This window comes from Euprymna scolopes, chromosome 16, assembly GCF_053919585.1.
Source record: "Euprymna scolopes isolate OS-2025 chromosome 16, ASM5391958v1, whole genome shotgun sequence".
NCBI classification, from domain to species: domain Eukaryota; kingdom Metazoa; phylum Mollusca; class Cephalopoda; order Sepiida; family Sepiolidae; genus Euprymna; species Euprymna scolopes.
The window spans coordinates 45092715-45164803 of NC_136497.1; the positions used below are offsets into that span (position 1 = coordinate 45092715).

Here is a 72089-nt window from a genome sequence, read left to right on the forward strand (position 1 = left end):
TTTAATTATAACATTATACTTAATTTTTCTATGATAAACAGGTGTTTTTCTTTGTACCGATAGGCCATTTTTTATTTAGGGACAATTTTTATTTCCGCTTCCTGACACGTGACCAGTTTTTTTTTCCAATTTAGCGGTTTTCCTGCTAAATCTGGAGATTTCGTTTGCAATCTAGCGGGGAATTCTAGAAAATCTGGAGATATTTGGCAACCACACCCGCAATTTTAGATTAAAAAATAAAGGAAACCGCTTGAAAATACTTTAAAACATAAAATAAGCTCATTCATGTAAGTAAAAAAAGTAGCATTTATTGCCTTTGGTAACAATTATTTATTGATTATTTGTTTTCTTTTTCACTTTTTTTTCAGCTAACCATTCTTAAATCTCGCTATAAAATCGATTTTTCCAAGTACATTTTAGGTGAGGGGGTGCATTCCAACCCCCGAAGTTTAGTTTAAAATATGATCTAAGCAACTCCGCTTAATTTAGAAGTATTTAGTCGAAAATTGTAAAAAGTAAGAAACAAGAGCCAAAAAAAAACCTCATACCAATACAGTAGAATTTAATTATTTACCAACCTAAATACTTTTAACATGCTGAAACAAAGTTTTTTAATTTTTTAAAAATTTTTTCCAATTTCAAAATATGTTGGAACATTATTGTGATGTTTAATTTGCAGTATATTTCAATTTAACTTTGATTATAAACAGTTTGAGTTTATGATTTGTTTCTTGCAAAAAAAATACCCTCTCTGAAAAAAACAGGTAAAACTACCTGATAAATTATGTAAGACTTCTGGGGAGCTAACCGCTTCAATATAATTCCAGAAACATATAGTGAGAAAACACGGAACATTTTATATATTGAATATATTATATTTATAATTTTTTATGGTAGGAAGTTAAAATATGGAGTTTGTGGAAGGTGAATTAGCGATTTTTCAAAATTTCAAATGATAAAAGTTAAAAATCTAACGATTTTCTGGACATTTCTTTCTCCTGGTCTCGCGGTTTTTTTTTAAAATCTCAACACTGCATCACTAAAAGGATATTTTGGTCTCACCACTACAGGCTTAATGTAAATAGAATGTGTTTACAATATCGGTAAATTTTCAATGGGTTTAATCACATGATTATTGATAATGTAACCATGTGATTGAAATTTAATTTAAATTAACCACACGTGGTCGCTTTCATATCAAATATTCATAAAAAATTGGTAGGTACAGACAAAATGAATGCCGACTCTCAAAGTGTATAAACATTTTGACCCCTCCCTTTACTTAAAAATTCACCAAAAATCAGGAAATTAACCAATTTTAATGAAAATTTCAGTATTTATCAAATAATTATCGCAGAATATATTGAACTAATTATTTTTACTTAACTCTTCATGAAAATGTTTTATTTTGTTTAAACAAAAATACCTTTAATAAAGTTATGTTTTTCAGTAGTAAATAAAAAACGCAAGAATTTATTTTTGCTTTTTTATATAAATAAAGCATCGTAATTTGTAACAATAAAATAATTTTTACAGGAACATTACGAAAAAAGCCACTAAAGTCGTATTAATGAATTCGATATAACTCGAAGAAAAATGAATTTCTCGCATACTATTCAGGAAATTAAAGATTCGATTAGATTCCTATTTCAGTCACCTAAATTATTTAGGGTGAAATGAGTTTAAGAATTTATAGCCAAACCTAAATATTTTTTTTGCTTAAAAAATAGCATTAATACAGTAAGTTAGGTAAAAGTTGCATAGAATGCTCTGCTTTACGGTTGTTGTAAAAATGTAACGGAAATTTGAATTTCGTTCTCTTTTAAATTCGGTACATTTTTATATTACGTCCAACTCATCGTTCACATTCGACACGCCAACTTTTATAGCTTTTCGGGTATGCTGGCAAGGTTAGGGGTGTCTATTCCGAAAGCCGTTTTTAACGTGGTTAGATTGGTAGGTGTGTCAGAAATTTCGTGAAAAATAGTGAATAATTCCACCCCGTCTTTCCTAGATTATAACTCCTTAAAAATGTAACTCCAGCCCTAATTTATTTTTCAATTAAAGCAGCAAGGACCAACGTTTCATTAAAAAAAAGAACAAACAACGTGTTTTTTTAAGGTTTTAAACTTCAGACTTTACAGGTAAATTTCTAAAAAACACTACTTTTTTGTTTTAAATTTGAATATATTAGTAATTGACCTTTTCTCTTCAATTGATGATATATAACACTTTGGTGAGTAAATTATTTACTTTTTAATAGACATTTCAAAATGGGAGGCGTGAATTATTCGACCCCCTGTCTTTCCAAGCTTATAACTACTCGAAAAATGTAATTCAATCCCTTATTTTTTTCAATTAAAGGAGCAAGGACCAGAGTTTCATAAAAAAAACAAAAGAAAAAACAAACAACGTGATTAAAAAAAAGGTTTTAAACTTCGAACTTTACAGGTAAATTTCTAAAAAACACTACTTTTGTTTTTGTTTTTAATTTTAATATATTATTTATGTACCTTTTCTCTTCAATTTGTGATATATAAAACTTTGGTGAGTAAATTAATTATTTACTTTTTAATAGACACTTGAAAATGGGGTGGGGCGTGAATTTAAATTGAAAAGAGCATAAAATTTCACATTGACCCTGAAAATATCGTAAAAATAGAATCAATAGAAAAATTTTGATATATTTTTAAAGTTTAAATATTGAAAAATTTTGAGTTCGTAAAATTCATTACTGCTTTTAAAAAATAAAAAAAATATTTCTATTACTTTTAAAACAACTTTAATAGTTTATTCTGGAAGTATAATCCATAAAGAATATAAACAATCCACTTTTAAAGGAGAATTTACGAGTTTTTTTATATTTTATTCGCAGTTTCATGATAGGGGTGTCAAAAATTCTTACAAAAATTTTGATACATCTACTAGATTGGAGTGTTTATTCGTTGTAAACGTACCCGACAACCTATAAATGTCGACATTTCCAATGTGAATTGTAAGCTGGACTTATGTAAAAAATAACAAAAAGGTATACCAAACTGACTTTTTCGTTTAAAAATGTAATTATTTCCCTTTCGTTATTAACTGTTTTTTTTAAAAATATTTTGTGCTTTATATACATAAAGTACAATTGTTGAATGTTATTGTTTTGATTATATTCGTTTGAGGGCGCAATTAAAAAATTAAGAAAGATTAAAACTGAGCAAAATTTATGTTTCCATTCCATTTTTACAACAACCGAAAAACAGTGCATACTCAGCAAGTTTTATCGTAATTTATCAGCATAATGTTGAAACACTAAATCAACATTTTATCTATTTTTTTGCATAATTAATGATGGAAGTATTTTCTGTTTAGTTTCTGAACATCTGTTAAAAGAATAATTTCTACATTCTCTTGAAAAAAGAATCAAAATTTTCTCTACTTTCACCTACTATTTACAGTGTTCATGTAAAGCATTCATATGTTCTTTTAATAATAAAAAATTCCGTTTTCAAAGAGAAACGTTTACTGCCAAATTTCTTAAAAAATAAGTGCAAGTTTTCCTGAAAAAAACTTTCACCTAACAATTTATGGTAAAAAAATGAACCTTTTTTTGGAGAAAAAAATGACAACTTTTATTCATTAAAAAAAATTGCAAAAAGTAATAAAAGTAAATAAATGAACAAAGTGCAATTTTTCTTGATGAATGTGTTCCATTTTAACAAACTGAGCTACAGCAACGCGTGGCCGAGTACAGTTAGTATATATATATATATATATATATATATATATATATATGTATATATATATATATATGTGTGTGTGTGTGTGTGTGTGTGCGCGCGATTGTGTGTGTACTAGATAATCTACCTGCCGTTGCCCGTGAATGTTTACATTTATTTTTGATTATCTTTTTCTTAAAATGTTTTTGCTATGATATCATATATGGCATTATTATATATTGCGTAATCTTCTATGTCGCCATATATGATGTATATACAGGTTATCGAAAAGTCATTGAAGGGTTTTGAATTTAGTAGATTCTTTATTTTTGTGGATAATGTTCTGTAATATTAACAAAATCTGGCTAAGATATTGCGAATTTCTTTTAAAAGAAAACGAAAAATCCAAACAATCTTTATTCATGAAAAATAATGTCCTTTAAATGTTCCTTATTCTCAGCTTCGCATATTTGTGCTCTTTCCAAAACATTATTCATGGCGAATTGGCGATTTATTCCCTTATTTCGTTCCTGATGTTTTCCTTCAGTTTGGCAGGGCTTGAGGTTTGTTAACATAGACTCTTTCTTTAAGATATCTCCATAAGAAAAAGTCGGGCTAGTCAAGGCAATCTCTGACATGAAAATGCCGTCGATAAGCTCTTTGAGTCGAAACATTTGACCCCTGATTTTAGTAAAAAAAATTATAACCTGCGTACATTGTTCAATGCTATACTTACTCATAACTAATTTCAAAAAAATATTATCTGTAAAATAACCGAAATAGAGAAAAAAATCATTAATAGTAAAATGACAATGATTTTCAACCCATTTTGACACCCTGTATATCTGCTATGATTTTATATATGAGGTAGGGTGTGAACAAAGAGGAAGACGTCATATAGGACATTATCATATATGACGTTATCACATATGACGTAATCATATATGACGCGATACGATATGACATCATATGAAAAATAATATAAGCTATCTAATCCAGGATTAATAATACAAGCTCCTTTTTACACAAGTTGTTAAACACTGTAACAATGGCGATGATTATCATCTTGATTTGGCAATTTAATGTTTAGTTGGTTCACCAACAAAAGTAGGGTTGACCTGTAAATTCACCCTCGTCCGTTCCTCCGTTCTTCTTTCCGCACTTTATGAGTAAAAAAGTAACAGAACTGATTTTCCGAAAAAAATCCGGTTACACCCTTGTCTTTCGGGTTATAATGGCTTAAATTGACACTTTTGTGCTTACTGAAAAAAATGATGCCTCGGATTTTCATAAAACTTTCTAAAAAGTGTAACGAACTGATTTCTATATAATTTTGTTTGTCTATAGTTCGCGATTTTTTTAGGTGTTCCCCAGGGACTCTTTTAGGGATAATATAAACACTCCATTTTTGGGAATAATTTACCATAGTTGTGCAAATTTTTCTGTGTATGTCTATTTAGCAGTTTTGCCTGATGCTGAACTCAAATTTAAATATGTTAAGGTCTTGGGAACTTTTAGGATTAAATGATTGCAAATGATGGACAGTCATTTCTTTTTCGCATGGTGCAGAACTCTAATTTACATATGTTTAGTCCTAAAACTGCACCGTTTGTTCATGTTCACAAGGATTTAGCGTCCCTTAGGGACTTTTGAGGTTAAATTGGGGGAGGAGGCAAATCCTAAACTCAGTTTTTTATGCCTCGTTCACTGTGCACTTACAGGGGACCATGCATGCTTCACTTGCTTCTATACTTGTCGTGTAATGGTTAAAATTATCATTATTAGAGTACTCGGATTTGAGTTTAAAGTCAATCGTGTTCTGGGATTCGAATCGTGCCAACCTTTTTAATAGTTATCGCCCCACTGAAGGTACCTTAATATTTATTGTTCATGAATTATATAAAAGGATAGTAGTTATTACTATTATTTGTTAAACATAAGCCCTCAGGCAACTTTGCCTAACAAACCCTATCCCCGTAAATATGTACACTTAATACCACCTATTAAATTGCAACTAAACCACCCATTAGCACACGATGCAACAAGAATATAATCTAAACAATATAAAACCTAGGCCCAGTGAAAAAATAGCTTGGAAACCCCCTCCCAGGGCTAAAGACTTAAAACCTAAATTTACTACCATCTAACCACCACCCCTAAACCCCACTGGCAAGCCCGCCACCCAAATAAGAAATTATTTAAAAATCAGCGCATTTGGTTTCCACTATTAAATTTACACTAAGCCCTCCATCCCAGTAGTATTTACATTAAAACTTTTAAATGTACTGAAAATATAACCTAAGAAAAGCTCCCCCGGTTCAACAAAACCCACACTGTCACCCATACAGATATATCCCCATCCCTCTTCTACCCGTCCGACTACCAGCCACGCGCGTTCCAAACTCCTCACAAGCAAGCACGTGTATTTTCTAAATTCCTTCTAGTTCCCACTTTCTACTGATAGAAACTTAGATTTGAACGCAGTTGAACCAGTCCAGTTTCAGGTAATTTCCATCACACGAGTCTCTGTTGAACAAATACAGCTTTTTGCCATCCAAATTAGGAGGAATAAAGAATTCACCAGACCGACGCATCTACGCAAGACCACCCTAACAGAATAATTGGAGAAATATGGATTTTAACGGACAGCTATAAACTATGCTTCTTGCATCTCTTGGGAATAAGAACTACTACATTAAGTAGTTACGCCGATTGGATGGGCCTGTCCATCGTGTTCCTAAACGAGAAAGTATGTATTCAAATTTCTTGGCCTTGCTTGTTCATAAAAACATATATTCGATGCCCTTTATAATCGAACTTCAAGAAATTTAAAGCTTTAAGATGGAATCTTGAAACTATCGTTCCCAGTGAAGCAATCCTTTAATTTAATTTAAACCCACGGGCTTTTTGTTCACCGAACTCTTACGCATTCCCGGCTTATTCTACATCTATGTTTGTTCTTTTCTGATCTATTTTTATCTGTGTTTGTATATATGGATATATGTATGTGTATATACGTAAATGTATATATATATATATATATTATTATTATTATATTTTATTTTATTTTTACGGGACTACTTACCCCTCACTCCTCAATCCCCATTTCCTGCTACTCTTACCCACTCCACTTGTCTGTATCCCTTTCTTTTACGCAACCCTAGTAATTATTATTAACAGTATTATCATTATTATTAGTAGTAGTAGTGGTGGTGATAGTGGAGGTACTGGTAGTAGTATTGTTACTACTATATTTATTTTTATCATTATTATTACTGTCCTGTATTTTACCGCTATTACTATAATTTTATTATTATTATTATTATTATTATTATTATTATTATTATTATTATTATTATTATTATTATTATTATTATTGCTGTTATTATTATTATCCCAGTTATTATCCACGTCATTGCTAACCATAACCTCTACCAATATCTTCATTTTCACTGTTATTAACATTAACTTTACTTTTATCACAACTATTGGTAATGTTATCTTTAATGTTTTTTTATGTTTATCTTTAATTTTTTTATCTTTATCTTTATTTTAATCTTCAATTTGGTACTTGTGCACTTAGCGAACCAGGCGTAACTAAGCAAGCGCTCGGCTTTGTCCGGCGCATGACGTCAACAGCCGGATATAACCGAGCGTTGCCGATTAAGCAGACGAGATAACCGCTATCAATTGGAAGACTGTAACAAATCAAGAAACGCTTAATCGAGGAGAGTTTTAAAAAGATAACCGACGAAATAAAAATGAATATTACTAACCTTGCGGACCAGCTACAGACCCCCGAGGCTACCCTAAACTTTTGCCAGAAACGAAAATTGGTGGCAGAAGAGAAAAGGTGTTTACATTGCGGCCAGGATTGTGTAATAGCAAAGAGAGCAAGCCTTTCCGACGGTTACGGTTGGAGGTGTAGTAGTTGCCGCTGTTGGACCTCATCAGGAATGGGACCTTCTTCTCATATTCGCGACTGACCATGTCATGCATCCTAAAAGTAATATACTTATGGGCTTTCGAGATGGCCTCGACCAAAAACCTTCATCGCGAATGTGGGCTACGTTCTCGCCACACAAGTGTGGATTGGAAGAATTTCCTGCGTGATATATGCAGGGACTATTTTCTCAGGAATCCCCGGCAGATTGGAGGCCCAGGCCATACGGTAGAAATCGACGAGTCCGTATTTAACCGTAGGAAACACAACGTCGGCAGACTTCTGACACCGGTCTGGGTCTTCGGTGGATACGACCCCACCGAAAAGAAGGGTTTCTTGGTCACTGTACCAAATAGGAACGCCGAAACCCTCCTTCCACTAATAAAAAAATACGTTTTGCCGGGGACGACGGTCGTATCAGACTGTTGGAAGGCTTATAGCAAAGTGGGAGGAGATGGATATCACCATTTGACGGTGAACCACAGCTTGAATTTTGTCGATCCCGTAACACAGGCAACCACAAATCATGTGGAGCGGATGTGGAAGGAAGCCAAGCAACGAAATAAACGCGAATGCGGTACCAACCGGGAACTTTTAGACACATATCTTATTGAGTTTATGTGGAGGCAAAAGTTTGGTAGGCAGCCTTTTGACTCCATATTAACACATATAGCCGAAAGCTACCCGGTTGGTAAGGAGGAGCTTCCTATCACAATCGCTACCTCTTCTCCGTCTACTTTGTCGTCTGAAGTCCTTCAAAAGTCTGAGGAAAACATATCCTCCTGAGAAAAAAAAAAAAACAAAAAAAAACTGTATATATCTCGCAGGGATTCCGGTAAAAAAAAAAGTCCTTGTTTCTGGGGGAAAAAATGACAATATTTTTTTTTTTTTTTTACGTTAAACATTGAGAAAACCCCAAACATTTCAGACGAAACAAAGTTTCCTATTATTAAAAAAACTTGTTTATTTATTTATTTTTTTTGATAACAGAAAACAATTTCAAAAAAAAAATAATAATTAAATTATTAATAAAAAAACATAAATGAACGGCAGGTTTTTGCTTTTTATTTATTTACATTCATGTTTCTACATTTTACAATTTCATTGTACAGTTATTTTGTCGTAGCGTTGTTTTTATTTAATCGGCACCGCTCGGTTTTATCCGGCTGTTGACGTCATGCGCCGGACAAATCCGAGCGCTTGCTTAGTTACGTCTTGTTCGCTAAATGCACAAGTACCTTCAATTTTACTTATATTTTATTTTCATCTTTATTATTACTAATATTATTATAATTTTCATTATTATTATCTTTCGTACAATTATAATTACCCTACTATTATTTGGTATATTTTTACCACTCTCATAAGTAGTACTGGTTTCCTTACTCCTCCACTTTGCCATCTATATGTATCCTTAGCTTTTTGCATCAAGTTAAACCCACTGATAGTCATTGCCATCCTAATCTTCGACCGTCCCCTTCTAATCATACTCCATATAAAATAACTGAAGAAACTTATAAATATATTGCCGCATATTACCTTTCAATTTTACAACCTTTCATACCCCCCCTAATTTATAAGAGATTTTATAGCCGCCATTTGCTGTTTAGGTTGAACTAATCAAAATTACCACGCCATAGAAAATAGACACCCCATAAACCGTTAAAATAAATTACCACGCAGCCACAATGCACCCCCAATTTAACCCTAATACATATACTCCTCAATCTCAACACTATGTTAAAGACCATATACAATCTTATATATCATACTATATATAACAAGCTTCTCCTTATTCATTTAGAATTCAACAAAGCTTCCCCCAACATTCTATAATTCCTCTTAATCTTTTTCGTCCCTAATGAACCTTACGCTAGACGCCGCATCTTCCCCAGGCTACCTAGCACCTTATCTACTCTTCTGATGAGAAGGATTAGGCTTCGAAATGCCCTGGCATAAAGAGTCCCTTCTATTCCCCAAATTATGCCTGTATTCCATTATTCAATAAATGCTCCATTCTATATCTACCAATATATAGTTTTGTGTCTTCATTTCATACTCTTGTTGTCCTATTGCCTATATATATATATATATATATATATATATATATATATATATATATATATATATATATATATATATATATATAGGCAATGGACACGGCACACCAGAATTATATTATCCCGTTATTAATCGCAATTAAGACATTTTACAGGTATTTCTATAGAAGTATTCAATGCACATTTGAACAAAATCTAAGCTATCATGTAAACACACACACATTCTCAGAGAGAGAGTTGCCACATGAAAACCACAACCATTCATTAAAAATAACTCCTGATAGCTTAAAATATTAAATATGTACCTTTATTTAGCCTGGGAAATTGATGCTTATAAGAATCAAATCAGAATTATATAAAAATATTTTATTATCTATCTATCTATCTACCTATCAATCTATTTCTGTTTTACTGTATTATCTTTTTGCTCTCTCTATTTGTGTTGTGTGTGTGTGCATGTTTGTATGTGTGTGTGTGTGTGTGCGTGGTGACATCAGGTGAGATCAGAATCTGTACTTAATTCTATGATGTTTTATTAGACGTAAATTTTCTGAATAACTTTTATTTTATCCTGTAGAATACGAACATTACAGTTTATTTATATTTTAGCTTAGTTTCTTTTGTTGTTTGTTGTTTGTTTCACGATATAGAATTAGATCTTCAAGTAGTTTCGTTTTTTTTTTCAACCAAATGCCACAGGCAAAATCTTCCGAATATCCGAGTCCTTTTAAGATTTACGAAGGAGACACATAACACAAGAAGAAAAAAAAACGAAAAAAATCACTCGATATCATTAAGAAGACACTGTCCAATTATCATTATTTCCAGTTTCAATTCTTTCAGCTTTTTTCTTCTTTGAATGAATCAGAAGATTGTGTTTATTTTGTTTCTGGCATAAAACAAGATGCTTTACTTTGAGGTTAAAATCGAAAAGACAAAACCGTTTCTACGCTTCGAGATTGCATTTTCATTTTTATCAGGATTACTGAGAATATATACATTACATTAAATGAACATAGATGTAAATACGTGCATATATATATATATATATATATATATATATATATATATATATATATATATATATATATATATATATTGAGAATAAAGGAAAGAGTATTCCGACGGAATCGATGCGTTCGTTCAGTCTCGAAAGACAAAGGATACACCCATATAGGAGTAGCTGCGCGTGTAATTGTGAGGCAACGGTTGCGCAATCACGAACCACACCTCTCCCGAATCGACACTGTTTTAGTCCAGTGTCAAAGAGATGTCCCAGGCAACCGGAACAATGCCAAAATAAGCGGAGAGAACATGCAGCACCTAGAAGTCCCAAATGGACACCAATTTAGTTCTGACCAGGTTCAACTATGCTTAATTTCAGTGACCCAGCAGACACCGGTGTGTCAATGTGATTATGCCGTATTTTCGAAGAAATCGAGAGATGAAAAAAGGAACAAACTACGCTATATGTCAGGTAGTTACCAGTAACTAAAAACCTCTTCAGGCGATACAGCTTATACGAAAGCAAAGTTAGCAATGAAAATATCAGGTCTTCCTCGTCACAGGGAGTTAATATCAGGGGATTCCGTCAACTGTTATGGAAAATAAGGTGAAGTCGTATGCAAATAAGACCCCATAGGGATGTGGATTTGAGTCTGTGTTAAGAATGAATGGAAAAGGTTGGGTCATTAAGGATCGAGACAGAGGTAATGGAAGATTAGAAAGGTATTCGTATGCGTGTGTGATTACCGCCTTTTATCTTAAAGATACTAGTGCGTATAGGTTCAAACAGTAGGAGAATGTGAATGCTGATCGAAACACCTCATGACTGTGCAGTAACATATACTTACTTCTGTAAATATATATATATATATATATATATATATATATATATATATATATATATATATATATCCTATTTGGTTTTTTCGAGCTTTTACATCTGGCTGAGATAACTTTATAAATATTAATTCTTTAATATTTATAATATACATTAGTTTTACCATCTTGGATCATTTTGGTAAATTTAATTGGAATTTTTATTTCATATATATATATATATATATATATATATATATATATATATATATATATATATATATTAATAAAATAAGACTAATTATCTCCATACGAGAGGAAACATTATAGCTTAGCACACACAGACGCCACATATAAAGTAATTATGGTCCGACTACTACCCATTATCTTATATAACTTTTGCACATATTTGCACGGACATTTATCCTTTATAATAAAAACTTATATTAATTCCTAGGAGGATCACAATCCAAATTGCGTCATAGTAAACGAAGGTAGCACAAATATGTCCCCCTGGTTATTTTCTCCTTACACTCTCCCTTCAGTAGTTGGGAAGTTCTCTCCATTGTCTGCAAATTTTACTACTTCACCGGCCGTATTTTGTCAGCGTTGGATATATTTGACATTTACATCTTCGTTATCAGGTTTTGAAATAACGATCTCTACTTTCCAAAAGTCCGGTCAATCGAATTGACCCTCTGCGATTCTAGGAATAATGGAACAGTGGGTTCCAGTACTTTTTCGAACGCTTAAAAACATAACATGAAGGTGGTGTTTAAATAAAACTAACTCATATTCGCTCACGTGTCTTCTTCTTATTCTCCATTCTCCATCTTTTTCGTTTTCTTCTACGAATACCTTAGAACAAAATTTCTTACGGGTAGTTTAAGGCGCACTCTATTTTCTTCGTCTTCTTCATTGTGGTCTCGGCATTTTTCGTCGTTTTCATTTTCCTCGCCGTTAAGTCATTCTACCTCGCCCGTTCGTAAACAAACATGCTGTTTTTTGTAATGAGAGGCAAACCGGTGACTTACTATTTTTCTGTCATTTCCTTTTGGATTTTTTTCTTATCCCTCCTTGTCATCTATCTGTTCTTCAAAACATATCGTAAAAGTTGAATTCAACTCGCAAATATTACCTGCCCACGACAACTGGATGTAGCACATCATATCATCTAATGTGAGGTATAGCCGGTTTCTAAACACCGTGGCCGATAATAACTTGCTGATACGATCCATCGGCATATAGGCGTCATTATAGGGCGCCTCAGGTGATAAATAAATCTTACAAGGTAAGGCCTGGGAAAATAGTTCAATGACTCAAACTAGTGATTGATTTGTAAACATAAACTGTTTATGAAGTAGATAGGCCCTGACTGGTCGCCGAACTTTCATACTCCTTCTTTGTCGGCGTAGAAGTTCGATGACAGGGACCCAAGAGAGGCACACAGAATTTGGTGTTGTTTCCTTATCATGGCAATGAATGCGGTTCCTCGCTCTCTCCTCATTCCGTTCCACTAAAGCTTCGCATTTTGAGAGTACTTGGTTGCCACATATGTTTGTGCGATTAAACTGGTCCACTCTTATCTGACAGGTTTAGGGTTACCGGTTTGAGAGCTTGCTTTTTATACGGCTAAACCTTTTAACTGGATTTGATACGATGGTCTTCTCATAAAAAAAATAAAGCGATATGATATTACTGTACCAATTCTTACCATAAAGAGATCCTTCTTAGATAAGAGAAAATTCCAAGTTGTCATTCATAGCCGTACATCAAAACAACACGATCTAAATATGGATGTGCACCAGGGAAACCTTTATCCCTCCTGATATTCATAAATGACTTCCCTGATAAAATTGCGTCGGAGATCGGTATACTTGCTGATGGCACTACGTTCTATAACAACTCGAAACGAAAACAAATTAAAACATATTTAAGGAAAAATTACTTATATCTAAGAAAATAATGTCCCGTCTGCAGAGGAATGGGGCCGTAATTGGATGGTAACATTCAATTTTGGCAAGGTTAAACTTTATTCCTTTAATAATTATAGGGAACCTCCTCGATCACTGATTGCCCTGGCTAATGTTACACTACCTGAAAGCATTTCGTTCAAACTTCTTGGCTTACCATTCACGAGCAACATGAATTGGAACGAATATATTATTGTCATTACCAAAGCCACTATAATATTATTTCCTAAATCATATCATAGGATATCATTGACACTTATGCAGATGATACAACCATCTATGATGTAATAAATTAAAATGTCTGTTTACACTTAATACGTCTAAAACCAAGCTTCACTCATTTCATAATCAACGCCCGGATCTTAACCTTGTCTTAATCAAAATGAACGGATGTCTATCTCTTCTGGAAAAAGCATCCTGCTTTGGCAAGCTTTCGGAACTGATTTTAACTTCATACCTGAATTGTAATACTTATATCAAATCCATTTCTAAGCAGCTTGAAATTTTGTTGGATCGTTCTACCGCTCCAGAAGATATCTCTCTCCTGATGCAATCAAATGATTGTATAAGAATCAAATAATTTAAAAGATTTAGTATTGTTACGAAATTTGGAGGAGGCGCTGTTCAGTGCAGCTTTTCAGTTTTGACAGGGGTCTTCTCTTTTCTACAACTTATTTTTTACATATGAGACGTTGTTAGCCCTTCTCTACTCTGTTGTAATTTTCATAGTAGTTTCTCGATGATCTCCTATCTGTGGTTCCTCTTGCAAAACTGTCACAGCTAAAACATGACTTACTACAATCACTGCAAATAATTTACTTTTTCTTCATCTATCCATCAAAATTCAAACAGAACACCCATGAGCAATACTTATTTCCGAGATCTCCCTTTCTGTGAAACACAACACCATAGACTGATTTCAAACTAATTACAACATGGTAATTTTAATTCCAAGGCTAACAGACTTTTGTAAGGCTATCCTCTTTAATAATCAAATTTCTTCCCAGTGTCTCCCATCATTACCAATTCTCTCGGTGTTGTCTCATAGTCGACCTGGCGAATTAATTAATCATCTAGTGGAATTTGGGCTTTAATACGCCGTAACTCGTTTATACACAAATAACACAACCCTGTCGCGGTATTTACAAAAACAGAGAAGTGACGCTGGCTAAGTGGTTAACGAACGCACTAACAACATGGATGGCTCAAATTCGAATCCAGTTTGTTTCACAGACATATTTTCATTAGAAATGTTGACAGTCTTCATGTGGTCTCGTAAAAATCCAATGTCTTTATAGAACATATTCTAACTTGAAAGATATTGGGGAAACGACTGCCAAAAAGTAATTATTAATTTATTGAAAATGAATTAGTGATGTAAAACAATATATTTTTTTTAAACATTACTTCTATAAATTCTGAAAATATATACTTTTTTAAACTTCATCATTGTTGTATCCTTTCTCTGTGGTTCTTCAAGGCCAAAATATAATGAATAAAGTGTCCTTTGCAAAGCAATATGTAAATTAGCTAACTTTACCACAGAGTTCACACATATATGAGCAGTCTGTATAACATACAGGGTTATTCTATTGTGTAAATTCGGATTAATTTAGAATACGGCGTTTTGGCCTCACCGTTAGTGCTAGAAAATTACTTCATCCCCGCATTTATTCATTCAAACATTTACATCTTGAAAATGAATCTTAATTTACGTCATGAAAAAATAATCCAACAATCCACGTCGAATTTAAACATTTTTGGAAATGGATCTAAATTTTGTTGGAATGTTATAAATGAAAACATATATTCTTCGGATATAATATATGGAATTGTGTTAAATTATTCAGCTAAGTAAAAATAAAATGTTATTTACAAACCCAAGCATGAGAGGACTGAGATGCAGAGCGATGGACGAAGAAAGCCTATAGTAGCGGGGAAAGAGCTAAGAAAGCGAACAAAACTCAAATAATCCGAGGCAAACAATTAACGGCTAGATTACGAATAGAGAGGAATGTGAATAATTCGAAAAATGTTTCCATCACTTAAAATGTAAAGAGTCAACTGATGGAAGAATAAGGTTATGGTACTAAAAAGCTACATCTTTTTTTCATAAAACTTGTGCGTGAATACGCTCGGAATCATTTAGCTTAGTATCTAGTGAACACACACACATACATACACACATACACACACATATATACATGTTATATATACATGTTATATATACACATATATAGACGTGTTATATATATGCATATATATACGTGTAATATATATATATATACATATTTATACGTGTTTTATGTATGCATATATACATATATATACGTGTTATATATATATATATATATATATTGCGCTCAAAATCCTTTAGCCTAGTATCTAGTGAATACCCACACACAATATATATATATATATATATATATATATATATATATATATATATATATATATATGAACGCATGCATATATATGTGCAAATACAAATACGCACATATATATGTTTGTGTGTGGGTCAATGTTCGTGTGAGAGTGTGTGTATGTGTGTGTGTAGCCAGTTGTAGCCGATAATAGATTTGAAGATGTAAAGCAAGTTTAAGTGATGGCTTCTAAAAATCTAAAAGGAAATGGTGAACGACAAAGAGGATTTCAAGATATATGTAGATCAATACATAACAAAGAAGAGATGAAAAGGCAAATGAAACGGCGAAAGAAGGATGCAAACATGAAAGACGGAAAATAGATAATTCTGAAAGATAAGGTAGAACAAAAGAGATTGATAGCGCAGAGCAGAAAAGCAAATGAATGAAAAAAAAAAAAGAATAAACAATGTACAAACGAAAAGGTGAATGAAAAAGAAAAGAACAGACGGACGAAAGAGTAAACGGAAAACAAACAAGAAAAAGAAATAAAAAGAAAGAAATCAAGAAAGATGAAAGAAATAAACGATAGAAAACATGAAATAAAAAAAGAAATGAAGGGAGAGCAAATGTAAGAAGAGGTAAAAGAAATTAAGAACAAAAGAAAACTTAACAGAAAGAATAAATAAAATGAAGTACGAATGAAGATTGAAAAAATAAACAACTAAAGAAAAAACAAAGGAAAAGTCGACAGAAAGGGTAAAAGAAATAACGAACACGAAAACATATACTACGACCAGACGAATATAGGGTAGAGTGATAATGAAGGAAAAATTGAAAGAACAAGAAAGAGAAGAAGAAGAAGAAGAAGAGAAAATAAAACACTCATGAACAAAATAGTGAAAAAAAACGCGAATAAAAGAAATAACCAAGAAAATGTGTAAAACAATAGAATGAAAAAGGAAAGAAAGAAAAAGAAATTCTGAGTAAAAGACAAAGTGAAGAGAGAATGAAAAATAATCAATAGGAAAGGCGGTAGAAAAAAAACAAATTAAATAGTAGAAATGAATGAAAATTGAAGATAAATAAATCATGCAACGGATCTAATAAAAATACTTGGCTCTTCGCCGTTCAGAGCATTTTCCTTGCGTTAACAACGGATCCAAATCGACTTTAATATCCAAAGGGGAATGATATCTTTTATACTTTACTGCTCCTTTTTTCTATAGAATACTACCATAATTATTATTTGCATGCAAAGTGCTCGATTAAGCTTTAATCTATGCTTTCTCTTTTTCACGACATTCTCGATAAAGACCCCTCGTTCTACTACACTGAATACAAAAAACATCCCTTTGCTCCATCCTTACGTCAGATGGAATTTTCACAAACGAAACTTCTTCACAAGTTTTCGAACTTGGTCCATTCCATCAATCAGTCTCTATCCTTACATAAAGTTCTTCATTGCAGTTCATTAATACATATACTTAGTGTTAGTTTATCCCTTCTCCAGGTGATTAGACATATAATCAGGTGTGGTTTTGAAAATTCTAGCGCATTAGGTAAAGCGCACTCTGACCAACCAAAATACCTGAGCAGCACCATTGATGTTCCATGGTAGGGACACCTGATGCGAATTGCAAACATCTAGCCCGCACTAAAGCAGGAGGTAACATAGAAAATTGTTCCTCCTACGACTGCACTAAACTTTCGGAGTGTTCCTCTAATCGTTTATTGCTCATTTAGTACAAAGACAACAAAAAAAATTTAATAGTTCGGTACAGAAAAGACGGAAAAGAAAGAAAGTTTTACTTTAATAAGAATATAAAACTTGAGAGGATACAAGGTGACCCCCCCAAAAAAAAACAAAAAACAAAAGCTAACTGGAGGCCATCTAGAACATATGCTGTAGAACGGAGAAAAATGCCAAAGACCCTAGTGCTTTGATGTGATGTTTTGAATATAATAAACTAGTTATGACCAAGGTTTCATTTCATTGGGACAAAACACTAAGAAACGGGACCTAATTAAACTTGGGGCCCGTTTTTTTGGGTCACCCTGTATGAATAAGGAATGTAATAAAAGAAGTAATCCAACGAAGTAGATAAAGATAGAAAGAAAAGAAAGTTCCATATTTCGAAACGCGCTTCAATAAGCTGAACTTCCTGAAACCAAGAATATGGCAGAGAAAAGGGAGATAATAACGGAATGCTGTATTAACGGCACAGAAGCGATTACTTGAAACCGAGGGCAAATGGGTGGTGCCAGAAGACTGAGAACTGAAAGTAAAAATGGCGGTTTAAAAGCCAAAGTTAAAAGAACCCAAAACAACCATCACATAAACTTCTAAACGATAGTACGAGAAATTCGACAAAATGAAAAGTGCCGGGTAAAAAAGAAAAAACAGCCGAAGAGCGAAAATGGCGAATAATATGGAAGGATGAGGATGAGTGAAATGAGAAAGACTAATGTTTCATGGAAGCCTTCAGGCGTGGATGTACGTTTTTCCTTCTTATGTAAAGCAAGACATAATTCATTGTTCCCATTCTGAAATCACACACACACATACGCATGTATATACATACATAGATGTACACTTTCTTTCATGTTTTTAAAGTTCAACTGCAACATCGAGAGATAAAAGGAATGTTACTACTATTACTACTATTATCACTAATAATAATAATAAAAAATAATAAATACTACTAATAATATGCATACTGTTCGAATAGTAAATAAATCGAATCAAAACGAACAGTGTACACACGAAGAGAAAAAAATAGATAAATAAGCAACGAAAAGTGGGATAAGAATCATGGCAACACATTTCAGTTTTCGACAGTATAAAAAAATATGTCGGAGTTTTTCTTTTTTTTTGCATCTGTTTACTCTAGTCTCCAACCTAGGAAAGTGCCTTTTACACTTTTATAGAATATTGGTCAAAAGTAATATGGCAGACACAAGAATACAAGCATAAATATGCATCCCTATCCATCATAGTACAAGCTTATCTATCTCTATCACAGGATTTTTACAACCATACATATTATATACTTTGCTGAGTATTCCCGTTCATATTATATGTAAGCTTATACTATTATTTCAATATTTTTAGTTGAATGGTTTAAAAATTTAGTAGTATAGCAGCATTCTTCTTACATCATTATACTACGTTTTATATATATATACATATATATATATGTATATATATATATGTCAATAAATAAAATTGACTTTATCTTGAAACTCCAATCAATATTAGAAAAGAACACATCCTATAAAATTTTATTCCACTAAACAATCAGACAACGTCCTCAAGCATGCATCTAGAAATACTACATTCAAATCATCCTAATTCAATATTTATTACATTTAATCTAGTCCTTCCGTACTATCTCATAGAATTTTTTTAAACAGAAAGTAGACTCAACTTTGATTCACTTTTATTTTGTTACTCCATCGCACTCAGCATATGTGAATTTTCAATCGAGTCAAAAAGTAAAGAAACGAAGTTAATGTGGAATAATATGAATATAAAAATGTATATAAATATCAGTGAATTCTAACTTTTTTTCAAACAAAATGCATAACATAACGCTTTAACAATTGCTTCTTTTTGATGTAGGACGGTTTTACCGGATTAATGACAGTTGCAAAGAAATTTGAAACTGTGAATATTTTGAATGTAAGTTCGCAAGGTACATTTTCCTGAAGCGGCTCCCGTGCTAGGTGTGACAATAGAGCCGCAATAGCCTGACTTTTGCGCGGAGTACGACCAACGTACCAAATCATGGATAGTGTCCTGGAAGTGATCTAGTTATCAGCCGACAGAAACATTTAACATTAAAAAAGATGCGTCGACTGTTATATTCTGAAGTTTTTTTTTGTTTTTTTTTACATAGGCATCACCACATTAAGTAAAACGAGTTTGTCTTCATTTTCTTTTCATTTCGTTTTTAAACGTAATTTTTACGTTAATGATGCAAAAATTGTTACAGAAAGGAATGACGCAGTTTTCGTTGAAACGATCAACAATATATTCCGACTATGTTTACATAGGTTTATAACAATTTTAAATATTCTAAGTTTTGTTAGTGTTAATTTCTTAAATTCAGTATGGAAAATATGTCTCTTAGCAAACGACATTTGCTTCACTTGTATCGGCATCTTTATAATAGTAGCTTACACTTCAATAACGATATTAAAAAACTAACACGTTGTACAAAAAATTAACTTCAAAGCAGCAAAATTTGTGTTTTTCGGAGTCAGTGCAATCAAACCAATTAGAAAGGAAGATGCACGTGATTTGGCGTGGTTTATGGAATAGGACGAATTAATTCATGTTAAGTGGTGAGAGTTGCCGAAAATAAATGGCCGAACCAAAGGGAAAAGATTCACTATTTCGCTCACGCTTTATAAGTAAACCTCCATCAACAAAAGACGCATATGCATATGAAATGAAACTGTGGTCTAGGAAAACACCCCTTGAAAAGAGTCCAATTTTATGAGCCATAGTTCTCTTAATTCGACAGAACAAGCTATTTCGACTGACAGGAATCCCCTCGAGACTGACGTACTGGTGGTAAACAACAGAGCATTGGGAATTGACCTCCTTCTGAGGATGGACATCATCAAGAAATTTAGCAGCGTGCATATCGACGAAGAAGGCAAGGTACATTTTGCTGAAGCGGCTCCCGTGCTAGGTGTGACAATAGAGCCGCAATAGCCTGACTTTTACGCGGAGTTCGAACAACGTACCAAATCATGGATAGTGTCCTGGAAGTGACCTGGTTATCAGCCGGCAGAAAAAATATACAACAGACTACTAAAGTATAACATCCCTGTAATGTCTTGTGTTGAATTAAGTAAAGAGATCCAAACATGGAAAATAATGGGTGGTTAGTTCTTTACCCAGAAAAGGTATTAGGGTCTGCTAACACTAACGACAGTCATTCAGCAGAACAAACAAAATATAAAACCAGTTTTTGATTATCGGAAATTAAATGAGCACGTTTACAACCTACGCGAACATATGCACTGAAAAGTTGAAAGAATACCAGTGAGCAGGATCGAGTGTATCGGTGTAAGACCTACGCCAGGCAAACCTTAAAGTACTCATGGACCAGTGGATGTGGCTATATCAAACTGTACTAATCAAGTGACAAATGTATTACCTAATCCGCAACCGGGATTAAACTCAATGTAGTACTGCCTATTATGAAAACAATTGTTGATGCTATGTTGACGAACGACATGCGCATACAGCGGACAATATCTGCCTATATTTATGTGGATGAGAATTTTGTGTCCGTAGTGTGTGTGAAGGAACATCTCTACAACTTCAGTCTTGGTGCACAGGTGCTTGATTTGCATGTCTGGCAGAAGGTTAACGAAACAAAATCGCAGACATACCTCATATCGTTACGAGAAAGAATATATTTTCGTTGTCTGGCAAGTTGGTTTGGTATTTCCCGCGGGTGGTTGGCTTTGCATTGTCGGGGCGTTCATATAGCTGAGAGAATTAGTCGTTAACACTGGGTGGGATGACAAATTGAACGGCGCACATCTCAACACCATGATGTAGGAAGTTCTCATTAGAGCACACAAAGAAAACACGTAAATGATGCGCGGACGACCATGAATTTTGTGTATGGGTTGACGCAAGCTCTCTCCCTACCGGCGTACTATTGGTATATGATGAGGCTGTAGTATAGGATGCTTTGCAGGTTTCGCCCAGAAAACGATTCCCATATTAACCTTGCGGAACTCGATATCATTATTAAAGGAATAAACTTAGCCATCGCTTGCAGGACGACCATCCTGTACTTGATCACTGATTCTGCTTGTGCCCATAAATGGATCTTACCGACAGGGTCAGAGGAAAAAGCAAACTACAGGTGAAAACTCGTGTAACGATGGCCTGAAACTGTAAAAGAATTCGTGAGGGAATACACGCTTTCGATTGATGTATCCTTCGCTAACTTTAGCCAAAACAATGCAGATCAACTGACGAAAGTGCCTAAGAGATAGCTTGATGCAACTGAGACATTAAGCTTGTGCAACCTGCCTGCATTGTATGTGTGTGTTCCTTCAGGCTTGAAAAGCCGCTTTCCTCGGCAATATGATAAACGTGTAATCAGTCAACTGAAGATTATCTTCAATAAGCTGGGTCCACTAACAGAGAGTCACTTCCTCGTGGAAAAACTTCTTAAATACCTTCCTAGATAAGTGGAGGATTCTACTGTGCATACGTCCTCTCTGGTAAGAGGAGTGTAAAAAGACCGCAACCAGGAAACTGTATAGTATACCAGAAGTAATATGCTGATATAACGTCACGCCAAAATATGCCTTCTGCTACATCACCTGTCCACATGGTCTACTCGTATTAGATACGTTGGAAGCAATAAATGAAACATCAGTAGCGGCACACAATCAACAGCAAACCGTTTTCAAAACGGGGAACAGTGTAGTTAAAAGCCCCACATGCACGATATACCATAAAGTATTGAGTTGAGCGTGTGACCGGAATTACCAGTATATAGAACATATCGATCGACGGAATGCCACGCCATAGATGAACCAAGCTCGCCGACGGTCTGTTCTAGGATGTCTTTAGAGAATGTGACTGAAAGATTTGTGACAATTGGAGAGAGACTAGGTGACTAGATGAACAGACACCCAGTATAAATGCAGGTGATGCTTCTTCCGATGACACATCGAACGGATACACAGTAACAGCACCAACGTGAAGAAGCACCCCCCCTAAAAGACCACCTCTGGAAGGTTTCATGTGTGATCATAGGATCAGGCAGGGGGCGCAAGGTGGATTACGTGTTTCATGGAGGAGGACGATATACGCCACGTGAAATGGCGATAATTACATAGATACATCATCATGCAACCCAACACATTGTGGGGCGTTGCCTGGCTATAATGAACATAAATAACTAAACTCTTAAAGAAAAATAATCAGTATTTCGCTCACCATTGAAGAATAAACTTCTGTCAGCAAAAAGATGAGCATGCGTACAGAACAAAGCGTGATCAAGTAAAAAAAGTAAAAGGTCCTCCTTGCAAAGACTTCCGTTTTTGTTAACTTAACAAAACAAATGTCCTCTGTGAAGTTTTAAGGTCCAGTATGCGAATGAGTTCTAAAATAGACATAATATTTAGCAAGGATGTTATTTGGAATTAGTAACTGAAATCAACCAAATATAAACTGAAAAATTCTTATTGCTTTATTTGCGGACTATTACCCTCATCTTTTTTTTTTATAGTTGTTGCTTAACGACGTTTCTGCCAACTATTCCGTTGGACTTCGTCAGGTTGTTAACCGCGACGGGATAGGGATGCTGAATCCTCAACTGTATCTTCAAGTATTACTACCTTTCATAGTTGTTGTCGTCTCATCACGCTTTGACCAACTAATTCTCTGTCCGTCTTTGGGTAGGATTGAAACCGCTATGTTCAGACAATGCTTATCTGGAACTGTAGTGATTCAACATCTTTATCCAATACACCACGGGCCCAGAAGGGCGATCAATATAGAAATTACTCATTTCAAAATAATTCCAATAATTAAACAATATATAAACTGAAACTATACGTACTTTAAATTTTTGAAATGTGAAATCTTTTTAGTTGGTTTACGACCTTCTAAATTAGACTTAAAACGTTTTTTATGAGTTTTTCGTACGACAAAATAAATCTACTGATGACAGGTCAAAATGGCAAATTCGGAAGAAAGACTCGTTCGCAGGATTGTTCAGTATCGTCGTATGTCACCTAATCTAGATATTTGCAATATTATAACTATCACCAACCGAAGTTTGGGGACATCATTTTAATGCAGGAAACTGCTTAATGTTCTACAGTGCAACAATTAAAATACTGTGAAAAATATTAGGGCGACCTTTCTCTTACATTACAAATTAAACTTTTACTCTGCGTTAATATTAATTTAAAACTTATACATTAGAGTAGAGGATATGGCATCGTTTGTGAGATTTCTGTACGGGAAATTACATGTTTATATTAAGAAAACAGTTTTGGAATTAATGTGCAATGTATGTATAGTGGGTCATCTTTTAAAATATCACATTGTTTAAAATATAATGGGTACTAACCAACAGTATGAAAACTGGCGACAAATATTCCGTCAGGTCATTTAAAATTATTTAGAAAACCATGAAGAAAAAAAAAAAACAATTAAATAGACACACTAAAGCAACAGATATTTTGATAAGGATATGTTAACACCGAAAATCTCAGATAGAAAATGATTTTAGCATTTAATAAAATTTTTATTGCAATCTTTTCGTTTGCAAATAATTTTTATTTACCTACGAATGTCTTCTTAGATGTGAAATAAGTATCCTTTTTTTTTTAAATCAATTTTCACCCCAAACAAGGCACAGTGCCACTTTGAAGCAGGGGGCTACTATTAGGGACTTAATTAGCGGGGTCATTATGAAGGGAGATGAGTATAAAGATGTTTGTTAACATTACACTTGAACTTCTGCATATCATTGCAGTTGGGAAAGCAGAATCCCGGAAGGGAGTTCCAAAGACCCGCAGTTCTGGGGAAAACACTATTGGAGTAAAATGCTAGGGATCTCTACTGTAAAGGGATGAGACTTAGTAGCTTGTCGGGTTTGTCGGGGGTAGTTACATCGGGGAGGTACAAGTGTTTGCAGTTCGTCAGAGCATTCACCATTAAAATATTTGTAGAACAGGCAGAGGGATGCAACATCTCGTCGACGGGACAGAGGCTGAAGCCTAGATGACAGTTCAGAACCTATCAGGTTGGTGACTCTCTTTTGAACCCTGTCCAGGAGCGAAAGACAAGCAGCAGATGCACCAGCCCAAATGTGACAACAGTACTCCATACATGGGCGAATGGTTGCGTTAAAAATTCGCGAATACCAGCGTAATTTTCACATCGATTCATACATATATTGCCGTCCTCAAGAAGAACAGGCGTTTTTCTTTCACTAGATAGATTTTATTCTAAAAGACTATACTATCTAAAATAAATTGAAAAAAAAAAAAACAAAAAAAAAAAACAAAATAAAAGAACGGAAAACCACCAAAGGAAACAGTCTCCGTTTATAAAGGCGTATTATCACTGAAATTCCCAGACAAAAAATGATTTTATCATTTAATTAAATTTTCTTCGGCATTTTCTGGTTTTCAAATAATATTAATGTACCTACGAAATGGTTTTACGATGTGACAACAAGTTTTGTATATGTATATATATATATATATATATATATATATATATGTATATATACATATAACAAATATATATGTATATGCATATATATGTATGTGTATTTATGTATATATACATGCATGCATATATACATATATACATATATATACACACATATACATATATATACACACATATACATATATATACATATATATATATGTATATATTAACATATATATATATGTATATATACATATATTTAAATAAACTCGACATAAGGTATATTCATGTAACTATTTTCTTTTTATTCGGCTTTACATAATGTTCGAACTTGTCATGGACGCTTTTTCCATTTATAGATGCATAATATTAACTAGACTCATAATAGAAATGATTCCTCGGTTAAAAACATATAATAAAAACAACATAAACGATTTTAATTTAGACACAGATTTTTGTCGTGTTCTTCTATTGTCGCAACCTTTCATTAATTTGCCAAAACATGTTTTATATGAAGATTATACTATGTGAGTGTACCAAATTGGCAGAGAGAAAACTATCTCGCATTTATCAATCAAGAAGCGATGCAATCAGAATTCTCAGTAACACCCGTAAATATTGTACATAACATGATACATAGAAGAAAATCTAAGCTACAATCACGAGTGGATTCCGCTTTTATGATCAGAAATAGACACCGACATTGTTTTTATTGTTTTTGTTTACTCTTGTCGGACATTTTCTATATTCTCATGTGCTTTTCTCTGTTCGTCTTTCCAGTTTTGTTTCCATTTTTGTCCGAATAGAAACACAGTTCAACGCGGACACTAAGTTTTTGTTCATTACACATTCAAGTGATGGCTTACCGTTAAGGCATTCATATTTTATAAGCGTCCGTGCTCAAATCACTTACGAGTGCATAATTTATTTATACTGGATAACGAATGCGGGAGTGGCCGTGACAACGCCGATAGAATAAAAGTCAAATAAGTTCACAACGAAAACGAGGCTATTTGTGAGTGAGATCCGTGAGGTGGGGCGGAGGCAAGAGGGATCCTTTTCGCGTTTTAATACAAGTACCTGCTACATAATAGATGTCCTAAAAGGATGCTAAACAATTAATTACCTAATGAACTGGAACATTTTTATTTATTTCAGCATGATTTCTGCTTTTAACATATTATATATATATATATATATATATATATATATATATATATATATATATACACTAGAAAGGCGCTTGGCATTGTCCGGTTGTAAAAAACGCTTAAATATGATATTTTGATTAATGCAGTTTTCATATTTATTATTACATTAGCAGAGCGTTAACCGGCGTTGCGCAATGAAAGCATGCCCATCCTCGTAAAAAATTAAACTACTTAAACTCCTCCACCTCCTAATGTTAAGAACGGCTTTCGGAATAGACACCCCTGACCACCTCATGTTAAGAACGTCGTATGGAATAGACATGCTCAACCCCGCCATGGTAAGAACGGCTTTCGGAATAGACACTCCATTTTATGAGGGGGTTGTCAAAATGTCAAAGTATTTGCCCCAAGCTTAACCTTGATATATGTTGTCAGCATACCCACCCGCATAGACTATAAACCACAAAAGAAATTGGACGGTGGCAGTGTCGCGCGGAGAGAAGTATACTTGTTTATCGGGCTTGTGTATAACAGTTAATTACGGAGCATAATGCATGTTATAATATCTCGAATTACTTGTCTCCGCCAAAGTTAAAAGAGCTTGTCTTATTCGGCATAGTCTAAAACTTATAGAAGTCGCCAGTGTTAAGAAAATTGTGTAGGTGGAGCTAAGGTAAAAATAGTAAAAAACAAAAACAAATATATAACAAATAAGCCTATCTATAGGCAATGTAATGAAGGAGAAATTTGTTCATAAGCGGCGTAAATTATTTGACAGACAAAAAAAAAAAAAATGAAAAATACTGGCGTAAATGTAGTTAGATAAAAACTGAATCAAAATGAGTGCAAATAAGAATTTTTCTGTATTTAATTCAGGCTTTGAGTATAAAAATGTGCTTTATATAAAACCAAATATTTTTTTTAATGATTTCTTAGTCTGTCAACAAACGAAGCATCCACAGTAGTATTAAATAATATAAAAAAAAGCAGAAAATTGAATCCCAAATGCCTCCTACTGAAAAGGCAAAGGAAAACAAAACAAAAAAATAAAAATAAAAATAGGATCATGTAATTGTTTGGAAGACGCCCCAAAATCGAAAAATGATTATTGGTTTGTTTGCCTAACCATCCTAATTAAGGTGCTACTAAAACGCTCTTTTATTAAGAGATTCATAATTTCGGACGCTCGATGGAACGTTTATATATTTTATTAAATAAAAACATTAAAATCAGAAAGCTGTTACAATTTTTTGAATGTTAAAAACAAATGTTTTAAAAACGCTACCATAACATGTACTGTTCAATAATTAAAAAGAAAACGAAATAGTTGTCGCAGCTTATTTTGTAAATGTTTTCATCTAATAAAAATATTGTTATCGTAATGTTTTCTAAGGACCTAACCAAAATACTTACTGATAAATCAAAGGAAAGGTGCCGCGGCTTCTATTGTAAATGTTTTCATGTAATGAAAGTATCGCTAGTTCGGTGTTTTTCTGTTAATACTCGGATAAGACAATAGTTTGTATTCGTTTACTAAGAGATCAGGTCATGTTAGCATGACATAATTTAGGACGCTGGCATCGTAAATAATAAAAAGGAAGCTGCGATCAATTTTTTTTATTGTACTAATATGTAAATAATGTTAATCTAAATAATGCAGAATGGCGTAATTTACGACGCTGAAACCAACGAAGCAACAGTATTTTACATTAGATATAAACATTACAAAAACTAGTACCAAATTACGACTATTTATTTATGTAACATAAAACTAAATTTTATAGTAAGTTTTTGTAAACATCTGTCTATACCATCGCAGAAAAGCGACAATAGTAAATTATAATTGATTTAAAACAATGCGTGCCGATATTGTGTGTAGTAAAACGTGAGGGTATAACTAAGTAAAGTTATGAACATGAGCGTGCTAGAATTTTTTATTTTGTTTAATATGCATAAAAGTAATGATTTGTGTTGATTGAGCGGACATATTGAATAAGCTTTGACGGGTTCGTTTTTTGTAAGAATGTGTGTATTCCGCAATAATAGAATTTTATGACCTCAGCCAATGAGAATCACCGGTATATTAGTGGGGAAAATCATTAATTTAGAACAGTGAAGTGTAACGGTAGTTGTGTGTTTATCAGTATTTCATCCACTTACTATGGTGTCAGGGCAATATAGTTATAATATTTTAATAATTACCCGGTGTTGACTTTAAGCGGTGGGAGGACTTTGGATTTAAAAGGGGAAAATACGAATAGTTCGTATAAAGTTCTTGGCGATCGTGATGATGTTGCTCGTAGAAAGTAAGGAAGAATTTTTATTCTAACGAATAAATGTGTATGTAATGGCGATGTTGGATAATAGTTTAACTGCAATAAATTTGTATGTGACATTTGTTATTGCAAATCAACCGTAATTTGGTCCAGTGGGGAATTTCCGCAATCATTTAAATCTATAGTAGATTATATTGGACCCAATTCTACTTCATTCATAAAATAACACCCTTCTCAGACGATTTACACATCCGAATGCTTCTCTAATTCGTTAATATGTTGTAGAGCGATTTTCATGCGCCTCAAAATACGCATAATTTATCGGTAATATTTAATCATTAAAGAAATCATAATTTATTTTCCGATAGCGTATTTTTAGATACACAAACTGCTTATTTTAAAAGCAAATTCATAACTTAATTTAAAAACGAATTCATTTATTGAAAAATATAAAATGCAATTGGTTTATTACATTTCTAATTAAAAAAAAAATTATACGAAAACAATGCTTTAAAAATGTCCTCGTCTTTCCTTTTTTAAAAAACGCTAACCACGCTGAGAAAATAAGACTGAATTTCTTTGAAGACACGTGCTTACCAGTTTGAGAGAATAATTCATTGTACTCATGTGAGAATCATCGTTATCGAGGTTCATACCAGTAAAATTTATATATATATATATATATATATATATATATATATATATATATATATATATATATATATATATATATATATATACCGCATAATCGCGTTGACCCACCGGTTCTCATCAGATCACCGACGTTAAGCAACGTTGAGCCTGGTTAGTACCAGATGGGTGACCATTTGGGAATTCTAGCCGCTGTATGTGCTCTCCGTTTATCTCGGCATTTGTTTCCAGTCGTCCTGAAGATACACTTATCTTGCCACTGGTATTTTGTCACTGGTATTTAACAATATCGACTAAGGAGAGGTATGGGCGGAGATTGCGCAAATACTTAGACAAGAATTTCGCGCGCAGGCACCCCTTCGTGGGTAACCATAGTCTGTTAAAGACTGAAGGAGCCCGTGTTAAAATATATATGGCGATTAAGCTACACTGAATATTCCGGGTTTTATCCACTCTAGGAGTCTTCAGGCTTATGCGCATAAGCCTGAAGAGTCCTAGAGTGGCTGAAACGCGGGATATTCAGTGTAGCTTAATCGCCATATATATTTTATAAATTACTAATTAGCTCTACCTACGTATTGAGCACTTTTTAAGTAAATACTTAAAGTTCACGCATAAATTCATACTTTCGTATATTAATTTTATGTGAGTAAATGAAGTATATATATATATATATATATATATATATATATATATATATATATATATATATATATATATATATATATATATAAACTAATAGCTACACATTTGTATTTGTAATAAACTGAGTTGCTTTCATTTGGTGTGTCCGGGAATCTTTATAAGAATGTAGGTCTGACAACAAGCGATCGCATGGTGTGTAATGTTAAAGTTTCAATGGGAAAATAAAAGAGATAAGAACTTATAAATACCTTTCCTATTAGATTAGTTCATTAATCTTGGCTTTCGGTTCATAAGTTTGAAGTAGAATTTTGATTGGTCTATCACGCTAACTTAAACAGCATTTTGCCCGGTTTTTCACGCTTAAATTTGAATAATAATAATAATAATAATAATAATAATAATAATAATAATAATAATAATAATAATAATAATAATAATAATAATAATAACTAGTGGGACCTGTGGAAATTCCACAGCAGCATTTTTCATATGTAATATATTGTTGCTGGGCAAGCTGTGAACGTTCTGTTCAGCATGAATGAAGGCACAATCATATTATTCTACTTTTTTATTAAAACTGTATCGCCCCTTTACTAAAAATAATAACTTTGATATATTTCATGGGCTGATAATTTCATTACGAACACACCGGTCAATTAACTCACATTTTATCATTTTTCATAATTATTGAATATGTTACTATGTTCGACAATAATTTGTTATAATTTCACCCCACATTATCGCCCCTCCCTTTACTAAAATATTAAATTTGATATATTGTATTGGCTGATTATTTTATAAAAAAACACAACTATCAATTAACTCACATTTCATCATGTTAAATAATTCTTGGATATGGTACTAATTTTGACAATTTTTCATCATTTAAACTCACTATATCGCACACTTTAACTAAAATAATAACTTTGGTATATTGTCTAGGCTGATTATTTTATTACAAACATACACATCAATCAACTTACATTTCATTTTTCATAATTCTTGGATATATTACTAATTTCGACAATATTTTTTTATAATTAAAACCAACGGTGTCGCCCAACCTTACTAAAATAATAACTTTGATACATTTGCTGGGCTGATTATTTCATTACAAACACTAATCAATTAACTTCTATTTCATCATTTTTTCTTAATTCTTGGGTATATTACTAAATTCGACAATCATTTTTCATAATTTATACCCACATTATCGCCCCCTCCTTAATAAAATAATAACTTTGAAATAATGTCTGGGCTTATTATTTTATTACAAACACACTAATGCATGAAATCACATTTAATCATTTTTCATAATTCTTGGATATGTTACTTTCGACAATCATTTATCATAATTTTAACCCACATTTTCGCCCTTCCCTCTTTACTAAAAATAACTTTGATATATTGTCTAGGCTGATTATTTCCTTACAAACACACCAATCAATTATCTAATATTTCATAATTTTTTCGTAATTCTTGGATATGTTACTAATTTCGACAATATTTTTTCATAATTTAAGCCCTCCTTATCTCCTTCCCCTGTACTTATATAATAACTTTGATATATTGTCTAGACTGATTATTTTATTTTAAACAGACCAATCAATTAATCACATTTCGTAATTTTTCGTTATTCTTGGATATGATACTAATTTCGACAATAATTTTTTATAATTTAAACCATTCACCTCGCCCTCTCTTACTAAAAATTACTTTGATATATTGTCTGGGCTTATTATTTTATAAAAAAAACGCAACAATCAATTAACTCACACTTAATCATTTTTCTTAATTCTTGGATATGTTACTCACTTCAACAATTATTTTTAATATTTCCAACCCACATTATCAACCACCCACTACTAAAATAATAACTTTGATATATTATCTGGATTGATTATTTCATTTCAAACACACCAATGCATTAACTCACATTTTCACATTTTTCATAATTTTTGGATATGTTACTAATGTCGACAATCATTTTTCATCATTTTAACCCACATCATCGCCCCTCTTACTAAAATGATAGCTTTGATGTATTGTCTGGTCTGATTATTTCATTGCAAACACACTAATGCATTAAAAAACATATTACATTTTTCATTATTCTTGGATATGTTACTAATTTCGACAATTATTTCTCATAATTTAAACCATACTTATCGCCCTCTCTTACTAACCTAATTACTTTGATATATTTCCTGGGTTGATTATTTTATCATAAACACCCAATCGATTAACTCACATTTAATCGTTGTTCATAATCCTGGATATGTTACTAATTTCGACAATAATTTTTATAATTAAAAACCCGCATTATGCCCCTTCCTCCTACTTATATATAGATATTATCAGAAAGCGTCGCCTAGTATTGAATGAAATAGGTGGAAAACATATAGTAGCAAAATACCCAGCGTCGCTCGGGATCGAATGAGATAGGTGAATGATATATATTAGCAGAATATGCGGCGTCACCATAAAATTATGAAAAATGATTGTCGAAAGTAACATATCCAGGAATTATGAAAAATGATTAAATGTGATTTCATGCATTAGTGTGTTTGTAATAAAATAATGAGCCCATATTTGATATATTGTCTTGGCTTATTTATATCATTACAAACACGCCAATTAAGTAACTCACATTTCATCATTTTTCCTAATTCTTGGATATGTTACTAATTTTGACAATAATTTTCATAACTTTAACCCACTATGTCGCTTCCCCTTACGTAAATAATAACTTTGATATATTGCCTGGGTTGGTTATTTCATTACAAACAAATCAATCAGTTCTGGGTATTCTCATAGTATATGCGTTTCACCTATCTTTTCCAATCCCGGGATTGATTTAATATCCCGCACCCCACTGTTTAAAATATACATGAAATAAAGTAATGTTTAAATCGTAAATGGTTTGAGTAATTTTCGGGACTGACTTCATATCCCGTAACACACTGCTTAAAATATACTTGAAATAAAGTAATGTTTAAATCATATATTGTTTCAGCAGCTTTTCGAAGGTAATACATGAAAACATTAAGACGATTAGGCGTTAGGAAACTATTGCTTCAATATGAATTTCTGAGTGTAGTATCAGCTTCAGCATTCCAGTGACTTAAATCTCTACTTTTTTGGTCTTGATTAATGGAGGAGAAATCCTTCATTACTGATACCATTTTTATTTTTGTTATTTACCAGAGTGCCCGTTTTGAAGAGCTGGTTTCCCCCTAAATTTATAATCGACCTCATGTCCAAGTCCGCCCTTGTGGGGAAGCAAGTAAACAAAAAAAGATAATCAGAATGGACATTTTCCAGGGCATTTTATAATTAATCAGAAGTGACATTTCCAGGGCATTCTGTAATTTAATCAGAAATAATTTTGTCCAGTTACTTTTTTAATATTAAAACTTTGTTACATTAAACATAGTACTTATTCACAACGCCTCCCCACGGGACAGATTTAGACACTGGGGTCGTTTTTTAACGTGGAGAAAAAATTGTCTTAGTCGTAAAGGATTTCTCTTCCACTGAGAGAGAAGAAATTGAAATGTAGCACCTTAAGAACAGATACTACACTTTGATCTTAGCCAAAAGGCCAAGAAAGACAAATCATTTTTATTAGCTTTGCCTCAACAGCGACACCATTTTTTTTTATATTTCAAGGACAAGGTTTATTTGGAATATTTATTTCACTTTTTAGAATATTCCACTTTCCTTTTTTAGGGATGCACAGCGTGATAACGGACGGAGCGATAATAATAATAATAATAATAATAATAATAATAATAATAATAATAATAATAATAATAATAATAATAATAATAATAATAATAATAATAATAATAATAATAATAATAATAATAATAATAATAATAATAATAATAATAATAATAATAATAATAATAATAATAATAATAATAATAATAATAATAATAATAATAATAATAATAATAATAATAATAATAATAATAATAATAATAATAATAATAATAATAATAATAATAATAATAATAATAATAATAATAATAATAATAATAATAATAATAATAATAATAATAATAATAATAATAATAATAATAATAATAATAATAATAATAATAATAATAATAATAATAATAATAATAATAATAATAATAATAATAATAATAATAATAATAATAATAATAATAATAATAATAATAATAATAATAATAATAATAATAATAATAATAATAATAATAATAATAATAATAATAATAATAATAATAATAATAATAATAATAATAATAATAATAATAATAATAATAATAATAATAATAATAATAATAATAATAATAATAATAATAATAATAATAATAATAATAATAATAATAATAATAATAATAATAATAATAATAATAATAATAATAATAATAATAATAATAATAATAATAATAATAATAATAATAATAATAATAATAATAATAATAATAATAATAATAATAATAATAATAATAATAATAATAATAATAATAATAATAATAATAATAATAATAATAATAATAATAATAATAATAATAATAATAATAATAATAATAATAATAATAATAATAATAATAATAATAATAATAATAATAATAATAATAATAATAATAATAATAATAATAATAATAATAATAATAATAATAATAATAATAATAATAATAATAATAATAATAATAATAATAATAATAATAATAATAATAATAATAATAATAATAATAATAATAATAATAATAATAATAATAATAATAATAATAATAATAATAATAATAATAATAATAATAATAATAATAATAATAATAATAATAATAATAATAATAATAATAATAATAATAATAATAATAATAATAATAATAATAATAATAATAATAATAATAATAATAATAATAATAATAATAATAATAATAATAATAATAATAATAATAATAATAATAATAATAATAATAATAATAATAATAATAATAATAATAATAATAATAATAATAATAATAATAATAATAATAATAATAATAATAATAATAATAATAATAATAATAATAATAATAATAATAATAATAATAATAATAATAATAATAATAATAATAATAATAATAATAATAATAATAATAATAATAATAATAATAATAATAATAATAATAATAATAATAATAATAATAATAATAATAATAATAATAATAATAATAATAATAATAATAATAATAATAATAATAATAATAATAATAATAATAATAATAATAATAATAATAATAATAATAATAATAATAATAATAATAATAATAATAATAATAATAATAATAATAATAATAATAATAATAATAATAATAATAATAATAATAATAATAATAATAATAATAATAATAATAATAATAATAATAATAATAATAATAATAATAATAATAATAATAATAATAATAATAATAATAATAATAATAATAATAATAATAATAATAATAATAATAATAATAATAATAATAATAATAATAATAATAATAATAATAATAATAATAATAATAATAATAATAATAATAATAATAATAATAATAATAATAATAATAATAATAATAATAATAATAATAATAATAATAATAATAATAATAATAATAATAATAATAATAATAATAATAATAATAATAATAATAATAATAATAATAATAATAATAATAATAATAATAATAATAATAATAATAATAATAATAATAATAATAATAATAATAATAATAATAATAATAATAATAATAATAATAATAATAATAATAATAATAATAATAATAATAATAATAATAATAATAATAATAATAATAATAATAATAATAATAATAATAATAATAATAATAATAATAATAATAATAATAATAATAATAATAATAATAATAATAATAATAATAATAATAATAATAATAATAATAATAATAATAATAATAATAATAATAATAATAATAATAATAATAATAATAATAATAATAATAATAATAATAATAATAATAATAATAATAATAATAATAATAATAATAATAATAATAATAATAATAATAATAATAATAATAATAATAATAATAATAATAATAATAATAATAATAATAATAATAATAATAATAATAATAATAATAATAATAATAATAATAATAATAATAATAATAATAATAATAATAATAATAATAATAATAATAATAATAATAATAATAATAATAATAATAATAATAATAATAATAATAATAATAATAATAATAATAATAATAATAATAATAATAATAATAATAATAATAATAATAATAATAATAATAATAATAATAAGCTGCATGTGAGATGACGCCAGAAAAAATTGTGAAGAAATGATGAATGTGAGAAGTGCGAAGGGCCAAAGTTGCCTTCACATTTTCGCCAAGTTTCAGAAAAATATGATTGATGGCGCAAAAGTAATGGGGTAAAAACGGTCATTTTTTGCAATTTTGCGGTATTTGTGACCCCTTTTGAGCTCCTGGGAACGTCGACCCCCAGTGAAAACGGACAAACAATGCAGTTTCATGCCTTAAGCCACGTATATTTGAATTCAGCACCATGGAAAACTACTTTATAGGTATACTTATCCAGTTCTTGAGTAATATGAAAAATAGCTCCAAAAAGGCATGTTTTTTAGCCTTACAAGTCCCAGTGGGATGCGAACCGGAATTTTTCCAGGGTCACTCATATTGAATTTAATTTAAAAATAATTGCCTCCATATATTTTGGCCAAGTTTCATGAAAATCTAATGGATGGGTAAGACGCTATGGGATTAAAAGTGTAATTTTTGGCCATGTTGGGGCATTTTTTACCTCTTTTGAACACTGGGGATGCCGAATCCCTGTGTAAATGGATAACGGTGTAGTTTCAGGCCTTAGCACATGTATATTTGAGTTGACCACCGTGAGAAACCACTATGGAGTAAGACATAACAAGTTTTTATTAAGAAATATGAAAAAAAAGAGCCACAGAAGAGGCATTTTTAGCACTGAAAGTCCCCGGGGACGCGAACCAGAATTTTGCCAGGATCACCCATACTGGATTTATATTAATAACCATGTGCTCCACATTTTGGCTAAGTTTCAAAAACATCTAATGGATGGATCAAAAATGGGGCAAAATGTGTCATTTTTGGAAATTTTGGGTCATTTTTTACCTCTTTTGAGCCCCTGGGGGCGCAACGGGAATTAAAAAAAATAACTGTGCACATCTATTTAATGAAATACAATTTGTGGCAACATTTCAGGAAAAACTAATGGACGGTTATCTGTCAATAGTCCGCACTAACAGATGTACGGACGCACGAAAACACAGAAGGACGGGCGCCACTGAAAACATAGGTCCCTCTTCGATAAATCGGGGGACCAATAATAATGATAATAATAAATTTCGTCGGTTAAGCTACATTTTTAAACAGCATTATTGTTCGTCTCTAAAGCATAATTTTGAAATGTCATTTTCCTATGTATTAAATATGTGTGAACTGGCATTTTCGTCAAAACGTTAAACATTATTTTTATGTAGCCTCCTCATGGCTCTTTAAAACGTAAGTTTAAATATCATTTTCATTGATCTGTCACGTTTAAGTTAGGGAGAACATTTTTTTATATTTTTTAAGCTTAAGGTGAACTAAGATTTTCATCTTTTTATAGGCTATTTTTAAGTAACATTTTTGTCGGTCTGTAAACCCTATATTTAAATTAGCATTTATATCGCTCTGTGAGACACACTTTGAAATAGTATTTTTGTCTTTATTTCTAATATCAGTTTTACAAAACTTGTTTTAACGGTTTGTCGAGCTAAAGTTTGGAATTGTATTTTCGTCCGTTTATAAGAATGAGTTTGAAATAAAATTAATCTCATTTTGTTAAATAAATTTTAAATAGCATTTTTGTTGCGTTGCAAAATTATTTGTAAAAATAGCTTTTTCATCTTTCTGTAAAACGTAAGTTTGAAATACTATTTTCGTCATTGTGTAAAATATATTAAACCTTGCAGATTTGCAGTCAGCCAAGTTTAAGTTTGACATAAGATTTTTATCGGTTCGTTGTGTCAATGGAAAATAGCATTTATCTTTAAAACTTAAGGTTAAAAGCAACATTTTCTTTTTGTTTGGTAAGACATTGGTTAGAAATAGCATTTTCGGTAGTTTTTTCAACGTTAAGTTTGAATAAACATTTTCGTTTGACTGTCATGCGTAGTATTAAAGTAGCATTGAAAAACAATTTAATCCAAGTGCAAAGTTAAAGTTTGAAATGCATTTTCATTTGTTTGTCAAGCGTAGGTTGAAAATCATATATTAAATTAAAATCGACAATAATATTTTTATGGATTTGTAACAAGTTTAAAATAACATTTTTGTAGGTCTGTTGAAATAATATTGTCGAGAGTCTGTTAAGCTTAGGGTTAATATTTTTATTAATCTGTTGAGCTTACCTTTGAAAAATCATTTTTGTTAGTCTTACAAGTTTAAATTTGAAATAGAATTTTAATCGATTGGAAAAGAAAAAAAAATAATCACTTTCATTTTTCTATTGGCTGAAGTTTTAAATAACATTTTGGTCGATGTGCGAAGCTTCAATTCCAAATAATATTTCCATACGTTTGTAAAACAGAAGTTAAATCAGAGGTTTCGTTTATCTATCGATAGTACCGATTTAATAAACGCATGAATGAGTTACCTGTTTCCTGTAATATTATTCACATCGCTACGTTTTAAACTTTAGTCTGTAAAGAAAGGGGTTGCTTGAATAAACACACAAACTGCTAAATGTTGCGGTTAGTCGACGCAGTTGCTCCATATTGACGCGGCCATTGATATTTCAGTCTCGTTTTACGGCTATCTAAGAGCTGATAAATCAAAGCGTTGGTTCCGCGGGCGGAGTTTATTATTGGCAACACTTTCTGATTTATGGCGGGAACATTCTGACAGATTCATCAATAAACGCTAAGAGCAAAGACGTGTGCAGCCATTTTGCTTGCAGATCACATACGATTCTACTTCACCCCTTCATATATATATATATATATATATATATATATATATATATATATATATATATGAAGCTATATAGATATATATATATATATTTATATACCTTCATATATATATATATTATATATATATATATATATATATTATATATATATATATATATATATGAAGCTATATAGATATATATATATATATATACATATATATATTTATATACCTTCATATATATATATTATATATATATATATATATATATATATATATATATATATATGCGCCTAGATTGCCTTTTCATTCAGCATCTTTTGGCTGTTTGCATAAACTGCCAAAAATTCCGACGGGCTGTCCATTTTATTATGAGGTCACAAACTGTACCAGTATCAAACTATTTCTATACCCCATTCTAAATTCATACAGTAAACAATCAAACAGAGTTGATTCGTTTGATTTAGTATTATTGTTTAATCAGGGTTTCCGCATTCAAATATATACATATGGTTTAGTTGCTCTTTTGTTAAGGAAGTATTGTTCGCAAATATTCGGCTGACAATAATTCGATATGACCTCGCCTGATTATGAAAAGTATCGATCTATCAGTGTTGACTTTTGTTTGAATCGCCTTATTTTGTCTGCCAAACGTAATTTGAAATCAAATTTTATAATTTTTTCGAACTGAAAACTAAATTTCGAAGATTAACTATTTATCTCTCTTTCCCCCGCTGTCTTTCTCTATATTATACACATGTATACATAGATAAATGTTGTACTTATACATGCAAAGCTCGTTGGATAGTAAATTTAGTCATTTGAAATGAGTCAATCGATTAATTTATGTAATTAACTACTTATGCATTGGACTGTAAAACACATATATATTCGAACGGATGTGTTTTAACCGGAAACTATGCTTAGTACACACGTTAAATGTTTTTGTTACAAATAAAAATCCTTAAAGCACTTATACATAGAGAATATTTAGACTTATTGATACCTATTAGTTTGATTTAATTAATTCGTATCATTCAAAGACTATAAAATAAATTCGTTCGATTTAAGACTATACACTACGATTTATGAAATCAATTAGGCACAGAAGTCTTTCACTAGTAACTGCTGTTAAGCGAGTAGCTTCCTAGAATGTTAAAATAAGTTTCATAAGCTCCAGATTTTACTAATTAATTTCAGTCAAGCCCATATGACTTTTTTTCGTCTTCTATATAGTCTTCTATATGCATTAATAACATTTTTATATGATATTTTTGGTTAGTTAAAAAATAAACTGAATACGTATACTTCTGCATTCAATTTTTAATCGTACAAAGGGAGATAACTCTTTAATAACTGGTGGAAATTAATTCATTTAGATTAGATAATTTACACATATTTACGCCTTTTACTTCATTTATAGATTAAATGCTAGCTATCTTTTAAATTGTATTTTTTAATTAATTTTCATTGGTTATTATTATTTTTATTTTTGTTTATATACGAAGTAAGTAATGTTTATTAGTGTAGTTAATTGATTGTTAAATGGTATAGCATAAAACGTAGATAATATCATAAAGACCACATGAATTTAGGTAATGCCAACTTTATAATAAATAGGGGACACTATTTGGGGGCGCAAAATTCGTATCTGTAGTTTTGAAATAACTATAGATTTTATCCTTACTTTACGATAATTTTATAATATATTTTTTTATATTAAAAAAAATCTTTAACACACTTCATACGATAATCCGATTTACCTGATTAGTAATGTTTTAATACTTTTCGCAACTTTGCATTATAAATAAAGATGACACATGAGAAAAAAGACGCTTTTTTCAAAAACGGGGTTCAAAATATAGTGTATGTAAAATTTTTTGTTTAGTCTTGCTAGAGAAATTTCTTACATAAGCTGTAGGAATAAATATTCATGATAATTACAAGTTTATGTATGTGCGAATTGATAGTCACGCTGTACTGCATTGTTTTGAACTTTGCCCAGAAAAAAAATAAGATTTGCTCACTGAACATGACAATACTTTTTCTTATATATATATATATATATATATATATATATATATATATATATATATATATATATATATAATTATCCACTGACACGTGTTTCGTCGTCTACGGCTCATCAGAATGACTAAATCTTGCGAAATCCGAAATCGGGATCTCATGGTAAGAAACCTTACCATTTCTTACCATTCGACCACCTCGCACGACTGTTAGGATTTATCGCGATTTACATGGATGTTATTTTATTTGCTTTTGTTTTCGGATTCAATTATTTCTACGAAAGGGCATTTTTACCTAAATGACAGTTGGGAATAATTTTCCCCTTTACCAGTTTGGTACCCCTAAATAGGAACCGGCATATATATTGTTTTAAAAATATAATTATCCACTGACACGTGTTTCCACGTCTACAGCACATCATAATGGCAGAATATAGCGAGATTTGAAATCGCGACTGCGTGGAAAGAAGCCTGAACTCTTGCCACTGGACCACCTCGCACGAGTGTTTAGATATATCGCTCCCCATTTAAGGATACCAAATTGGTCAAGGGGAAAATTATTTCCAATTCACATTTAGGTAAAAATGCACTTTCGTACAAATAATTGAATTCATTCAAAACGTATCGCAAAAAAACAAAAAATAAAATAATATATATATATATATATATATATATATATATATATATATATATATATATATATATATATGAGAAACAGTTAATGAAATATGTTAAAAAAACACTTTGAAATGAGTTAAAAACATATTTAATCTGCAAAAGGAAACACTAGATAAATGGATAGTCCTTAATCCGGGGAGTTTCGAAGAAATATTCTCCTTCTCATCAGAGGGTAGGAATTAGCAAAATGCGGGATCGGATTTTGCATGCAGAAGTATTTTATGAAACAACAAATAAGTCAAAGATCTTACTAGAAAACAAAATAAATTAAGCAGAGGGAATGTGGTAAATTAAAAAGGTGATTACACATTAATGGATAGTCTGGTGGAAGATAAAAAATCCAGTGACGGTAAAATCCAAATGTAAAACTTCAAGAACGTTAAAAGAATTTCCATTTGTACAAGTAAAATCCAAGGAAATCCATTTGTACAAGTAAAAAGATGGTCCATAATAATCCAAAGGCAGAAATAGTTATGTCTCGGAAGTAGAGTGAAAAGCACATCTTATTTTTCTTTTATTAATATTATTTTTTCCTTGTACACATTTTTGTGAATTATTCCATGGATTTCTGCCTTTGGATTATTATGGACCATCTTCTTCCAATTACGGGATTTCCTTGGATTTTACTTGTACAAATGGAAATTCTTTTTAAAAAAATCCTATGGCGATAGGTGAGTGGCGACGTGTACAGTCTTAGCGAGTTGGAAGTGCATAGCTGCAAATATGAACATAGGCGGCCAGTTATTTATCTAACATCGTCAACTAAATCGCTTACAGGATGGAAGCGACTTCGGTGGATGATCTGGCGGCTGATATACTGCTCACCCGTGAATTTGGGAAGGGTCTAGAAAAGGTGACCTATAAATTGTCTACTCTTTTATTAGCTGGTCGGCTTCATGCAATCGGCGGCTGCTCTATATATGCAGGAGAAACAAGATAAAGTTGAAGAAAAATAATAAACAAGGAAAATCAAAATTTTATCAGGAGACGAATAACCTAAATGTTGCTACGTGGAATGTGAGAACTTTGCTAGATGTTCTGGATAGTGAAAGACCTGAGCGTAGGACAGCTATTGTTGCAAGAGAGCTCGCTAAGTACAGCATAGACATTGCGGCATTGTCTGAAACACGATTGAGTGGTGAGGATCAATTGATGGAAGTGGGCTCGGGATACACCATTTTTTTGGGAAAGGAAAACCATCGGGGCTAAGAGGAGAAGGTGGAATTGGCTTTGCAGTGCGTTCTGGTTTGGTGAAGAGGATTGAACAGCCAATCTGTGTAAGTGACAGAATTATGATGATGCGCTTCCCTCTTGCACACAGTAGGTATGTGACGATTTTATCTGTGTACGCCCCTACCATGGGTCATGATGAAGACACCATCACAGCGTTTTACCGAGATCTCAGTCGTACCATTTGCTCTATTCTTTTATCTGAGAAGATCTTACACATGGGTGATTTAAATGCAAGGGTTGGAAAGGATCATCACACCTGGGACTCACTCGGCCGGTTTGGTGTAGGTAAAGTCAACAGTAATAGTCTGCATCTCTCCATCTATGCACTCAGTTTGACCTTGCTATCTGTAACACTCTCTTCAGCCACAAGGAAGTCAATAGGTTTACTTGGACTAATACTCGTTCAAAACAAGGTCACTTGATTGATTACATTATTTCCAGGAAGGCAGATCTGCAGGACGTCTGTAGTGTGCGTGTTATGTGTGAAGCTAAATGCGCCACAGATCACATTTTGGTACGTGGGGAGTTGAAAATATGTATAAGGAGGAAATGTAGGTCGGGTGGTGTTAAGATTCCCAGGCGGGTTGATGTGGGGAAGCTGGATAATCCAAGTGCACGTGAAATGCTTCGATCCGTAGTTAATTCTACTGATTTTGATGGGTCATGGGTCATTTTAAAAACACACTCTATGAAATAAGTGTAGATGTGCTTGGCTTCCGTAAATCTAAACATCAGGATTGGTTTGATGGTAATGGTTCTGAAATTACTCAACTCTTAAGTGCTAAAAATGAGTTGCATCATAAAATGTTGTCTGCCTCTCATGAAGGTCGAGAGTCCCTTCAACAGTCACTTAAAGCAAGCAAGGGTCTTCTCCAAAAGCGACTCCGCCAAATGAAAAAAATACGTGGTGGGCTAAACTCGCCAACCAAATCCAGATGGCTTTTGATCGTAAAGACTTCAAACGCATGTACCATTTGCTTAAAAAAGCTTTTGGTCCTCAAATTCTATCTACATCTCCTCTACTCTCAAGTGATGGTATTGCCCTTATAAAAGATCCTAACAAGATTCTCCTTCGTTGGACTGAGCATTATTCTGATCTCTTTGACAAGCCCTCTAATGCTGATGAGGACGTCATCAATGAATTTTTATCACAACGGAAGCTTATCCATGAAATGTCTGAATTCCCATCTGAGAATGAAATTAGAGATGCAATCAAGGAAATGAACATTGAGAGGACTCCAGGGCTTGATGGTATTCCTGTGGAAATCCTTGTTCATGAAATTCTTCATCTTATTACTGATGTCTCGAAGAGTGTCCCCGTTCATCAGGATTGGGTTGATGAAATTCTTATATCACTGTACAAGGGAAAGGAGTCCAGGACCGACTGTGGAAGTTATCGTGGGATAAGTTTATTGGAAGCAGTTGGCAAAGTATTTTCCAGAGTTCTATTCAATAGATTGTTAAAGTATATTTGTGCATCCGTCATTCCAGAAAGCCAAAGTGGCTTTCGTCCGGGCAGAGGAACCACGGACATGATCTTCTCTGCTCGGCAGTTGCAGAATAAATGTACTGAACACCATGTTCCGCTTTATCAGGTTTTTGTTGATTTGACCAAGGCTTTCGATACGGTGGACAGAAATGCCCTATGGGTAATTCTGGGGAAGTCAGAATGCCCACCCCGATATCTACAATTACTCAGGGGGCTCCATACTAATATGAAGGCTCGTCTGAACTTAAATGGATGCCTATCAGAACCCATCTCAGTTGACAATGGTGTGAAGCAGGGGGATATCCCAGCACCTACGCTTTTTTCTATGTATTTTGCAACTATGCTTTCCTATGCCTTTAGGGAATGTTTCTGGGGTTGTGTTTGCGTTTCAGAACCACAGGTAAGGTCTTTGTATCTTCGTCGTTTTCATGCTTCTACAAGGACATTTCAGCACTTGGTTCGTGAATTGCTTTCTGCGGATGACGCCGATCTTGTAGCCCATAGTGAGAGGGATATGCAGGGTATCATGGATCAGCTTTCAGGGGCCTGTGCATCTTTTGGGCTTACTATTAGTCTTAAGAAGACTAAGGTCATTTTCACACCTCCACCCGGTGGTTGTATGTGGAACCGAATATTTTTGTCAACAACCAGAAACTTGCTTTGGTTGACACATTTGTGTATTTGGGTAGTACACTTGCCAGAGACGGGACCCTGGATGCTAAGGTCAACTATAGGATACCGCTTGCCACTAAGGCTTTTGGTGGCTTAGAGAAGCGAGTGTGGTTTAACAGAGGTATAACTCTTCATACAAAGATCAGTGTCTATAAATCTTGTATTTTACCGTCCTTGCTTTACGCTTCTAAGACCTGAACAACTTATGCTAAACATATAAAAGTCATGGAGAGAGTGCACTAGAAATTCCTGAGACACATTCCGGGCATCAGGTGGAGCTCTTTTATACTTGATGTGGATGTTCTCATGCGAGCTGACGTACCTTCTATCGAGGAGTTGATTATACACAATCAGATGAGATGGGCTGGACATCTGACAAGGATGGACGACGAGAGATTGCCAAAGCGCCTGTTCTATGGTGAAATTACACAAGGAAAACGTCCACAACATAAACCTAAGAAACGTTTTAGGGATAACATCCAAGATAATCTTAAAGCTCTTGGAATTGACGTGCTCATTTGGTAAAGTGCCTCCAATGATTGTAAAAAGTGAAGCTCCTTGGTCTATCATGGCTGTGATAGCTTTGAGAAGAAAAAATACGAGCATGCAAAAATGAAGCGTGATATACAGAAGAAAAATCTGCCAGATCTATCAGATCTGTCGGAGGCTTTCGTGCAAAACCATATCTGTGATTTATGCGGTAAAATAACTTTATCCGGAGTTGGCCTAGCTAGCAAAAAGCGAAGAAGATCAATCTTTCTTTGATGAGGAAAACACTGCGGGGCACAGATGTTCTGTTTGCTCTGTGGCCTGTAAATCGAGTGGAGGCCTGAAGCATCATATGAACGTCCACAGTAGAGCAGCACCAGTTGGCATCCCTCAATCTCAGCTTAAGTGGGACCTTTGCAACAGACTGTGTCAGAGCAGGGATGGTCTGAAGATCCACCTTCGTTCCCACAGTAGATAGAACTTGATACATCTTGATCGCATCTCCACATGTATATATGTATGTGTGCATAAATATACATATATAATAAAAAAAATAACAATATTTCAAAAGTACATGAAAATGAATGAATAATCAACAATACAGCAAGCAAAAGATGGTTTTCTTCTGTCAAGAAGTGACAATCACCATTATATATATATATATATATATATATATATATATATATATATATATATATATATATATATGCGTAAGATTCGTATTCACGAATTATGAGACAGAGAGTTCCCGCTTTCTTTATATAATTATGCTAAATAAAAAACACAGCTATTTATAAAATAGTTTTCAGGAAGTGTGTATTAATTACCTAGATATATTTCTCATATAGATTACGTAGCTTACTATAATTTGTTATATACATTGTTATATATATATATATATATATCATGTACGTATCTTATCTAATATTATACTATTTAAAAAATACTAATTTGCTAAATTCCAAGAACGAATTTAGCTCCCGTTGCTAGTATAGGAAAAAAGACGTATGTCAATTTCTAAACCCCACGGACACCGCACCCAATATTCCTATTTATTTTCAATAGTTTGTATATTTTATCCTTCTATCTCTGGTCTGCTATATCCTTCTTTTTATCATTTTCGTGTACATATTTGTAACCATTTTAATATGCCCCCTATTTTAGGATTTTTTTAAACCCTTTTCAATTTTACTTATTACTGTTAATTTATCATAATTTGTAATCGGAAGACTCTTATCTTACTCGATTTTATCTTCTAAGGACTTGAACTGGATTACTTCTTCCTTTTCGGCACTTACTTAAAGATCTATTCGGTTTAATTTTCATGACATTTGTTTATCTTCTATTTATTATAGATTTGCATCAGTTCCTGATTATTTCTTCTCTCCGTCTTCAATTTTTCAAATTTTTCTTTTCATGCCTTTCTTCATTCATGCACATTTTTCATCCAAAAATGTTCTATAATTTTTATCTAGATGTTTGTTAGTTATCCTTCCACACTAATCTTTGTATAATACGGGCCTTTATCTTTTCTGATGAGAAGTATTTAGCTTCGAAATGCCATGAACTAAAGTGCATTGTTCTATTTTCAGTTTTATTGCATTTTTATTGAACATAATGTAATTAAGTTCCTATGACACTTTACTCCTTATATGTTTAATATATATATATATATATATATATATATATATGGAAATTAAGCTACACAGAATATTCCGCGTTTCATTCTCGTGAGATCTCATCAGGCTTAGGCATAAGCATGATGAATTCTCACGAGAAAATTTTCTAGATACGTCTGTGGCCAGAAAGTTCAAATATCGTTTAATAAGGATCGACACTTTTCACGGAATTTCATGACATCATTAACATATCAATTTGATGCTATCTTGTGTAACTAATATTACATAAGCTATTCTTTATATTAAGGTTTATATAAATCTCAAACGCACATTTTTTCAGCAAGATTTGCAAAATTCTAAAATGGTGGTAATAATTTTTAATTGATTTTTTTAAAGAATCTTGTGCTGTTTACGTAGAATGTTCACTACCAGTAAAGTAGACGTTTTACTAGATTTTATAAAGTCATTTAAAAATAATGAGATGAATCATAGAATATCGTGTTTAGGATTGATCACAGAAAATCAGATGTTTTATATTACGTCCCGGGTAATGTCGAGGTGCTTCCGAGTATATTATTAGTTTTTTTTAACCTGAGAAATAACGATAAAAATGATTTGTTGTCCATCACATCGCTTTCGTATTATGTACGTTTCAAGTTAGATGTTTTATTCATCGCTATCGACTAAGACCATAATTGTCTATTATTCATATTATAGTGTTTCCAGTTTTCCTAACATAAAACATTAAACCTCTTTTAATTGCTTTATTAACTATTAACGAGGAAAGTGGATATATCTTACGCTGGTCCCTGTCACCAATTATACGTATATATATATATATATATATATATATATATATATATATATATATATATATATATATATATATATAAAGAGAGAAAGAGATAGGAGGGAGGGAAATACCTGTTAGCAGGCCATCACAATTTAATAGAAAGAAGATATTACAGCAACACTCCATCGTAGGAGGCGTCTTGACTTTTGTATAGGTAGAGAATTTTTACTCGAGGAGTACGGTAACAGGATGATGTAAGGCTTATTTATTTGGAGGAAAATCAGTCGCATAAGCTTATCAAAGAAAGAGGCTTTCTTAAGGAGAGCCAGAAAGGTACTAGTGAGTATGCAAGGAAATAGATCGAAAATAAGAAAGAAATATGTTAAATCATATTGTAGACACGTTTTACCGGAAGTGAGGGTCAGCTTATCGGATCTTCGTCTGAGTCTCGTGATCAGATTAGCTGGAGTCAATGTGTTTGGGTTTGGACGTAGAGAAGAACAGACGGCTTAAAGGTCGTCCCCTCCCTTTCACTATGGGGGGGACGCTGACGTGTGTGAAAATAAGAACCAAGCAAGCAAAGATATTCACTTTCCATTCTTCTGCGATCGACACCTGGAAGGTAAATAAAAACTATATAAAACCAATCATCGTCTTGGATGAATGAATATTCGTCCAAAACAGGTTCCCAGTCTCCTCCCAAGAACGAGATGAATTCCAGGTGGGCAAGACCAACGACGCATGAAGTAAGCTATGTTCAAAATATATGCACACACGCAACTGCATATGGACAATTAGATATGAATATATCACAAATAGCAACATTTAGACGATCAGACAACGCCCCCCTTTTATGATAACGATACAACAATCCCATTTTGGTATTCGTGCCAGTGCACCCATAAAAGTGTGTGGGGAAAAAATCGAACCCTGAGGTTACTACGGTGGAAAAAATATAGACACAACGGAAAAAAAGAAAGGAATGGTTCTGAAGAAAAATAGACACATTAAAATTATATATAGATAGAGTTTTATGTTAACTCTAAATAAGAAAAAATAATCGAAGAACGGTAGGTTAAAAAAAGAAAAAGAAAACGTTACTGTGTAGAAAAAAATAAATAGGAGAAATAAGGAAAAACAGATATATCGATCGACATACAGATAATGAATTGTTGATTTTGAATATGAAGACTGCAAACACAGAAAATAGAATAAAAAATATTAATACAGGTCATGTGAAAAACAGAAAGAAGGAAAAAAGAAATAGAAGAGAAACATGAATTTTAGTTACAGTGTGTGGTTAGAGAAACATGTCAATCAAAAAAGTTTGTCATGGAATTTAGCATGTGTAATTGTCGCAATTGTAAACTGTAATATTCGATGTTCTTCTTGTGTAAAACAATGGACAATTTCTGCCAATGGAAATATTTTCCCCCAATTTGTACGGTGTTTTTTCTTAGGATTTTCTGTCTGGTGTAGAAAAATGTTGTTCATTGTATGTAAATGGATATAAACTGTATAATGAAATTATAAAACGTATGTTTTTTTAGATTAAGAAAAAAAAAAACACAAGTGCTGTCTATGGATGATTGGGATTTTCGTTGATTTCGCATAGAAGCAACATGGAAAACTTTATGTGTGGAAATCCCGATATTTTTTGCTGAGTTATATGCCGTGAAATCCCGATATTTTTTGCTGAGCTATATGCCGTGAAACAAGTTTTTTCCGATATGACAGAGCGGAATGTATTTTAGTCAAGCGTTATGGAGCAAATGGAATGCCCTGACATGGGATAAATAGCAGAAGTGGCCATAATAATAATCACTCAGATAAGTAAAATGTGTTTGTTCAGAAAACCCCAGAGTTTTGATGACGTGGACAATTTTAATTTCTATGGATCTGTTATTTTGTTGAACTTTTATTTTGATGAAGTCTAGAAGTTTATGTGAATCATTTTTTTTCGGAAACGACTATATATTTTAATTGAAATGTCTATGTATTTTTTGTAAACGACTGTGATTTTCTTTTAATTTTTTTAATTTTTGATGATATTCTGTGAAATGGTGAAGGTGATGTAGCCGACCTCAGAATTTGATGACGTGGACAATTTTGGGTTTCCACGAATCTATATTTGTTATTTGGATTTTTATTATTGGTGAGATGAGACTTTGTAGAATGCTTATAAGGAATTTTATTATTATTATTTTTATGTAATTGATGTTTTCCCGAATCAGTATTATGAAGGTTTTTCTTGTTCTTTGCTATGTATTTTTTCGCAGACTGGAGAAGGAGTGATCTTTGCCTTGTGGATTTTATTTAAATAATGATAAATTTAAAAGTAATAACATGTTGTTAATTAATTATTATTATTATTATTATTATTATTAATAATAATAATAATAATAATAATAAATAAATAAAAATAATAAAAATAAAAATAATAATAATAAAATTGGGAAAAAGAGAAAGAAATAAGATTTAAGCAGACTAAGAAATAGAAAAAAGAAACACTACTAGGTTATGAGTAAGCGGCCAACAAGGTCTCAAGTTTTGGAAGAGTCAAGGGTTCAGTCAGTATTTATTCAAGTTTTCGAGATGGTCGTGGAATTTTTTTTGTTTCGTTTTTTTTCGACGGATTTTTCTCCGGATTCGTAATTCGGCGGGAGACATAGGAAAATGCTCTCGTAATGTTATAAGAAAAATCTATTATCTCGTAGGAGTCGTGTGCTTATCGAAACGCGTTATAGCTGTGACGAGAGATTGATCTGCATGATCATAAGATGCGAGATGAGGCCATGGGGTCACAGGGAGTTGTTGACTTTCGGGTGCGCAAGGATTCGCACCACATGGTATTATTTGTGGATGTTATTTTATTTATTAGATGTTTTAATTTATTGGATAATGGTATGGCAGTTTCTTTGCCAGTGGGGTGAGCTTAGGATTCCCTTCTTAGTAAATGTGGGTAGTAGAAAATGTATGCCTTCACCATATATTTTGATTTATATTTTTTAATATAAAATCTTACATGATAAATAAACAAACTTTTACACAGTTATCTAATGTGTGCGGCTGTTCCATAATTCCATAATATTTCGACGAAAACTGTCATTGTCAAATAGTGTATTACATCTTTGAATATATGTATATATGCATAAATATACGCAAATATATGTACATATATTTTTATATATCTATATATCTATCTATATCTATCTATCTATCTATATATATACATACATACATAATACATACATATATATATATACATATATTGATCGTTTTTATTTTCGTCGGGATTTTTATCAGGGTCCCAAAAGTCAACAGAGATTAGAGCATTCCAATAATGATCCAGTACCTGTTAAATTTGTGGTGCATTCAATTTCTGTACAGTTCTAGGAGGTTCACTCTCCTAGGATTTCCATTATCATTTGGAGAAGGGGTTAGTTTATTGCTAATTGCCTTAGGCCCAGGGAATGCTGACGGAGCTTCTCAGGTACTTTTCACAGGTCAGAATGTCCCTCCTCGCTAACTTCCGAATCCCACTTTCCGACCTTGGTGTTTAAGCTCTTTCAGTAGGAGAGAACTAAACTATATATTTTGATTGTTTTGGCGGTAGAGGCAAACAGACAGATTGAAACATCTGCGGTGAAACATTAGTCTGAATGTTCCCTTGGCGTTTAAGTTGTGCCCTTTAAAGACGTATTTATATTTTTATTCCTAAAATATAATCATTAAAGCAAGCTGTTTCGCCGTTGATGCAGTATATCAGCATGGTTGAATTGTAGAATTGTGTTTACGATCGGACCTCGAATGTAGAATGTTTAACGTGTGCATGTGTATGAGTGCGTGTTCCGTGATTATCAAGGCCCGGTTGCCACTCACGAGTAAGGTTAAAAAAGATCGTCAGTTGAACAATATAATAAACACGATCGTTTAGAAATTATAAACAACTGGCTGAGTGAGCATAACATCTTTTGTTTTGAACAAGGATTTGTTTACATTAGACTTGAAAATGACCATGTTGCCATTGGCAAGGAAACAATCTCGAGTTTTTATTTTCTTTCACAGACGCGGAGGCTCTAAGAAAAGATTTTGGTTGTGGCAGTTCCACCTAGTCTTTAGAAAAGAGAGAAAGATGAATACACTTTATTGTTGTGCTTATAGCCAGGCGGACACTTGCTACGAATGTTTTACAAGCAGTAAAAGGGATTGGATCCCAATCAAAAACTAAATATGAATTATAAATATACTATCGATGTATAGCAGTTGCCTATGGCCTTTTTATATATCTATTTAATTATTCTATATAATCTAATCAAACTGATAACTACATTCTATATCCTAATACATTTCTGCGGATCAAGTAGATAAATTATCATTCGTGTGAAAGATATGTAAAGAAGATAGGGATTATCACAAACTAGATTACGGTCCTGGATATGACCTAAAACTATATCCGATGGTGAGGCCCCAGCTTGCGGGCCTTGGGGAGTGTGGAGCCACCCTTTAATTGCCATTGCTCCCAGGTTCACTCTGACCCGGACTGGTAGTACCTGACAGGGTCCCAACTATGGGTTAAATAGAATCGGACTTTAAAAACAAATATACTCCATTAAAAAATAGTTCCTCAAAATCATTAGATTCCGCATTAGATAACTTGAAAAAGGTTGATATGCCATAAAATAAAAACAACTAATCAACCACAAACTAGATTACGAAATCAGTTTTTTTTAAACAGTCAAGGCAAGAAAGTGTGCTTCGAACGAAGCATAGATATTACAGCAACACTCCATCGTAGGAGGCGTCTTAACTTTTGTATATTTTGTATGAGGATTTTTATTAGAGAAGTACGGTACCAGATTGATGGAATGCTTATTTATTTATTTGAAGGAAAATCAGTCTCTTAAGCTTATCAAGGAAAGAGGCTTTCTTAAGGAGAGCCAGAACGGTACTAGTCATTAGTGGCTTTCCCGCTACATCCAGAAATAGTTTTGTCATCTTCGTAGATATCAGTGGATTATCGATAGCTGCGATTTGGGAAATAATTTATGAAGGTAATGAAAAGATTACGACTCAGCATGGATCATTGAAAAAATTCTGGTATTGATATTATCAGCTTCGGACTTCTACCCGTAAACAATAACTTTAATAACAAAGAAAAAAAGAGAGGTTCTTATTTATAACAATGATTCGTGCTTGAAAAAAAAAGTTCATACAGATTCTGTTCATGTGGCGATTAGCTCACTTGATCTGCAGTAATATATAAGGATATAAAATGTAGTAGCCAGTTTGAATAGATTATATTTAATAATTAAATAGAAAAATATACACACCCATAGGCAACTGCTATAAATTGATAGTCTATTTAATATCTACTTGCTATATATATATATATATATATATATATATATATATATATATAAATATACACATATATATAGAGAGAGATAAAGAGAGAGAGAAAGAGAGAGAGAGAAAGAGAGAGAGAGAGCAAGCAGCAAGTTAATGCTAACACATGACAGTAGAAGTTTTCCGTCAAATTTGTAAGTAATGATAAGTTTCGTCCAATTAAGTCGTTTTACACTGTTTGTGACAGCCGTCTAGATATGTCCGCATGCATGGACATAAATAGACATTAATCCTTTCACCGTTGCACGTGTCTTAGCGTTCAGAAAGAGGTTAAAATGTTGATTTTATATGAAAGTTATGAACCGTGTCACTGGTAGAACAATAATCTTCCACCCTGATCATTCACAGAAAAAAGTGAAATACATGCGTATGAATATTGTGTGTGTGTGTTTGTATGTAACGTAACGTAAAGATAGCAAACCTGAAATGGTCTTCTTTATCATAGGTCGTATGATATTTAAAAATGCTCATTGTAGAAAAATTAAATCGGATTTCTTACAGATCCAAACTGGAATTGGGCAATGAAACCTAACTAAAAATATCGCTATTCATTTTTTAGCTCCATTTTTTCATTGTATTTATTAGCATGTGTAATGCTTAAAACTCTATCAGTTTTTTATTTTACATAATGGTTTTAAAATTAACCAGCCTGATTGCCCGGAATTGCCCAGGTGTTTCGAGGTGTGTGTTGAACAACAATAAAAAATGTGGTAGTAAGCAGGTAGTCAGGCTCGAATCAGAATTGCGAAGGAGGAAAAGAACGTGATAAAAAAAGTGACGTCTTTGCCGTTGCGGCTATCGCTAAAGCGGAAGTGACGAAGGTTTAAATTAAGGCTAGTCAATCGAAAAGAGGAGATGGCTTTCGAAAATATTGGCGGAAAACGCGACCCATTTCTGTAGAAAAGTGCCCAGTTGAGGATAAAGGAATTAATGTTTTTAACCAATTTTTCGATATTAGTCGTCCGAAGGGTCGAGCTTCAAAATGATACCGATCTCGTGAAAGTCCGTCGCCTATGTGGAAAGTTTTAAGCAGTCATACATACATACATACATTTAAACAGACACGTGAGATTTTTTATTTTATCACCGAACAAGCAGAAAAGCCGGGCGTAAAAAATTAGAGTAGGTTTTTTTGATAAGACAGGTATACGTTCTAAATAAATGTTTCTGTTTAGAACACAATTCAACCATGACAACCTACTTAAATATTTTAATTTTAAATTCAAATTATTATATAAAAGAAATTTTATAAAATAAAAAGTAGGTTCACTATAGTGCAATATAGACAACAATGATTGTGGACTAAGTCACTGCAGGGAGGCATTTGAAGCTTCCTCTCGGTGCACCGCGGTTGATTCCCGATTAGAGCAGACAATCAATCGATTTGATTAAACAATGTGGCATTTCTTACATCTCGATAACAAAAAATGCGTACAAAGTGTAATACATTTGTTGATTCTGAGCAACATCGGTTCTCCCTGCTAGTATCAGGATATCTTTTGTCAAAATCAGACTGTTCTTTCTTTAATCCAATTTTTTCGACGGTAGGTATTCAATACTTATCAGAGGCATTCCAAAAGGTAGCGAAGAATACTCCCAGATGCATGAGATAAGTCGGTGCGAAATTTCAAAAGACCGTTGTTTCGGAATTTATAGGGAACCAACTAACACACCCAGACATCCAGAAACTTATACACACAGACGCACACATCAGGTGCCTATATATATATATATATATATATATATATATATATATATATATATATATATATATATATATATATATATATATATATATGTAAGTAAATTTTTGGTACAGCAGAATGGAAGGAGAAATTTCAGAGGAAACATAATTTAATTTAAATACCAAAAAAAAACAAAGAAATGGGCAGGTGAAATTAAAATTTTCCCTAAGGCCTTATCGTCTGACCCTCTAAGAGGAAACGTCAGAATGATAGATTAAAAACTAAGAAAACGAATGAGGGAAGAGGGGAATTTTGGTTACAGTTGGAAGAACAGTGGAGAAAAAAAAAATCCAACTGTTCAGGTGGTTTTAAATCAATGAATATCTCCAACTGATGTCTAAGAATCTTTTGGCTAGGTCGAGAGTTGTTAATAACTAACGCCTCAATGATATTGAGGTGATAGTTCGACCTAGCACTGTATAAAACAGAAAACCACCCATCGGAATATTGATCGGCACACCTATTTATACTCAACAGGTGATCGCCGATGGCAGACTCATGAGCCTGGGAGTGCCCGGATGCTCTCGAAACCTGGTGTAGTCGAATATCCCGAGGGATATGTTGGGATATTCTCATTTCTAATCTTTGGGACGTTTTGCCAACGTAGTCAGCTCCACACTGACAAACGAATTTATAAACAACAGAGTTCTTTTGAATGGTTGGCAAAACATCTTTACGAAAAGAAGAGAAAAAGGTTCGAGTTGTGTAAACTACTCTAAGCATAGTAGCTGGAAAACATCGTTGAGTAGCAGAAGAAATCCTTTTAACAATATGAAGGCCATCAGGACCCAACCATGGTAATTTTAGATAAATGGGACAACGTGATGGACCGATATGTTTACCACTATTAAATGTAGTAATTTTACGTTCAATAGTAGATTTTATTATATTAATGGGATATCCATTATTAAGAAAAATAGTTGTAATTTCACTAAGTTCCGTATCAAGACGGTTTGGTGAACAAATCATAAGTGCACGATGCGTAAGAGCGCTAATGAGGTTTATTTTTCTAGACTGAGGGGCAAAAGAAAACCAATTAAGATAGAGCCCTGTAAATGTAGGTTTTCTATAAACAGAGGTCTCAAACGTAGTACCAACTTTAGAAACACGAACGTCGAGGAATGGGAGAGAGCTACAGTCTTCAACCTCCATAGTAAATTGTAAAGATGGATGCAGGTTGCAAAGAAGACGAAGAAACTGTTCAGCTTCGCTCCGAGAGGGAAAGCATGCAAAAGTATCATCAACGTAGCGTGTGTAGAATGCTGGCTTAATAATTTTGGAAAATAATTCGTTTTCCAAAAATCCAACGAAAATGTTGGCTAACGAAGGACCAAGAGGGCTACCCATTGATATCCCATCAATTTGACGGTACATAATGTTGTTGAAACTAAAGGAGACTGATTTAGTAGCAAGTTCCATTAGTACAACAAAAATTCGTTCAGGAAATTGTGGAGATTTTAAGGGGCCACGATATAGATAGTCAGCACAAATACCAATGGTTTCATCCAAAGGTATATTAGTATAAAGACTATTAATATCAAAGGAAGCCAAGAACTCGGTATTTTTAGATAAAGGTAATTTTTGTATCTGAGATACGAATTGAAAAGAATCAGAGATACAATGGACCGAATAAAAAGAAAGCACAGGTTTAAGAAGGTCAACTAGCCATTTACCAAGTTCGTGTTGTGCAGAACCCAACATAGATAAAATGGGTCGCAAAGGAATGTTGGGTTTATGGACCTTGGGTAAACCGTACATTCTAGGCCTTTGAGAACCGATGGGTCGGATTCTATCATAGATCTCCTTAGAAATAAATCCGCTTTTATGAAGTTAAAGAAATCTTTTCTGGATTTTTATTTCCATACGAAAAGTATCATCATGGCATAAATCACCCAAACGGAGAAACTTACTTTTATCGTCCAAGATTTGTAACATTTTGGAGATATAATCCGTTTTGTTAAGTATAACAACGCCCGATCCTTTATCCGGGCGAGAAAGGTAAATGTCGGGATTAGACCTAATTAATTTTGCAGCTTCAAAATGATTTTTCTGCCAAATAAAATCACTAGATTTAGTATTTATGGCAGAAAACCTCCGACCTAATTCGCCCAACTGAATTTTAACACTAGTTAATTCATCAGTAGAGATAGGCGAATGGTGTTTTAATTGAGTATACAATAATTCAATTTCACTAAATACTGAGATTTTATCAACAGAAGGGGGAGGAATGCAAAATTGTAAGCCAGCAGATAAAACAAATTCTTCTGTAGTGGACAAAACATGAGAAGAATAATTAAATATATGTTTATCCAAATTTGTTATAATCCCAAACTTCTTAGTAATTAAATTTTTTAAATATTTATCATAAGAAGAAGTACATTTAATACGGGTAAAATTATCGCCGATGGACAAAAACCTAGAAAAACGGAGTTTATCAAAGAAAGATAGTTCTTTCCAAACCATGGCCCAAAGAAAAAGGTATTTACTACGTAACGAATTATATGTATCAGAATTAAACAGGATTTCATCTTGTAGGAAAACACGTTGAACTGCCAATGTATTTCTACATTTAATTTTAGAAATACGATGGCAAATATAACCGGGAGCAACATGATTTAGGCGGCAAGATTTAAGAAATTCCATCCTACACTTCAAAACGATTAACTTATTTTTAATACGTATAACTTTGTTTAACGTTTTGATAAATTGTGAGTTGTACCGACCTCGAAAATATGTAAGTAAATTTTTGGTACAGCAGAATGGAAGGAGAAATTTCAGAGGAAACATAATTTAATTTAAATACCAAAAAAAAACAAAGAAATTTGATATTAATAGTCTTTATACTAATATACCTTTGGATGAAACCATTGGTATTTGTGCTGACTATCTATATCGTGGCCCCTTAAAATCTCCACAATTTCCTGAACGAATTTTTGTTGAACTAATGGAACTTGCTACTAAATCAGTCTCCTTTAGTTTCAACAACATTATGTACCGTCAAATTGATGGGATATCAATGGGTAGCCCTCTTGGTCCTTCGTTAGCCAACATTTTCGTTGGATTTTTGGAAAACGAATTATTTTCCAAAATTATTAAGCCAGCATTCTACACACGCTACGTTGATGATACTTTTGCATGCTTTCCCTCTCGGAGCGAAGCTGAACAGTTTCTTCGTCTTCTTTGCAACCTGCATCCATCTTTACAATTTACTATGGAGGTTGAAGACTGTAGCTCTCTCCCATTCCTCGACGTTCGTGTTTCTAAAGTTGGTACTACGTTTGAGACCTCTGTTTATAGAAAACCTACATTTACAGGGCTCTATCTTAATTGGTTTTCTTTTGCCCCTCAGTCTAGAAAAATAAACCTCATTAGCGCTCTTACGCATCGTGCACTTATGATTTGTTCACCAAACCGTCTTGATACGGAACTTAGTGAAATTACAACTATTTTTCTTAATAATGGATATCCCATTAATATAATAAAATCTACTATTGAACGTAAAATTACTACATTTAATAGTGGTAAACATATCGGTCCATCACGTTGTCCCATTTATCTAAAATTACCATGGTTGGGTCCTGATGGCCTTCATATTGTTAAAAGGATTTCTTCTGCTACTCAACGATGTTTTCCAGCTACTATGCTTAGAGTAGTTTACACAACTCGAACCTTTTTCTCTTCTTTTCGTAAAGATGTTTTGCCAACCATTCAAAAGAACTCTGTTGTTTATAAATTCGTTTGTCAGTGTGGAGCTGACTACGTTGGCAAAACGTCCCAAAGATTAGAAATGAGAATATCCCAACATATCCCTCGGGATATTCGACTACACCAGGTTTCGAGAGCATCCGGGCACTCCCAGGCTCATGAGTCTGCCATCGGCGATCACCTGTTGAGTATAAATAGGTGTGCCGATCAATATTCCGATGGGTGGTTTTCTGTTTTATACAGTGCTAGGTCGAACTATCACCTCAATATCATTGAGGCGTTAGTTATTAACAACTCTCGACCTAGCCTGTGTAGACAAAAGATTCTTAGACATCAGTTGGAGATATTCATTGATTTAAAACCACCTGAACAGTTAGATTTTTTTTTTTCTCCACTGTTCTTCCAACTGTAACCAAAATTCCCCTCTTCCCTCATTCGTTTTCTTAGTTTTTAATTTATCATTCTGACGTTTCCTCTTAGAGGGTCAGACGATAAGGCCTTAGGGAAAATTTTAATTTCACCTGCCCATTTCTTTGTTTTTTTTTGGTATTTAAATTAAATTATGTTTCCTCTGAAATATATATATATATATATATATATATATATATATATATATATATATATATATATATATATATATATATATATATATATACTAGCAGGCCGCTCGGCATTGCCCGGTTCTAAAATACATTTAAATGTGATATTCTGATTAATGCAGATTTCGTAATTATGATTATATTCTATTGGACCTAATATATAGTAATGATTTAAAAAGTTAAAAGATATTACTTGTGCGCCACCACCGAAAATCGAAACCAAAACGTTTAGCTTACGATTCACTTTTTCCTTGCACGTTAATGCCTGAGCTATCAAGATATGCTTGCTGCAAATCTAAAAATTAAGATATTACGGTACACATGCATTTTTGTAATGCCGTCATTCAACATTTCCATGGAAAATTCCGTTTTCTTAACTTTCATTCTTATTAACCGAATTTTCATGGCTTAAACTTAGATATAAAGTTTTCCATGGATTCGAATACGCTATATATTAAGTTTTATGTCTGTAGACCAAAAACTGACAGAGGAGTTTGGTAAGCAATTTTTTCTACGCATTCTTTATACGTATACGTGAATATATATAGAAAGAGGTTTGTGTTTACTATAATCTTATTACGAAAATATTAGGCAAGTATAAATTATGTAGAATATCTGCATGAATATAATTACACGTAATAGTTTACTAAAGATGATCATCCAATAAGAAAATCGAAAAAACTAATAGGGAATTAATTAAAATGAATTTGTAAAAGAATATGTAAATTAGCCAGATCTTTAGCAGATAAATTTAATTCCACGATCCATATATAAAGTTTTTTTTTCTTTTTAAATAAATAGAAGTTTTTAATATAAATATAAATACACACACAATATATATATATATATATATATATATATATATATATATATATATATATTGTTTGTTTTACAGCATATCAACTCTTTTCAGGTTATTTAATGCTGAATCAAGTTATTTTGAACAAAATTTTTTTGATAGAATATTTTTTTTTCAAGTCGGTTTCTATTTAAATCGTAGTTTGGACCCTACAAGGTACTACTCCTCCGGGTCAGAATGCACCTGGGAGCAATGCCAATTAATGGGTGGTTCCACACTCCACAAAGCTCGCAAGCTGGAACCTCACCATCGGATATAGTTTAAGGTCATATCCAGGGATATATATATATATATATATATATATATATATATATATATATATATATATACACCAAACAAAAATATAAAAAATAAACCAACGTTAACTTTTAAATAAATTAAAACTAATATAGATAGATATACACATGCATACCTCTTTAGAGACACTTGCTAAAAGATAGATACACGTGAATCTACATGAATAAAGTGTGTATAGAATAAGTAACTTATAATTACACTTTGTTTAAAAAAAACAAGAAATAAAATCAAACTGGTTTTCCTCTACGCATGTTAGCATTCAATTTTTGCTACTGGCTATAGTAATAAATTACGTAACTTGGTGATTGCGCCTTAACTTTGGGAATACTGAGTTTTAATTGAGTTGCATTAAATCTCGAGCACACTCTGACTGGGATTCTAAGTACATGTTAGGATTTTTCTAAACCCTTACTCGGTTATAATATTTATCATTTTATACTCAATTTCTACTCTGACTTGGGGCGTTAGAAACAGTCAGTTCTACATAGAAGGCTTGACTAGAAAATATTGTTTAAATAATATTTGTTTACAAAACACTTCAAATGCGAACATACATTCAAAGCAATCGTATATAATTGCTGTCTTATAATAAAACGCAACAACAACAAATCCTACTACCATTAACAATAAGAATAAAAACAAAAGTAATAATAATAATATTAATAATAAAAATAAGAAGAAGAAGAAAAAGAAGAAGAGGGAGAAGAAGAGAAAGAAGAAGAGGAAGAAGAAGAAGAAGAACAACAACAACAACAAAAACAAGAACAAGAACAAGAGAGAGAAATGGATAAGGAAATGAAACAGAGCAGAAAAGATCAATGTAAAGAAATAAAACACCCAACAAACAAACAAAAGCAGTAAGGAGAAGAAGACAGATGATGAGGAGGGGAGGAGGAAAAGAAGAAGAAGAAGAAGAAGAAGAAGGAATATGAACGGAGAAAATATCCCTGATATTTAGAGGGATATAATTTGACACTGTATTCACAATAAATGTCAAATCTAAATTGACATTAACGGTGTTTTTCAAGTAGGAGAGTAATATAGGTTTTACAAAATGGCGACCGTTTACAATGTTGATGAAGATGTGATAAACAAGCGATTGTGGAGATTTTATGAAAGGAAAAGCAGGATAATACTAATGTAATAATTAAATTGCTATGAGGTTCTAACACCTTGTCATGATACCAGATTTTGGTCGTCTGATTCTTGTATAGTCTCCAAGAAGTTTAGAGTTTCCTATGTTCCTAGCGTTTATGAACAGTGTATTTTCGAATGACTATATATATATATATATATATATATATATATATATATATATATATATATATATATATATAGATAGATATATAGATATACTGGTATATTAATTCAGCGTTCCCCGGATCTATTTTTAGCAGTTTAAACCTATGTAGGAATATTTGATAAATCTCTATCAGTAATTATTTACATTTCAGATGTATAAGTCATTGGGTGCTTTTAAGTAAAGCGAAGTTGTTTGGGATTGACGAAAACATAAAACGAAAATACTTTAGACACCGTAACTAAAATATTTCAACGAAATACCAGCGTAAAATGAAAACCATGTCGTTTTAGGTAGGTTCCTTATTCTATTCTTCGCTCGTATTGAAGAATGTACGAGAGCAAGCTACCTTTGAAGATTTAAAATGATTTCGTTCATATTTATGTGCATGGTTTTAGTTTGACAGAAAGATTCCAGACAAAATTCAACTGGAAATGTTTGGGGATTACATCGGCAAAAACGTTGTGACAACAACATCCTGGGTTTGTCTGAGGATTTCGAGCTTAATAAAGCTATGACTAAAACAGGTTCTAAACATGTGGTTTGTATAGCGTTGTGTAAGTAAAATTATTCTCCAAATTCTGACCCTATGTAAACAAGCCTCACCTATATATATATATATATATATATATATATATGTGTGTGTGTGTGTGTGTGTGTGTGTGTGTGTGTGTGTGTGTGCCTGAATATTTTCTCCTCGTAAGTATGGGAGGGGTGAAGGTTTAGATTAGGAAAGACACCAAAACGGGGCTTACGAGTAAAAAACAAAACAATATTAACCAGTCTCGCACACATTTTTACCAACTATATTTACTTCAATAGGCTAGTAAAATTTTCGTGTCTTTACCAATCTTAAGAACAACCACACTATTTAAACTGATGAGGAGACGATATGCAAAACATATTTTCCTTCATTTCTCGATGGTTTTATTTGTAAATATCGAATGAATAAAGGGATATCGTTTCTGAAACGATCATACATATTTATTTGATTTTGTTATGTTTTTCCCTATAAAAAATGTTTAATATTTAAACAATTATTAATCTTTCACCCTTTCTATCTATATAGCTTAAGGTAAGTACACTAAGTTTACCATATATCTGCAATACTCCGAGCACAGCACCTTTAAAAATATTTAACTGGAGCTTTGCTCTTTAGATTATATAAAAAGTAAATTAGTCTTTATAAAACTATTTAATTTATTAACGAGTAAATATAAATCTAAAATTGCACATTTTAAAGTACTTCAGTTGGTTGATGTTGCTGATTGTACTAGAATCCTGAATGTAATAAAAATATGCAATAAAATATGCAATACTAAACAGAATTGTAAACAACATTGTATATACTTGCCCTTTCAACGGTAATTTTACAGTATCTTGGTATCTCAATTTCCATCTTTACCAAGTTCCTACCTCTATGTAATTAATAATGATGAAATATATTTATGAAATCTCGTGGAAAGGAACACTTTGCTCATGGAATTTTCGTTTAATTTAAGGCATAGGTAAAGAATGTGCGAAATTGTAGATTGTTGTTACAACTAGATGAGCATTTGTTGTGAATGTTTTGCAAGTAACATAGATTGAAGCTCAGTGGAGCACCTAACTGTTGTGGGGTACTAATCACCCCTATTTCAGAACTATGTGGAATCAACTAGTCCTATGAATACCAAAGGTTTCAGAGACTAAATGGAGACATTCATACAATGTTTAACCGCATGCTACGAACACGTTCCTCACATACCACTTTAGTAGCTCCTTTATTCTTTATGATAAATACATATTATATTTTATACACTTTACACTACTTGTGGTTTCTTTCATTTGTAACCCCTAGCACGGGTCTACATACACTGGCATTAAAGTAAGGTTAAAGCAGAGATCGACTTACAATTTCTACTTCTATGAGAAAGAAGAAAATCCCTCGTCCACTAGATTTTGAAGACGGTTTTGTGCCCTGTCAAGCAAGAGTCAAAAGGATATGTCAAGGAAACACGCGTTCGTCTACAACTGCAGGGAGCAACTGAAAATGCAGTTTATTGAAGAAACGTGTCAAAATCATTTTAATGTTTTAAACTAGATGACCGTTTGCGGTACATGTAGGTTTATTCGTTTTTGTTTTCCCTTCTGCTAGGCGACTGTTTAATTTAAGGATGAGTTAAGCTTTTAGGAGTAATCGATTTTGTATCCGATAACCTGACTATCCAAACACATATATAATTATAATCATACACGCATGCACACACGTGCACAGCATATATATTTACATTTCCATTAATGTTATTCTCAGACACTATATTTGTCACGTGACCTATCAATGTCCTTATAAAAGGTCCAGTCTGTATGAATATTTAAACGGCATTGATATTTCTCCTGGGAGCATCCGACCCATGGGAACTTCTAAAATAGGTCCGGAAGCATCACTTGCCCAATAATCACCAGGTGATTTGCACTCAACCATAACATTGCAATAAACCTAAATCGATGAAACAATGGAGGAAAAGCACAACGAAATGAACATTCAAATAAAAAATAACCGAAGTGTTTTTACAATGTTTATTTTTTCTGTGCACATTCCTCGTTTGTTTCTTGCTTCCAAAGTAATTGCATTTTGACAGGATATCCATGAGCAGAGTTTCTTTCCGTAAACTCTGCGTTTATTGAACGCAAACAAAGGGACATATCTCTAGTTGACTACAGCGCGGTTGTTTTCTTGTGGAGCTGTGATTTTCAATAATCAAATTTTGCCCGGATCCAATTACCTTTCGTAATCCTCAAAGTGTTTGTCTCCCCATCTCCCTGGCACAAACCATTAACCATTGTCCTCGAGTGACTTTTAAATGTTAATGCGCAATTACTCATTCGTATGAATAAATAAATAAATAAATCATTTTTGACTTTTGAGCGGCTATCGGTTAATAATACTCTTCTGAAATGCATGAATGAGTTTCACCAAATCTGACAAAAAGATAATTCAATAATAATGTGTGTAATAGTTAGCAAAATGTTACCACAACTATTTGTAACACTATTAATACCATTACTATTACAACTGATGCTATTATATCCACTATTATTACTACTACTAATACCAATAGTGAAACTAGTATAGATTCCTTACCTGTGTATCCTAATATTAATAACTTTCGCCTGTATAACCTTTGGAATACTGAGTAGGTCATTATATACTACTACTAATATTACTATTAATACTACTACGACAATGATGCGTACTACTATTAATCACTAGCATATTTAACTATCGTAAATGGATTTAAAGATGGCGTCCACAATATTTGTACAGTTATTAAGAAAAATAAAGTTTATTTTTGAGAATCGAAAGATGTTCATTGTAAATAATCACGGTGTTCTAAAATTCTGATGATCTCGCTTTGTAACACTATTATTATTGCCGAGCACCGGCGGATTGCCTGGCGGGGCAAGCTCAGTAAGTTTGCTGTAGTGGTGTTTTGGGTTGACATATCCTACATTGCCGAGAAATGATAAACTATTATAATTTTCGGAAACGAAAATTTCTGATTGATAATTGAAAAACAACAACAAAAACAAAACAAAACAAAAAACAAAACAAACAAAAAAAAACAATTATCAGCAAAAAGCTAGCCGATATCATTGAAAATCGTCGTTTACAATCCTCTGTTCAGTATTAAAGAGAAACTAAACGATTTTTTTTTTTCGTTTTGCCAACAAAAGAATAACGAACGCATATCAGCGAAATAACCTCTCCGCAGAAAGCTTGATATGATAACAATTGACTTCGAGAGAGAATTGTAAAAATTCTAATGTCTGATAGCCAATTTCTGTGAGACGAAAGAGAAAAAAGAAAGAAAGAAAATCAAGAGGATTAGAGAGAGAAGAAATAAAGGAAAGATATTTCAGAAGAGAAAGGAGAAAAGAGAAGGGTCAGTGGAAGGCATTAGAGATTTTCATAAAATTAGAGGTCAGCGAGTGAAAGTGGTCTTTTTCCGGTTTGCTTCTCTCTGGCGGGCTGAGAAATACAGGTCTCCGCCTTGTAAGGAGAATTTTTAGAGAGAGTCCCTTAAATTCATAAATGGAATAAAGTTATTTGAAATAGTTTGATCCAGAAGTCAGTCTGTTCCATTAAGCTCAGAAATAACCCGAATTTAACTAATTCGTCTTGCGCACGAATTATATGTGAAAATATTTCATACACCTAATTTTTTTTTTTTCGGTAAGAATATGATCTCGGATATATTTTTGGTAAGAATATGATCTCGGATGTTTTTTTTTGGTAAGAATATAATCTCGGATGTTTTTTTGGTAAGAATATGATCTCGGATGTTTTTTTGGTAAGAATATTATCTCGGATGTTTTTTTGGTAAGAATATGATCTTGGTTTTTTTTTTGGTAAGAATATTATCTCAGATGATTTTTTGGTAAGAATATGATCTCGGGGGGTTTTTTTTGGTAAGAATATGATCTCGGGTTATTTTTTGGTAAGAATATGATCTCGAGTTTTTTTTTTGGTAAGAATATGATCTCGGGCTTTTTTTTGGTAAGAATATGATCTCGGGTATTTTTTTTGGTAAGAATATGATCTCGGGGTTTTTTTTGGTAAGAATATGATCTCGGATGTTTTTTTGGTAAGAATATGATCTCGGATGTTTTTTTAGTAAGCATATGATCTCGGATATTTTTTTTGGTAAGAATATGATCTCGGATGTGTTTTTTTTGGTAAGAATATGATCTTGGATGTTTTCATAATTTTTGATTGCCTGTTGATGTGAGAGTAATTCAGTTGTTTGCAAATCTATACTGGTATCCAACGCTTAAATTACAACTGAGGGAGGCGGGATCATCCATCATCAAATCATCTACAAAGGAAGAACTCAATCATAACGGCAGACAACAAACAACGCGTTTATGTGTTAAAAGTATTGCTGCCCGGACTTATGGGTGTACGCGTTTGATATGCTATATTTTTAAGTGTGCATCACTAGAAAAAGTTAAAAGTGTAGCAAGCAGGAATTCGAGTTAGTTCACATGGTCTTGCCAGTGTGAACGACCCAGCCAAAGTGAGTGCGTTTCATTTATGGCACTGTTCACAGATCTTAAACTTTGCTTGTTTACTTGCTTGTTTGTTTGTTTGCTCATTTGCATTTTACCGTGCACACTACTTCATCCGTAGATAAATCGTTTGGACGTATTATGTAACTGAAAAGTCGAATGATAGAAGTGAAAGCAGAGAACGGCGAAAACAATGAAAACCTTGACAGGTGAGTGACAGAGCGAGTGAAATTAAAAGGAAGAATAAAGAGAAAAAGAGGGAATACACAGCAATAGGGAACAGAGAGAAATGGAGAAGAGGGGAAGATAGAAAGGGGATGGGAAGGAGAATAAAATAGTACGAACAACAGGTAAAAACGAATTATTATTATCAATATATATATATATATATATATATATATATATATATATATATATATATATATATATATATATATATATGAGGGGCGTTACAAAAGTAATATCTTCGATTTTTATTTCTCCTGAATGTATCTGAGCGGATTACAAATTCCATGATTATCATGCATTCCTGACCAGTAATTGTCATCACTCTATTGTAGATATTGTTGGTGTAAGAATCTAAGAAAGAAGCTCCTGTTATAGACGTGCATTAGAAGCAGAGGTGAATCATTATATTTCGGTCAAAAGTGAATTGATGTAGAAAAATAAATTCTGGATCACTAAAGTTCGCTCGTTTTAATGGTACCTCTCCCATTTTTGTAGCTCGTCAATTTTGTGAATAAAAAAATGGGAGGCTTCACTTTTGGAAAGGCCCTAGTATGACAAAACGCGCCCCAGATGTCCATGCACGGTCACCAGTTATCGCTTGCAAAAGTGCATTGAGAATGGTGGTGACTATGTAGGAAATAAATTCCAGAACGCAAAGCGTCGCTCGTTTTAATGGTATAAATCTCGGTTTTGTAGATTTATTTTAAATAAAACATAGGACGCTTTACTTTTGAAGCACACACACACACACACACACACACACATATATATATATATATATATATATATATATATATATATATATATACTAGCAAAAGTACCAGTCGTTGTCTGGGTTCAAAAACAGCCTACAGAAAATGGACTCTGATTTATGAAAGTATGATAGGTTATAAAAAGGAAGGTTGTAATGAGATATATTCGAATTTGGGGTATCAAAACCAAAGCAAAATATGATGAAAGTAAAAATAAAATAGATAGACTCCATAATTTATTATACCATACCTGTTCACTCTGAAACATTTATCACAATATTCTGTGGATCTATATCAAAAAACCTTGTTAAACTTTGTGACATATTTCCATTCTATGGAGGTCAGGCGCGAACGAACACCCCATAATTTTATTATACTATATTTCTTCAAACTGAAATATAATTATCAAAGTATACTTACACAGATAGATATGAAAACTCTTTATTAAAGTTTGTGCCTATTTCCATTCTATGGAGGCCAGGCTCGAACGCACACCCCACAATTTTATTATACCATCCCTATTTAAGTTGAAACATACTTATCAAAGTATTCGTATGTACATCTATGTCAAAAACACTTGTAAATGCTTTTTTTTAATTTTTCAATTTTGTATTTCCATACTTTGTGGACCAGGCGTGAACGCGGACCCCACAATTTTAATGAACCACCGTTCTGCCAGATCAAACATACCCATTCCTGTGTCTCGATACATCTATTATTATATGTAATCAGTTTTTTAAAATAGTCAACCATATAGGAGCCTATTCGTGACCAGACACACACACACACACACACCCACACACACGCACATTTAGCTTTATATTATATGTATATATATATATATTTAACTGAATATATATATATATATATATATATATATATATATATTTAACTGAAAATCGATGACGTCACAAAAGTATCTTGATGTTTTTAAAAATATCAAAATTTTCAAATGATACGGTTAAGTTTTTATGACATTACATAATTTTAAATACACTTTCTTGTAACAAAATTTTTATCAAAACGCCATCTTTAAAATATTGCATACTAAATAATACCTTTATATTTAATTTAAATTATAAATTTAATATAAATTATATTTTTAATAATATTCCTATTAATTACTAAGTCAGGCAGTCTTGGGATATATTACAAGTCTAGAAATTTTCTGCTTTGGGATAGTGAAATCTATCTAGTTCTAAAATATATACAGCAAGGCCAGAGGCTTAAGGAACATATCATATATTTTGTAATTCATATGCAAATGACTATGATTAAAATATTGGTAAAGATGCAGTGTTTTTGCCCACACAAAAATTCCTTTAGAATTACCACTACTAAAGGTTTTCGAGGTTGCAGAAAACGAAAATAAAAGTTAAAATTTCAGGAAACGAGTAGTTTCCAAGATATGATGAAATTATTATTTTTAAAGGTGGGGGGATCACTTTTCTATATTAATTTAACGTAAAATGAGCAGCCACTTAATAGCAACACATTTGGCGGGGATGGCGTCTGTTATTATTTCTTTTTTTTTTTAGGTGTGGTATTTACCGTGGCCTGATAGACCAACGGCAAACCTAGCTTAAAAAAAAAAACTTTTAAAATGTTCGGCAGATAAGTATTTTTCCGGGTATTAAGCAGTGTAGTTTTTATGTTATAAATGGTAGCCAGTGTTGTAGGCGCAAGCGCGCATATTTTTGTTTAATATCCGGAAAATACCTATTTGCGGAAATTTTAAATGCGATATTGATTTCAGCACACTCGAACCCTAAAGAAAACAAGTTTTTTTTAAGGTAGCTTTTTTATTAGTCTTCCAGGCTTCAATAAAAACTAGGCCTAACAAATAAAATCAGACCCCCCCTTAAATATGGTGGCTAAAAAGGGAGTGCTCATTTGACGTTAAATTCATATAGTATAGTGACCCCCACTTTTTGAAACAATAATGTGCGACATCAAGGGCAAATGTCACATAACCCACTGACCAATTCAGATCATAAGTTTTACAACGAGCATTCATTTGTTAAATTGTAATCAATACTGGAACGACATTCCGAACTCTTAAAATTGCCAAAATAGGTGGTATATCTACATATATATATATATATATATATATATATATATATATATATATATATATATATATATATATATATATACTCCTAACCAATTGAATATTGAAATGCTCAAACCTTTGGTTCTATGAGACGAGCCTACAAGAAAATTTGCAGGCTTTTTGAAGATTATAATACTATTCTGTGGTAAAAACTTTATGGCAATTGGTAAAAAAGGACCTATTTTTTCAAACCAATAAAATATGCCCAAATTTGCCTACATTTGTATATATATTATGCTGGCAAGAATCTAAGGCAATATATATACAAATGTATATATATATATATATATATATATATATATATATGTATATATATATAAATATGTGAATATATATATATAATTAGAATTTAATTTCATCAAATATTTCTACAATACACATATACACAGTCGCACACATACATGTGTGTTCATTTATATATATATATATATATATATGCATATATATATATGCATATGCATATGAAAAGAATTATGTTAGCTTAGCCATCGTCTTTGAAATTGGTTTACTTTAATCTATTCTGATTGAACCATATTTGAAGACTTATTTCCTTCCAATCCAATAACTAAATATGTACACACATCAAAGGATATGCGATTTTACCGCGTCAATTCTCTAGGCGAAACTTTACTTTGAGGATCGATTTTTCACGTCGTTCCAAGCATTGACGACCAACATTAGTGCGAGATATACATCTATATTTGTATTACCTATAAAATATGTGTGCGTGCATAAATAATTTAATACGATGGATGGAGATGACATCGATGAAAATCCGATTTATTCTCGCAAGCGTTTGTAGACAATGTAATTGTGACGTTATAATATAATCTTTTTGAAAATTGTCAAATTTTCTGATACGTTTATTGGTTTGCAAAGAGAATTTTCTAACTAGGTGATGCATCTAGCATAAATATGTCAATTCATAAACGCCACTTGCAACTTGGAAATCAGAGGATATGAAGGTGCGGATATTGGCTTCAGATATATTAGTTTGAAAAGGGAAGAAGAAAACAAAGAAGAAAACGAAGAAGGAGAAGAAGTAGCAGGAGAGGGAGGTGAACAAGAAAGGAGAAGGAGAAAAAGACGAAGAAATATACAAAGTAGACGAGGACAGAGACGAGAGAGAAGAAGACGAAGAATACAAAGACGGAGAAGAAGAAGAAGAAGAAGAAGAAGAAGAAGAAGAAGAAGAGAAGAAAACAGCCGACGAGAACCTTAGAAATCAGAGGATATGAAAGTGCAGGGATGAAGTTGAAATATGTACCTGGTGATTAGGTGTATACACATTCGAACATAGAGGAAAAGAAGTAAAATAACACGACGAAATAAAAATAATAGAAGAAGAAACAAAAAGAAAAGAGTGAGAAGAAAGCTGTAGTAGTAGTAGTAGTAGTAGTAGTAGTAGTAGTAGTTGTAGTAGTAGAAGTAGTAGTATAAAAAGAAAAAGAAGAAATAGAGGAAGAAAAAAACAGTTGGACTAGGATTAATAGAAAGGAGGAAAAAACATACAAGAACAAAAAAAAAGCAAAAAAAAAGAAAAAAACAAAAAACAAAGAGAAGACAAAAGAAGAAGTACCAGAACACGGGCAAAAGCAAAAACAAAAAGAACACATTGATAAAAAGAAACGCAATTAGTAGTAGTAGTAGTAGTAGTAGTAGTAGTAGTGAAATGTAAAACAATAATTACAAGAAAAAAAACTATAACAGAAACAACCAAAATAATGAAAGCATAAAACAAAAGAATAAAAACCAGATGAAGAGGGGGAAAACAAAATAAAAAAAATCCGAAGGAAAGCATTGACAAGAGAAGAAAAAATAAGGAAATATCGAAAACAAGAAAATAATGAAAAATAATGGCAAACATTATGATGAAGATCATAGTAACATAACTAATAATGATATTAATAATGTTTACAGTGACAATAATAATTCTGTATTCCATAATAAAGGCCAATGTGCTTTTATCTGTATATAAATAAATACAGATCTGTCACGCCATACAACCGTTTCCGAGTAAAGCATTTGCCTTCTTTTAATCTTCGAACGGACACGATAAACAAACAGCAAGAAATAAGTTGGAAAAGAAATCATCTGCTCTAAATTAATAGGCAACAGTCAGTGCCGTTTGTTTAAATCATTATAAATGATAATAATAATAATTTATATAGAAAATGATATAATTCTATGACTTCATGTGATTATTGATACTGAGTAGCTGAAGAACACGAAAAAA

General features: G+C 31.9%; 1 protein-coding gene and 2 pseudogenes across 1 annotated transcript; 2 read left to right on the top strand and 1 right to left on the bottom strand.

Annotated features, from left to right (window-relative positions):
• The first annotated feature begins 7734 nt into the window (after window positions 1-7734).
• On the top strand, window positions 7735-8465 carry LOC145296171 (uncharacterized). The gene has a single exon (XM_080142379.1). The coding sequence runs from the start codon at window positions 7735-7737 to the stop codon at window positions 8431-8433; it is 699 nt and encodes a 232-aa protein (XP_079998505.1). The 3' UTR covers window positions 8434-8465.
• Window positions 8466-29246: 20781 nt separating this feature from the next.
• Window positions 29247-29363, top strand: LOC145296355 (5S ribosomal RNA; annotated as a pseudogene).
• A 3945-nt stretch (window positions 29364-33308) lies between these two features.
• LOC145296397 (U2 spliceosomal RNA) lies at window positions 33309-33424 on the bottom strand (annotated as a pseudogene).
• Window positions 33425-72089: the final 38665 nt, after the last annotated feature.

Coding starts and splice junctions, on each gene's coding strand:
- LOC145296171 (XM_080142379.1), top strand. CDS start 7,735: ATGGCCTCGACCAAAAACCTTCATCGCGAATGTGGGCTACGTTCTCGC.